At 34.5% G+C, this 72,089-nt stretch overlaps 2 protein-coding genes across 2 annotated transcripts; one reads left to right on the top strand and one right to left on the bottom strand.

Annotated features, from left to right (window-relative positions):
• Positions 1 to 42,942: 42,942 nt before the first annotated feature.
• On the top strand, positions 42,943 to 45,512 carry GGS23DRAFT_601330 (uncharacterized protein; the record flags this gene model as incomplete). The annotated part of the gene is made up of 3 exons (XM_051519192.1): positions 42,943 to 42,997; positions 44,979 to 45,135; positions 45,257 to 45,512. 3 exons carry the CDS (start codon positions 42,943 to 42,945, stop codon positions 45,510 to 45,512), a joined length of 468 nt encoding a protein of 155 aa, XP_051367283.1.
• A 953-nt stretch (positions 45,513 to 46,465) lies between these two features.
• On the bottom strand, positions 46,466 to 48,664 carry GGS23DRAFT_589608 (Formyltransferase). The gene is made up of 3 exons (XM_051517637.1): positions 48,009 to 48,664; positions 47,853 to 47,923; positions 46,466 to 47,736 (listed from the first exon to the last, which is right to left on the bottom strand). Exons 1-3 carry the CDS (start codon positions 48,427 to 48,429, stop codon positions 46,495 to 46,497), a joined length of 1,734 nt encoding a protein of 577 aa, XP_051367282.1. The 5' UTR covers positions 48,430 to 48,664; the 3' UTR covers positions 46,466 to 46,494.
• Positions 48,665 to 72,089: the final 23,425 nt, after the last annotated feature.

Below are 72,089 nucleotides of genomic sequence, written 5' to 3'. Positions count from 1 at the left end.
TTCGTTAGGTAAAAGGATATAAAGTAAAGGAATAAAGCTATACGAAGAGGAAAAGGAAGAAAGGTACGCTTTATTAAGGCCGCGCCTTTAGGAGCTGGCTATATACGGGAGGAGCGGTTACGTGCCTTAATACTATGCTAACCAAGGTTTTATAACTGTGCGCAGCCTATTACAATACGGCTTATAAGTCGTACTTTTTCCTCTTTTCTCCTTGTTTAGCTTTAAATCGTTAATATTATAGTAGTGCGGTAAGAATGCCCACTTGATATATTACGTAACACGCTACAATAAGCCTTATACCTATATAAAGTAACTATAGCTCCCGTAAGTACGGATTATGCTATAATTATTACGGAGATTATTACTTAATAAGTTATTAACTTTATTATTTTTACCTTAATTTAAGATTCGTTTTTATTATTCAATTCGTCGTCGTCTTCCGTTTAATATATTTATTTCAATGACGAGCGTTTAAGTTAATACCTCGGGCTTTATAGCTATTACGTAACTAGCGAGAGTTACGTATAGCTTACTAGGTTACGCGTAAAGAGAGTAATAGAATGCAGGTAAGAAGGTAGATATTAACTAACTAGAAAGAAGGAAAGCTACTAAAGAGTATGGAGTAATCTACGGGTATATACAGAAGTGTTTAACTAGCTTAGGTAAGCTGGGTGGTTCCTACTAGGGGCGCATGCCTACGTGACATAATAACTAATAGTTTTAAAGATAATTAGGAAGTAACATTAATAGGATTACGTAGATATAAACGGTTAAAGAAATAGATTTAAAGTCGAGTTAATAGGTATATATATATATAGGTTAGCCTCATATTACTAATTAATATTTCATATAACGAAAAGTATTAATATAGGTATAAAGCGGCGCTTAACGGTAATACTGTTAATATTATTAAATAATCCTCGCTAGATCGAAACCAGCCTATAGTTATAACCGGTATCGTATCTAACGCGATCCTTTACTCGAGATTTATTCCTTATACGTATTACCTTAACGAAGGTTTTACGTTAAAAGTTCTAAACATGAAAAAAAGGAATTATCGTTAATTTATTTATAATAATTAAACTTTTAGTTTAAGGAATACGCCTCGTACTTTAATTAAGGGTTAACTAATTAAAGAAGCTCTTATAATATTCGGATTTTATCGATTAAGATAATAGAATAAGTAATAATATACTTATATTAAAGGAAAAGTATTAGGATATAAATAATAATTATTTTACCTTTATCTTTAATATTAGATAATAAGACCTTTATTATTCCCTTTTTTATTTTATACTTGGTATCGTTAAATTAAACGGAGTTTATAGCTAGAAAACGAAGTAAACCGTTATCGGCTTTCGAAATAGTAAAGATTAAATTATTAATAAAGACCTTAAGAGTCGATATTAATTTTCCGCCTTTATATACGTATAAAGAAAAAAGGACGACGATAAAACTTTTACTTGATTATTTATCGCTTAGAGCTTTATATTTATCCCGGTAATCTTTATAGCTTTGTTTCAGAATAGTAATAACGGGGCCTTTAATAGTTAGAATATATCGGTAATAATCTCGATTATTATTATATCAATTATTAGATTTTTAAATTCTACCGATTACCTTAAGCTTAAGTTTAATAAACGTAACGTAATTTAATAATTAAAGAGAATAGATCGATCATTTAATCGTTACCGTATAAGCGACGATGATAAGATTAAGAAGATCAGTAAATAAATTATGATTAAAATTATAAAGGAGCATAGTAACGACGTGATAAAGGATTAAACGATTTAAAGGGTTATCGTTATAGCTTTAAAGTACCGTTTTACGATTACCGATAAATTAAATTCAATTATTATTAAACGGAAACTTATAACATTAAAACAAAGTAACGTAATTTATAATCTTTAATAGATTTTTATTTATTTTATAAATTATGAACGTCTTTTCAAACTTATAAACCATAACGGAACGCTTTTTTAAAAAGTAAAACGCTTAATCAATAAACTTTAAATATTTTTACTTATGAAGTTCTATAAAATAGAAGATTATAACTATAATAAAATCGAAGATATCGATTACCGAACTTTATATATTTAGCTTTATAAGTAAGCGGAACGTCGTATAGTAATATAAATTACTAATAAAAATTAAACCGAAAAACGACGATCGTAAAAAACGGTAACCTTCGAAAACCCCGAGAAGCTTATAATGTAATTAATTTAACGATTGAAAACTCTTAGCCTTTAAATATTTTGTTACGTAGCTAGCGAGAGCTACGTATGGGTTAATAGGTTACGCGTAAAGGGAGTAATAGAATACGGGTAAGAAGGTATATATTAACTAACTAGAAAAGAAGGAAAGCTACTAAAGAATATGGAGTAATCTATAGGTACATATAGTAGTACTTAATTAGCTTAGGTAAGCTAGGTAGTTCCTACCAAGGGTATATACCTACGTAACATACCCCCTAGTTAAGCTTACGATAATAAGGTTAACTATAGTTCTTTACTCGCGATAATAACCCAAGGGAGTTACTCCCTAGTCTCGCTATACCTCGTTAAGGTTAATCGATTACTAGGTGCCCTATCTCGGGCTCCCTTATATCCCCTTATCCGTATATGTTCCGGTTTATTACTAGTAATATTTTCTCCTAAGTTATATATTCTTCGTACCCCCTACTTAATATTCCATAGTTTATTATAAATAAAAATAATTACTCGCGTAATTACTCGTATAATTACTCACGTAATTACTCGTATAATTACTCGCTTTCGATTAAGCGGTAGTTAGTTATATATATAATATAGTAATAATCGCTTTAATGTTAATACTAGGATTTAATCTCTTTTATTACTATCGCGCGCGTTCGCGCGCGTTACCCTTATTAACCGATTCTACCGTTTCTCTTACGAAGGCGGTTAAGCGTAAATATATCTAGGATTTCTCGCTTTCGAATTAAGCGTACCTCTCTCTCTTCCCTTCTTCCCTAAGTTATTTATCGTAGGTATATATACTGTAGTGGTGCGGTGGATCTAGGCCACGTAGCCTTTTCGATGTGTATTTATATGGGTCGCGCACTCATATTTTCATCAGCTAGACTTGGACCTGTAGATATCACGACCTACAGCCATTCACTCGTTTCTTGCCATGCCTTTCTAGCCACCCTATTGCCCCTTTCCAGTTTCCTTTCCCAGCTGCCGTTTTCAGCTGGCCGATCAACCGATTACAGCTGTTTACAGCTGTGATCTTAGTTGATCGGCACTGGGCCAGTTGTTGGCAGTTGGGTAGCCCTTTTCGTGCCTCCGTCAGCGTGCCCACGCTGCTCCTGTTCAATACCTAACTATAATTAAGTAATTCCATTAATTATACGATCGTAAGTTAATATAACTAATAAAGTTTCGTTAATTTATTATCGTAAGGTAAGTTTATTTCCTTTATAATTTACGTAAAGCGTAACTCGCGTATTATACGAATCGTAATATATTCTTATTAAGTAACCGTAAGGTAAAAGCTTAACCTATCACGGTAAGGGTTATTATTTCTAATTAATATATTATTCTTAATATTAAAATATCCTAAGATAATAAAGTAACCGTTAATTACTTTAGGTTAATAGGTAAGAAGTTATTTAAAATAATCCGTTTATTACTTACTTATTATCTACTAGTAGTAATATAATACCGTAATTAACGATTTCTTAATATATCCGATAATTAAAAGCTTCGTAAGATTATATTAACGCTTTAAGATACCGTAGCCTCGTTAGAATAAAAGATACTCGGCTTTTCCGCCGCGAGTACCTAGCCTCCTACCTCTCGTATACGCAGCTCCGCTCGCCGCGGAGGAAATACCTTTTACTCCCGGGTCCGGGGCCTTAGTTATCGCGTAGCCCCTAAAGGACTCCTTTATCGATAACGGCGACGTCGATATAATTATACCTAACCTCTTAGCGCGACGTACCTAGGCCTTAGTTACTCGTAGCCCTTAAGGTACCGCCTCCCGAGCTATCGAGGTATTTACCGACTCGTCCTTTAAGGAGCCGTCCTCCGAAGAAGACTCCTTCTTTTTATACGAAGAAATAATCGAAAAGAGCGACCGCCTTGCTATATTAATTACTCGTAAGGTTTCCCCGCGCGGAACCCGGGCCTAAACTCGCGTATATTAAGTTACGTTCTCTAATAATATCGTTATTATTCGCGTAACCTAAGCGGCCGTTATTATTATTATTACTCCGACCCGTAGTAGTATTATTAAACGAAGACGAGGATAAAAACGAGACCGTAACGCTTCTTCGGCTCCCGGAGTAATTACTAGCCTTACCGGTTCCGCTAATCCCGCCGTTCCGGCGGTTTTATTTAATACTTCCGTCGCTCCGGCTACTCCGGCTCTTATTATTATTACTTTAAAAACTACTTCGGCTATACGAGGTCGAAAATACGGAGCCCGCCGCGTAATTCCTTACCTAGGCTATATACGTAATACGGCTTAGAATAAGTCGACTAAAGAATATTTCGATTCTTTCTAAAGTATCGGCCGCTATTACCGCTATTCGTCCGGCTACGCCTACGTACTTTTATAGGTATTCTTACCCCCGTACGTCGAGGTCTAAAACTAACTTTATATAAGGCCGACGCTTTAATCCTTCCGGCTACTTACCTTATCGTTACTAGTATCGAATCCTTAGTTAATATATAAGCTTTATTCCGCGTTATTTAATATTCGTTAACGTTACTTATAGGTCCTTAAGCTCGTTACGATAATAAAGAAGCTCTTAATCCTTTATTAGAACGAAAAGGAGGTATCCGCGGTTCCCGAAACCGTAGAATTACGACGAGGCGTAACTAACTCCGGTTAATTTACCTAGCTAGGCGTAAGCCCTTCGGCCGCTAAACCCTCGACCGTACCCGCCGTACCCGTCCCTAGCTCTATACCTACTAACCTTTCTATTGCTTTAGCCGGCGTAAGTAACGTTTCCGCCGGCCCCTCGGCCGTAGTACCTAACGTAGCCTCGCCGGTTATCGCCCTTAAGTAAAGGTTAAATATAGAAATAAAAGACGTTAAAGGAAAGGAAAAGGAAGGGAAGTCTTCCGAGGACGAAGAGTAATCTTCTAAGGAAGTAATATCCGAGGTCGCGCGCGATTATCCGCTTATCTTATTCGAGTAATACCTATACGAAGTATTATACTGATAAACTAACCGCTTATACGAAGAAATTATCGAATACTAGAACGAGCTTATTAATACTCGCGTATCTCGTTAATCCGGCCTTACTTACGACTCTTATAGTTAAGTTTTTATCTTAGAATAACTTTTATATATTAAGATCTAAAAGTAATTCGAGTTCGGTATTTAATAATAAGGAGAGCTATTTTTATATAGCGGTAGTACTTTATACCTATATATTAGCTAGTTAAAGGAAGAATTTACGTACCGTTAGTACTTACGGCGACTCTTTAAGCGTTATCGTAACTATTTCTCCGCGAGTATCCTATAAGTTAAGTAATACTTTAAAATACTCGAACGATTAACGTAATAAAGCTTTCGTAAGTCCGTTTATTAATATTTAATTAGTAAGGAGGTAGATTACTTCGAAGGTATCCTTTTAATACTCCTAACGTAGCTATATATTCTATATATCTATATAGCGTAGCCTAATATTAATCCTTTCTTTCTCCTTTATTATTAGTCTTATCATTTATTAGTTATTACTATATACCTTCTAAGGTTCTCCTAGCTCTAAGGTAATATTCCTAAAGAAACGTTTAAGGGCTATCGTTTCTTTAACTATATACTTTAGAGCGAGTAGTTTAGCTTTAATCGTCGATATCGATACTATATCCTAGCGAGCGGCTCTTTATATAATCGGACCTTTAAATAAGGATATTACGTATTCCTAAGACTACTTTATTAATTCGGAATCGTTTATAAACGAAGCGTTACTATTAATTAAGAGTACCTACGCGTTATTATTCTCGTTCTTATACCTAATACTAAGGAAGCGAGTAATATATAGGTATTTAATCGTTTAGTTAATCGCTTTAAAGTATTAAGGTCTTAAATTAATTAAGAAGTAAGATAATTAAAACGCTACGAAAGCGACGTCTAGGCGTATTATAATTACGCTATAAAATAGTAACTCCACTTTTTCCTAGTATTCCTTAACTTATTATTTCGAAGTAACGCCTATATACTTTACTAGCTCGATAATTAATAATAATATTATCGGAAACTAATTATTATCCGCTAGTTTAAAGCGTTTAATAATCTTTTCGATATAAGCGTCGTATATTAAGGTTATAGTTTATACTTTACGATTACGTATTACCTTAATCCCTAAATATTACTTTACTAGTTTAAGTTCTTTCGTCTTATAGATATCCTTTAATTCCTAAGCTACCTTTTATATTATCGCCTCTAAGCTTTTATGGTTTATAATTAATATATCGTTTACGTATACTAATACGAAGACTTCTCGTTTTTATATATAGAATAAGTACGGCTCCTCTAGAGAGCTTTAAAGTCCTAGGCGGTTAAGGGTACTTTCAATCTCCTTAAACTAAAATAAGAGTAAATCTCTAAACCCGTATATTACTTTTATAGCGAGGACGTATTTTCCCTCTTCCTTAAACCCATTTAATAACTTTATAAGTATAAGGTCGCTTTCCGGTCTTACTATATTAAGAAATACGTTTTTAATGTTATATTAATTAACTTCGAGGTCAAATTAAGCTACGATAATTATCATTATACGGAACGATTTCGTTACTAACGTAACTACGTAAGTACTCTCGAGTAATTCTTTAAGCTATAAGTCTTTTCGCGTTACTAAACGCGACTTATAAGTAATAAGGAAATTATCTTCGTCGAATTTATAATCGAAGACTTATATTAATAAAATTAGTTTTATTTTTATCCGTTTACGATTAATAATACGCTATACTTTAATACGTAGGAAGGCTTTAATCTTAGATCTAACGTTTTCTTTAAATCGCTTTCTTAATAAATACTTATCTAAGTCCTTTTATATCTTTAGCGGTTTAAGTAAATCGTCGCGGTAAATTCTTATCTTATTAAGCGATACGCCTAATCGCTCGACCTTCGTTTAATTAACGGCTATTACGAAAATTAAATATAATATAATATATTTATCGTAGCTCTTTACTTACTATCCTTTTAATTAATTAAGCTAGAAGGTTATTACGAAATCGAGTTAGCGATTTCTTAGGAAGTTACTCCTAGCCGTTAGGTTATCCGATATTACGTAGACTTTAGTACTTAAGTTATTTATTACTTCATTCCTTTCTAGGCTTTTTCCTCTTTTCTTTTTATTATAACGGATAATAAAAAAATAGACCTTTTTCGTGCGTTACTTACGCTAAGTAATTTACGGAAATAGGCTATATTACTCCTCTTCTTCGGAGGAAGTACGAATTTTTTTAGTTAATTACTCTAGAGGCTATTCCCGAGTATCTATTCCGTCGGCGAAGTATACTCGCCGCTCCGGACTTTCGGTACTTTTACTAGTAGCCGTACCTAACTCTAGTTACTCTATATTCCTTATTAGAATATTCCTACTTCCCGTAGCTTCCGCGGGTACGACTAAAGTAAGTCTTAAACTCGGGAGCCCGTAAGATATATCCGCTTCTTTATTTAATTTCTCCTAGGTTTCCGCTTCGAGTTATTCTTATATCTCTTATTCGATTAATTTAAATGGTTTTATTACCTCTTACGGTTATTCGTCTTTAGACCTAGCCGTTTTATATTTTAAATTATCGAAATCTATCTCTAGTTTTTCTTCCTCTAAAGGCTATCCCTTCCCTAAGCTAAGACCGGCGGACTAAGTCGTATCTAAATCCCCGTTACCCGTGGTAGGCTCGCTATTCCCGAGGGAAATTAACTCACTACTTAGCTTTCGATTAAATAATATAAGCGAATCTTATAGGTTTAATACTTCGATAATTAATTAAGTAACGTTATTACTTATACGTATCGAAAGATTTATTCGATTAATTTCTTCCCGTTCGATTTACTAAGCTTTTAGTTTATTTATCTAGCTATAAAACGTTTCTTCGTTAAAGATTATATCCTTAGTTAGGATTACTTTACTTAGCCTAAGAACCTAAGTTCGGTATAAGTTATTAATATAATATCCTATTAAATACCTAATATAAGCTCGTAGGTTTATCTTAAATCCTTTCCTATTAAGATCTAAAGTACGTTCTCTTATTAAAGGATACGCGCGATATTCGTATATATAAATACCGTTTTAATCCGGTCGTAGGTCGCTCGTTAGCTCTCTTATTACCTCTATAATATATTATCTAAAGTATTACTTAAACTAGGTATTTAAGAGCTCGTAAGGTATACGAAGATTATAAGCTTAGCTAAGGTTAATATTAATTAAATATATTACGGCTTTAACGGTTTCCGGCTATAGTTTTTCTAATAGCCTTATTTTAATCTTTATTTTAATCGACTTAACGATAATAATCTATCTTACTTTCTTACTCTTATTAGTTAGCTTTTTAGTATTAATAAGCGGGAGTTCGAGATTAATGCCCTTTTTTATTACTTAGATCTTATATCCGGATATATCTTTAATACTTATTACTAAGCGTTCGTTATCGTAGCGTATCTTATAGATTAAGAATCGGAATTACTTCCGAATTTATCTTTTAAAGAGTCGAAGAATTTTTACTACTAGTAAACCTTACTTATTCTCTAGGGTTTCTAACCTATAATATTCCGTTAAATTTATCCCTAATTACGATAAGCTACTTAAACCCGTTATAACCTTCCGGGTAGTTAAATAAATCTTAATATACCTTTTAAAAAAGACGTAGCAAGCGATGTATTAATAAACGACGCGAGATTACTCTTTTACTTATCGCTTAACTATAGTACTCGTACTTAATTATAGGTATATCGTTAATCTTAACGTTCCGGGCGTTTTTAACGAAGGCTCTAAGCGCCTTAAGATTAAGATATCTTATTCTTTAGTATTAAAGTACCTCGGAGTCTTCTCTCGGTTTAGTAATATCTCTCGATCTTTTCTACCGGACGTTTCTCTCCAGGAAATAAGGTATTATTACGATCGACGCTACGCTACGTAAAATACTCGATAATATTATAAATAATATTACGGGTAGGACTTACGAGTAAAAAGAGAACTACTTAAATTCGAAAAAGACTAAGTTAAAGCGTCGCTTTAGCTTCCTTACTATAATACTTTTCTCGAGGATTCCATTCCTTAAAGTATAATTTAAACCGTAAAACTAAATACTTATATTACGAAGTTTCGCCTTAGAGATAATATTATCGTAAAAATCTTTAATAAATACGACGTCCTTAAACTTTAGATTAAAGGTAGGCTTACTAAATTAATCTAAGATATATCTCTCGATAATCCTACGACCCGTACTAATAATAAGAAAGCTCGTAATATTAAATTCGATTATTTATCCGTCTTTAGCGGGAACGAACGACCCCTTTATTAAAAGGTTACGATTATTAATAAGGTAAATAACTCTATAGTTATCGAAGACGGTACTTTCCGATAATAAATATCGGACTAGGTTTATTATAAAGTAGATCTTAATCTAAGTAAATAGGTATATAATACGTAGGTCGATAATTATTACGCTAATATTAACTAATTAAGTAATAGCGTTATTTCCTCCCCCGTTCCCGGAGCGATTATTAGGTATTTTATTTACGGGAACGTCCTATCCTTAACGGTTAATATAATTTCGGAGCTTAGCGTATTTAAGTAAGTCGTATTTAGCCTTAATTTTTCGTATGATATTAACCGGGATCGGCTTTAGGTTACGTATAGTCTAACTAGTAACGGACTTTTAAAGGATTCCATAAAAGCGAGCTACTTATATATATAATTTACCTCTAAACTTATAAGGGTATTCGTAGCTCGTTATTTTTCCTTAACCGCTATTATTATTTAATTTCGCTCCTAATATCGGACCTTAATAAGCGATTACGAAAATTCTATAACCTAATTTACCTTTCTATTTATTCTCGGTAACGAAAGCGTTAAATACGATACCTAATTACTTAAGGGTCTTTAATTATTCGCCGAGTTTATTAGCTTCCGTAAGAGCGATTAATACCTTAATAACCTAATCGATTACGATCTTAACCTTAATTACTTCGAGAAAATCCTTTACTCCTATAACGCCTTTAATTTCGTTAATATAATAAGCGCAAATACGAAGGAAGGTATATTACTACGTAGCATAAAATTACTCGGGATTATAGGTACTTACCTTTACTCTCTAAAATACCTTACGGTATTCTCGTCTAACGAGCGTCTTAATGGCGGCTTCGGTAGGAGTAATTTACTTACGGAAGATCTTTACGAGGTTTTAAATAATCAGATTAAGGTCTAAGAACTATATCTCTATATTAATAACCTTAAGAAAACCTATAGAAATAAATACGAGAATCTAACCATAGAAAACCCTATACTACTTATTAATAGCTATAACCTAAGCCTCGATCGTTATTTATTAGGAAACGAACTTATTATACGTAGCCGTTTATTACTCTCGAGTTCGTACCTTAAGCCTTAGTAGCTAATCTCCTCGGTCTTCGGTTAGGATCGATACCTACTTATAACCCGCTTTCTTATAGTTTTCTTTAAGGAGTTCGTTCTCTTAAGTAATATACTCCTTAAAAGTACTTACTACGATTCGAATAACGTTAAACTTAGCTCCATTTAGATTAACGTCCTTTTAGATACCGAACTAAGTAGTTATCGACTTAAGCGTAAGGAACTAACGTAGCTATTTATCGTAAGCTCGTAAGTAAACGTTAACTAGAATCTTATCTAAGGAGAATTCAGACGTATTAATCGTTATAGCGAATAAGTAAGCGATTATCTAGTACTAAATACGAGAATAAAGTACCGGTATAAAAATATAAGAAGGAAGAATAGTCGTAAGATCTAAGAGATAAATAAATATATATTACTTACTTACGTTAGAATAACCTAAGTAATAATAACTCCTTAGAAGTACCCCGGGCTTACAACTATTACGTAGCTAGCGAGAGCTACGTATAGATTAATAAGTAACGCGTAAAGGAAGTAATAAAATGCAAGTAAGAAGGTATGTATTAACTAACTAGAAAAGAAGGAAAGCTACTAAAGAATATAAAGTAATCTATAGGTACATATAGTAGTACTTAACCAGCTTAGGTAAGCTAGGTGGTTCCCACTAGGGGTGCATGCCTACGTGACATATTTTTATTATGGCTTTTTTCGTAATTTAAACCTTCTTACGGCTATTTAAGTATTAATCAAGAAGTTAATATATAGGCCTTATACGACCGATTTAACGCTTTAAAAATTAAAACGGCTTTATAGAATTACCGTTAAAAAATAGCTTTTATAAGCTGAAAGATATATATAATACCGATTAATAATATTAATAGGAAAGCTTATTCTTAGTAAACGCGGTTCGAAATTTAAGCCATTCTAATTTATAAATTAACGGAAGGACTTTAATGAGTTTTAAACGTAATATTATAGCGGATTACCGAGGCATACGTAATAAAATATTATTTACCTAATCGAGTAATTATAAGAAATTCGAATATTAGTTTTACGATATTTTCGATCGGTTTTATAATTACATTTATTATTCGTTATTAACGGATATAACGTAGAATCGGGTTTGTTATAAAAGTAGAAAGTAATTTTATTATCTCGAGAACGGAGACCCGGATAAGTTAATATTAATATTAATTTTAGAAATGATTATCATTTAAATTAAATAAAAAGAAAAACCGATCGCTTATTATATTTCATTATATATATATTATAGTAAGTAATTTTTAGAGTGGGTACGCAAGATAGTATATTATTATTTAACCGGAAAATTAGGGTTTATATCCTTCGATTTACGATTGTTTAAGAACGAGGAGTTATTATTATAGTAGGAAAAGGTACTTAAAGTTATATCAGAAATTAACGTTATTTAATTACTCGAGTATAAATATAACTACAAATTATAAGAAATTAAAATTTTAGGTTATATTTGAACGAAGGATTTTATTAATGACGAAGGTATTTATTATTAGAAAGGTATATTAAAACGCATTTAATCGAAGTTAACGTATTTAACTAATTTAAAGGTTTTAACGCCGAATATATTAAAAGGGAAGTATTTGATTAAGAGAATATGGATGTCCTATCGTTATAACCTAAACGTAAACCGATTAAAGCCGGTGAAAATATTACTTTAGATATAAACGATTAACTTGAGAAAACGAAGATTATCGACGAATTATTAAGCTTTTAATTAAAAAAGATTAATGAAAATAATAGAAAATGTTTCGAGGTTTCGTAAAACGATTTAATTAAATTTATATCCGGATTTACGGAATAAATAATCGAATATTTCACGTCGCGCATTATAAAACTTAACGAAAATCAATTTAAAGTTATTAAGATTATAAAGGAATAAATATAAAAGAATCAGAAAGAAAGCGTTAAAATATTTAACGTATCGTAAATTATCGCTTCGTTTACCGATCCTTTAAATAAAATATCGATAAATTTCATTATCGTAAAGGATATTAAAATTTATATCCGGCCTTTTCCTAAATTAATAAATAACGTAAAACTTAACGGGAATAAAGCTCTCGTATTTATAGTAATCGATATAGGAACGTAGTTTAATATAATCGTAAAGAGTTACGTATAGAAGTAATACCTTCTTATAACCAGTATTAAAGCGATATAGTAAGGTTTTAAATCCTGTATAAAAATCCTATATAAAGAAATAATCGACGCTTTTATTTAACTCGTCGATTAATACTAACGGTTATCGATTTACGTCGTTAAAGATAGGTTTATTAATTATCCTTTATTATTTAATATAAACTTTATCTTTTAATTCCGTATAAAACTCGAATTCGATAGAAATATCTTTATAAGAACTGTTAACTTCAATTCGGTTGAAATAATAGTTTCTTTCGTTAATGACGTAAGAAACGATACGCTTTGAAGCTTTATACTCGGCGATTAAAAAAACTAAATATTATTAATATCTGAAGCCGCTTTAATAACGTATATAAGTTTAGAAACGCGTTCTTAATCGAGTACTTAAAAGCCGACGTTAATTTCTAGGATAAAATTAATTATATCTACTTTATAATAACGATACGGAGATAGTATGTATTAACGAAGTTAAGGATTTATCAACCTTCGAATTTAGTTTCGATAAAGGAAATAGAGCGATCGTTAAATTAACTAACAAAGAATTCTTTTACGTTTTTAATAAAGACGTCACGAAAGCGATTCAATATATAACGTAAGAATCGAAATAATATAAGCGAAACTTAGCCTTTATTTAAGAATTAGCTTATTAAGTTAATTATACGTCTTTAATTAATATTATGTATAAATCGAAGTCGCGTAAAGTTTAATATATAAATAACGTACCGTTAAATAATTAAATATCGTTAGGAATATTAAATTAAAAGAATTAAATATTAAGAAAGGTGAAACCGAAGTACGAGCCGTTAGATATATTATAACGCGATAAATCTTATAGAAATATTATATTAAGATTCGTTAATACTTTTCGAACTATTAAATTAATAACGAAAAGCCTTAACGTTATTTAAATAGGTTTATTAAATATGGAATTAATCGATTAAAAGAAAGACGTATTTATTAAAATCTTATGTCGAAAACAGATAATTTTAAATTATAATTTCTTTGAAATTAATAAAGTCTAACCTAAGGTTTATTTCGATTATAAGATTAGAACGATACCTTATAACGCGTAATAAGTTAAGGGTATTCTTATTTTAATATCCCTCAAAAAACGAAAAAATCGAAGTTTTACGTATATAATTAAAGAACTAAATCCTTAAAGAAAGTTACGGTTTTTATTGAAATATATAATTCGTAGTCGAAAAGAAAGATAATTATTTACGACTTATTAATTTTATGACGAAATTTAACGCCTAAATTATTCGCGACGATTTTTTACTTCGAAACGGAAACTTCTTTATATAAAAATTCGTTATATATTTAATCCTTATAATTATCGACTTTTTTTTATTTAAATACGATTAAATAATATTAACGGGAACGAACCGCATCTTAATTACGTTTATTATTTCTATTAACCTTTTACGTATAACGACTTCATTATAAAGCGTAACATTATAAAGCGTAACGAATTTAATTATCGTTTTTTTCCGAGCCGTTATATGAATTTTTTACGATTTAATCCTTATTAAATACGAACCTTTTTTCGACGACGTCGGTATTAAAGGGTGGGTATCGAGATACGATAATTAAAAAGTATTTTTAAAAATACCATAATTATTTTAAAGTATTTAAAGAATATCGAGGCAGTTCTTTTCAACTTTAAATTAATTAATATTATCATTAACGCCGTTAAATCTATTTAATATAAAGGTAGTACGGTAATCGTCGGATATTTATGCGGTATAAACGATAAAAAGTTCTCGGAAGCGAAGATAGTTAACATCTTGAAGTAATAGTTATATAAAAATATAAAGGAAAAGGTTTTTATCGGTATTACGGTTTTCTTTAAGATATGGATCGATTATTACGTTATAGTCGTTGAATTCTTCTTAATATTAATATATAGGAAAATGTATTTTATTTAAGGTATTAATTAATAATATATTATAGATTCGGTTAAGATAACTTTCGTTAACGTATCAGTATTAATTATTTTAAATTATATTATCGAATAATTAATCTAGTTAAAAGTTAACGCGTTAAGAAACGGTTAAAGTTACGTATTAAGTTAGTATAACGATGAAGGTAATTTTAAACCTTCGAAAAACGAATTAAGGATTTAAAAAGAAACGGAATTAAATTACAATATTACGAAACGAACGTATTTAGGAGTCGTTAAATCCTTACGACGGCTTCGAAATTACCTTTACGGTATTTACTTCGTATTTAAAACCGACGTTAAAGTTATAATCGTTTAATTTAACGACGGATTTTCTAATTTCCTAGGCATTATTCTTATTAAATAATTAACTTATATTAAGATATTTAATTTTGATATTTAATATATATCCGGTAAGAGATATTTCGTTACGGACGATCTTTCACGTAAATTTAACGACTTAAGCGACGACGATAACGATTAATAAGAAAGCGATATAAAGACCTTTATCGATATATAGTTTCATACAATATAGGTAAATATAACCGTATTATTTAACGCTATTAAATAATTTAACGATAAAGCCTTGCCGTTATAATCTTCGGAAGAATAATTAATAAAGTTTTAAGATATAGTAATATTTCTTACGCGATTTGGATTATTTATCCGATTATAGAATAACCGATTAACAAGATATTAAAAATGACGGATTCGATTTAAGAAGGAAGTATTTAAATATATATAGTTTTAAAAGGTATTCTACAGAAGAAGCTTAAAAATATCAGGATATACCACGAATTATCGATTAAAAAAAGTTACGTAAAGCCGTAATTAAGGATCATTACGAGGATTTCGGTTATAGAAAACGTATTTCGACTTCTGATCGAATAATTAAAATTTATTATTAACGCGATATATTCGAATACGTCGTTCGAAAGGTTAAATCGTATCTTGAATATTAAAAAGGAAATAATATTTAAAAAGTCGACCCTGCTTTATATAACGAATTAATTAACGTTCTTATTTATTAAATAATAAACGTATAGTATATATTAATAGATTACTGACTTGTCGTAATAATCGAAGTACGAAAGGAATTATCCGGCTTTTCGAAGCCCGAGTTATTAAAAAAACCAAATTTTAAACCGATTATTAAGTTTCCTGAGGAGTAAATATTCCTATAGTACAGCGTACCCTTAATAATTAAATATAATAACGGTTCTGAGAATAAAAAGGAAGTTTATAAAGTAATAAAATTAATCGCTATCAGTTAAAATCGGTATTACTTATTCTCGTAATTTTTAGATATAATCGAGGTTAGGTATAAAGTTATTTATAGAAGCTTTATAATAATATAAATGGTAATAATCGGAAATAAACAAATTTATTAAGAATAATAATATAAGTAAATAAAATTTCAACGCGTTTATATAGAATATCGTTATACGAATTAATATATAAGCGTAAGGTTATTATTTTAATAAAAGTCGTTACTTCGATTTAACGTATTATAAATTTAAAAAATATCCCGGACAGAGAGTCGTTTTTAATTATACGTATATAGCTAATCGAAAGACGCTAAGAAGATATTTTAACCGTAATTAAGGTTTTAACGGCTAGATATAAAGACGCTACACGGTATTAGGACGAAAAGAACGCTTACCGGATACGAAAGGAACCTTTAAAATCCAACGATCTCGTATTATTATACGATACGTTACGATATATAAATCAGTCGATAGTCGTAAAATTAAAGTATTATTAAAAGGATTTATATTTAATCGCTGAAGATTTAGGTTACAGCCGTTATAAATTTAAAGAAGCAGATGAAATTACATTATTATATTTAATTTTAAGCTATAAACTATAGAAGTTTATTTAAGATATTAGCGGGGTTTAAAAGTTAAAAAAATCTGGAATAAAGCGAATAAAATATACGTTTACTATTAATTAAATATAAGGATTAAGAATCCACGATGATTAAAGATTTTTAAATTAAAGAAAGCTTAAAGTTTATATTCTCGGTAATCGACGAAAAAAAAGAAAAATAATTTACTTTGAACGATAAGGCGTAAATTATAATAGAAATACCGAATCAGAAGCCCGAAGGATACGAAGTTATACTTAACGATAAATCCGGACCGAGAAGATCGATACGATTACGTAAATAACCCTTTCATTATAATACGATAAGGCTTTAATACAGTAAAATAACCTACTTATATCGATCGAAGAATAATAAAGCTTAGGAGTTTAATATATAATCGCTTTTTCAATAAAGAAAAAAGAAGTTATTCTTATATAGTTATTAAAACGGCAGCCTATATATAAAATTAGTACCTTTAATTACGATATTAATAGATACGCCTTTCCTTATTTCTTACTTTAAAAGAAAGTATATCTCTATAGATTAATAACGCCGATTAACGCGTCTTTATATTTAAATAAATCATCTCTTACGTTTATCGTTAGGAATCCGGGATATTAACACCTTAATATTATAAAACTATTATATTTTAATATAGATATATTTTAATTTTTAAAGGGAAAGTAAGGAAAGTAATTTATATTAATAAGAATAAAAATAAAAAGTAAGAAAACTAATACGCGTTTAAAAATAAATTAAAAGTAATATATACCCGCCAATTAATATTTCTTTTTTTCTTTTTATTCTTTTATCTTATCCCTTATTCGTTAGCCATTAAGAAAATTAAAAACTTACTAACTTTCCGATCCTTAGAACGTAACGATCTTTAAATTCATTATAATTAATATCTCGTTCCTCGTTATTTATAATATAAGCGGATACGCGGTTTAATTTAGATCCTTTATTAAAAGGAAGTTACGATTCGTTTTCGTTCGTAAGTAAAGGAATCGTTTATTCTGAAATTTATAACCCATTCCGTCTATAGAGAAAAGATAAACGCCGTAGGAATATCCGAAGATACGATCGGAAGTTAGGAAACGATAGGAGAAGAACGGTTATATCTTTACGTATTTAACGATATCGGAAGAAGTTAACCGGCGTTCGTAATATTAATAAGGTATTTCGTTAAGTACTTTATATTATTAAACGAATAAACCGACGACGTATCGAAAGTCCGTAATTAACCAACGAAAATATTCGCCGATCGGTTCGTTATTATTAATTTTTACGAATAACGTCCGGCGGCGGAAAGTTTAAATATAATAAGCGAGGAACGTAATATAGCTTTAGAGGTAAACAATTTCTTAAAAATCCTTAGTTAAAATCTCCTATGCGATATATCGGCCGGTTATCGGCTTATTTAAAAATTAAAACCAGACGTTACGAAATTTATTATTATTAATTAATTCAACTTTCGATTAATAAATTTTATTAATATTAATAAATATATATTTAACGTTATTAGTTTATTATCCGAATCTTTTTGATACTTCGGAGTTACTGGGCGATAATAATTCGTAGGTTTTAATTTAAAAAATAACCGTACGAAGCGTAGAATACTTATTAATGTTAGGGGATTAACCGGTTAACGTCTAAGAACTTTTAAATGAAACGTAATTAAGGGAAGGATTCGTCGGGTTATTTATTTATCGGGTTCGCCGGTGGCGGTATCGATTCTACCCGTTAATACTTTACGGGTCGTATAGGTCATCGTAATTTATATTAAGGCGCTCGTACGTTTTCCGCATAGCAGATAGATAACTATAAGGAGGCTACCCTAATCGCTATAAGCGCTACCTACTCGCGCGAGATATACTATGCTATTAGCGGTTCGGGGAAGCGGTTAGTATCGAAGGCCCTGGATTAGTTAGGAAGTAGGATAATTAGGACGTTATAAAAGCGACGTCTAGGCGTATTATAATTACGCTATAGAGTAGTAACCCTACTTTCTCTTAGTATTCCTTAACTTATTATTTCGAAGTAACGCTTATATACTTTACTAGCTCGATAATTAGAAGTAATATTATCGGAAATTAGTTATTATTCGTTAGTTTAAGGCGCTTAATAATCTTTTCGATATAAGCGTCGTATATTAAGGTTATAGTTCGTACTTTACGATTACGTATTACCTTAATTCTTAAATACTACTTTACCGGTTTTAATTTTTTCGTTTTATAAGTATCTTTTAATTTCTAAGCTACCTTTTATACCATCGCTTCTAAGCTTTTATAGTTTATAATTAATATATCGTTTACGTATATTAGTACGAAGATTTCTCGTCCTTTTATATAGAATAAGTACGGCTCCTCTAGAGAGCTCTGGAGTCCTAAGCGGTTAAAGGTACTTTCGATTTCCTTAAACTAAAGTAAAGGTAAATCTTTAAATCCGTATATTACTCTTATAGCGAAGACGTATTTTCCCTCCTCTTTAAACCCGTTTAGTAACTCTATAGGTATAAGGTCGCTTTCCGGTCTTACTACGTTAAGGAACGCGTTTTTAATGTTATACTTATTAACTTCGAGGTCGAATTAGGTTACGATAATTATTATTATACGGAACGATTTAATTACTAGCGTTATTACGTAAGTATTCTCGAGTAACTCTTTAGGCTATAAGGTTCCTCGCGTTATTAAGCGCGACTTATAGGTAGTAAGGAAATTATCTTCGTCGAATTTATAATCGAAGACTTATATTAATAAAATTAGCTTTATTTTTATCCGTTCGCGATTAATAATACGTTATATTTTAATACGTAAGAAGGCCTTAATTTTAGATCTAGCGTTTTCTTTAAATCGCTTTCTTAATGAATACTTATTTAAGTCCTTTTATATTTTTAGCGGTTTAAATAAATCGTCGCGGTAAATTTTTATCTTATTAAGCGATACGCTTAATCGCTCGGCCTTTATTTAATTAACGGTTATTACGAAAACTAAGTATAACGTAATATACTTATCGTAATTTTTTTACTTATTATCCTTTTAATTAATTAAGTTAAAAGGTTATCGCGAAGTTAAGCTAGCGATCTTTTAGGAGGTTACTCCTAGCTATGAGGTTATCCGATATTACGTAGGCTCTAGTACTAGAGCTACCTATTACTATAGCCTTTCCGGGCTTCCTCTTTTCTTCCTTTTATTATAACGGATAGTAGGAGGATAGACCTTTTTCGTACGTTTCTTATGCTAAGTAGTTTACGGGGATAGGCTATGTATCTATTCTTCGGAAGAAGTACGAATCTTTCAAATTAATTACTCTAGAGGTTATTCCCGAGTATTTATTCCGTCGGCGAAGTATACTCGCCGATCCGGACTTTCGGTACTTCTATTAGTAACCGTGCCTAACTCTGGTTACTTTATACTCCTACTTTCCGTTACTTCCGCGGATACGACTAGAGTAAGTCTAGGACTCGGGAGCCCGTAGGATATATCCGTTTTTTCGTTTAATTTCTCCTAGGTTTCCGCTTCGAATTATTTTTATATCTCTTATTCGATTAATTCGAGTAGTTTTATTACCTCTTACGGTTAATCGTCTTTAGACCTAGCCGTTTCGTATTTTAAATTATCGGAATCTATTTCTAGTTCTTCTTTTAAAGGCTACTCCTTCCCCGAGTTAGGACCGGCGGACTAAGTCGTATCTAGATCCTCGTTACCTAAGGTAGGCTCGCTACTCCGGGAAGGAGTTAGCTCGTTACTTAGCTTTCGATTAAATAATACGAGTAAATCCTATAGGTTTAGTACTTCGATAATTAATTAAGTAACGTTATTATTTATACGTATCGAGAGATTTATTCGATTAATCTTTTCTCGTTTAAGTTATTAAGTTTTTAGCTTATTTATTTAGTTATGAAACGTTTCTTCGTTAATGATTATATCCTTAGTTAGGATTACTTTACTTAGCTTAGGAACCTAAATTCGGTATAGGTTATTAGTATAATATCCTATTAAATACCCGATATAAACTCGTAGGTTTACCTTAAACCCTTTCTTATTAAGGTCCTAAGTACGTTTTCTTATTAGAAGATACGTACGATACTTATATATATAGATTTTATTTTAGTCCGGTCGTAGGTCGCTCGTTAGCTTCTTTATTACCTCTGGAGTATATTATTTAAAGTATTACTTAAACTAAGCGTTTAATAGCTTATAAGATATACGAAGGTTAAAAGCTTAGCTTAGGTTAATATTAATTAGATAAGCTACGGCTTTAACGGTTTCCGGCTATAGTTTCTCTAGTAACCTTACTTTAATCCTTATCTTTATCGACTTAACGATGATAATCTATCCTACTTTCTTACCCCTACTAATTAATTCTTTAGTATTAACCGGCGGAAGTTCGAGATTATTACCTTCTTTTATTACTTAGATCTTATATCTGGATATACCTTTAATGCTTATTATTAAGCGCTCGTTATCGTAACGTATTTTATAGATTAAGAGTCGGAATTACTTCCGAACCTATCTTTTAAAGAGTCGAAGAGTTCTTATTACTAGTAAACCTTACTTACTTTTTAGGGTTTTAATTTATAACATTTCGCTAAATTTATCCTTAATTACGATAAGCTACTTAGATCCGTCGTAACCTTCCGGGTATTTAAAAAGATCTTAATATACCTTTTAAAAGGAACGTAGTAAGCGATATATTAATAAACGACGCGAGATTACTTTCTTATCTATCGCTTAACTATAATACTTATATTTAATTATAGATGTATCGTTAATCTTAACGTTCCGGGCGCTTTTAACGAAGGCTTTAAGCGCCTTAAGGTTAAGATACCTTACTTTCTAGTACTTAAGTACCTCGGAATCTTCTTTCGGTTTAGTAGTATTTCTCGATCTTCTTTACCGGACGTTTTTTTCTAGGAAATAAGGTATTATTACGATCGATACTACGTTACGTAGAACATTCGATAGTATTATAAATAATATTACGGGTAGGACTTACGAATAAGAAGAGAATTACTTAAATTTAAAAAAGACTAGGTTAAAGCGTCGCTTTAGCTTCCTTATCATAATACTTTTCTCTAGGGTTTTATTCCTTAAAGTAAAATCTAAACCGTAAAATTAATACTTATATTACGAAGTTTCGCCTTAGAGATAATATTATCGTAGAAATCTTTAATAAATACGACGTCCTTAAGCTTTGGATTAAAGGTAGGCTTATTAGATTAATCCAAGATATATTTCTCGATAATCCTACGACCCGTATTAATAATAAGGAAGTTCGTTATACCGGCTTCGACCGTTTATTCGTTTTTAACGGAAACGAACGATTCCTTTATTAAAAGATTACGATTATTAATAAGGTAGATAGTTCTATAATTATCGAAGACGGTACTTTCCGATAGTAAGTATCGGATTAAATCTATTATAAAGTAGATCTTAATTTAGGTAGATGGGTATATAGTACGTAAGTCGATAATTATTACGTTAATATTAATTAACTAAGTAGTAGAGTTATTTCCTTTCCTATTCCCGGAGCGATTATTAGGTATATTATTTACGGGAACGTTTTATTCTTATTAGTTAATTTAATTTCGGAGCTTAACGTACTTAAGTAAGTCGTATTTAGCTTTGATTTTTCGTATAATATTAGTCGGGATATTCTTTAGGTAGCGTATAGTTTAATTAGTAACGGACTTTTAAAGGATTCTATAAGAGCGAGTTAATTATATATATAGTTTACCTCTGGATTTATAAGGATATTCCTAGCTCGTTACTTTTTCTTAGCCGTTATTATTACTTAATTTCGCCCTTAATATCGGACCTTAGTAGGTTATTACGAAAATTCTATAATTAGATTTACCTTTTTATTTATTCTCGGTAACGAAAACGTTAAATACGATACTTAATTACTTAAGGGTCTTTAGTTATTCGCCGAGTTTATTAGCTTCCGTAAAAGCGATTAATACCTAAATAACTTAATCGATTACGATCTTAACCTTAATTACTTCGAGAAAATCCTTTACTCCTATAACGCCTTTAATTTCGTTAATATAATAAGCGCGAATAGGAAGGAAGGTATGTTATTATATAGCGTAGAATTATTCGGGATTATAGGTACCTGCCTTTATTCTCTAGAATATCTTACGGTATTTTCGCTTAACGAACGTCTTAATGGCGGCTTCGGTCGAAGCGATTTACTTACGAAGGATTTTTACGAGGTTTTAGATAATTAAATCGAGGTCTAGGAACTAAATCTCTATATTAATTACTTTAAGAAAGCCTATAGAAATAGATATGAGAATTTAATTATAGAAAACCTTATATTACTTATTAGTAGTTATTACCTAAGCCTTAATTATTATTTATTAGGAAACGAATTTATTATACGAAGCCGTTTATTACTCTCGAATTCGAGCCTTAGGCCTTATTAATTAATTTTCTCGGTCTTCGGTTACGATCGATACCTACTTATAGACCGCTTTCTTATAGTTTTCTTTAAGGAGAGCGTTCTTTTAAGTAATATACTCCTTAAGAGTACTTACTACGACTCGATTAAGGTTAAACTTAACTCTATTTAGATTAACGTTCTTCTAGATACTTCGTAGGTAAACGTTAACTGGAATCTTATCCAAAGAGAATTCGGACGTATTAATCGTCATAGCGAATAGGTAAGTAATTATTTAATACTTAATACGAGAGTAGAGTACCGGTATAGAAATAAGAAGAGAAAATAATCGTAAGATTTAAGAGATGGATAAATATGCGATACTTACTTACGCTAGAATAACCTAAGTAATAATAACTCCTTAGAAGTACCCCGGGCTTATAACTATCACGTAGCTAGCGAGAGCTACGTATGGCTTGCTAGGTTACGCGTAAAGGGAGTAATGAAATACGGGTAAGAAGGTATATATCTTACCGTATTACTACTATAGCTTCTTTAATTTACTTATACCGTAAGGAATAATTAAACTTAAAAAGATAGTACGGTATATCCCGATTGATATCTTACCTTAAAAACTACCCTGAAACTCTTTTTTTACCGGTTATTATTTACTTACTTCTAAAGCCGAGCCTTTATCTTATCGTTTAATATTATAAGGAGGCCCCTTTATTACTTTACGATTAACTTAGCCCGGTTTATTCTCGCCGAGAAGGCCCGATCGGCGTATTCTTTCTCTATTTCGGCTACCTTTTTCTTAATCTCGGCTTATCCCTCCTAATTAAGAGAATAGTAAAGGAATAAGTACGTCCCGAGGATCCATTAAATATCCTTTTTCTACCCATAAAATATGAAGGCCTTCCCGAACTAAAAGGCTTTAATCGTAACTAAGTTAAGGAATAAAAACGGATAGAGGATAACCTCGACGAAGTCATCCTAATAAAGGAAGGCGTCGACAGAAACGAAGAAACGAAAGAAGTTAAGTACCGAAGCGACGGAAAAGCGCTAAACTTCTGCTTATATAATGAAACGAATAAAGGATTAGCGGTTAAAGGCCTTTCCGATCAAAAAGCTTTAACCCGAGGCTATAGTAACGACGAAATCGAATCGCTTCTTTTATTTTACGGCGTACCGAAAATCTTTAATAATATCGATCCCTCCTTTTAAAACCCGAACGTTATAAAGTTATTATATAACCTCGGCGTATTTCTTTATCGTTTAAAAAAAACTAAGCCCTCCGTTTTCTTAAGCATACCGGGTAACTTCGATCGGTCGTTTAAAAGTAAAATATGGTATAATACCCTTTTAAAAACTATAAATAAAGCCGTTTTATTAATTTAATAACGCGATATAATATACGGATGAAAGAGGCTATACAAAACTCGAGGTTATCCTTTTCTTAGGCTCGCTGCAATTACCCAAACGCGTACGTTATTCGGTTAAAAAAGCTATCTTTAATCGTATTAAATTTAAATGATTTACAGAGCTACAGAAAGTAAAGTATTACGGCGAAATAAGCTTAAAAGAAACTTATTAAGGTTAACGATAGCTTGGTTCGGGTCGGTTAAGTTTATATAAATCGTAAAAATTAAAACGAACGCGGGATAATCGTAGAAGTATTAAAGAGTTTAGAAATCGAAGAACCCCGCCGATCGGTAGCTTAAGGTCTAATAAAAATCGACCTTAAAAGCCGCCTTTCTTTCTTTGAAGTCGTAAATCGTTATATCGTAAAAGGCGCGGATATTTTCGTTAATAAGGTAAGCGTAATAAACGAAGCATACGAAAAAGTTAATTAAGGCCACCTTCGTTTATTCTTACTTTTCCTCGTTTATAATTCGGAACCGATTAATAAATAACCGGAAAACCTAAGTTATATCGGTTTTTAATTCGATCTAACCATTCTCCGAGTCGTAATCCTCTAAAGTATTAAGTTAATATTTCTTTATATTACTTTAGTTAGCCTCGCCGCTATAAATCTCCTATAAAAGCTTTATTAAATCGGCTAAATCGGCCTGACGTATGTCTCTCGTAAATTCGTAATTAAACGTAAGTTAAAGTAAGTATTATCGAGACTCGTTTGGATACGGTACTTACGATTTAAATAACGTATTCGATTTTTTTGTTTTTATTTAGCCTCTGATTTTATTATTATTTTACGGTTCCGATTTATTTCTTCTCTTTCTTTCCTTGAAGTCCTTTATCTTTATTTCGATTCGTCTTAAAAACTTTTAATTTTAGATTTATAATTTCGTCGTCCCTCTCTTTCTCTCTTATATATATACCGCTATTATAAACGCCGCCCTCGAAAAAGAAAACCTAAGAATTTTAATTGAACGGCCGTTTATAAGTTACATAATTAATTTAAAGCTATAGGAATTACCGACGAAAAAATCGCCGGGGTAATTAAAATGGTTTAAAGTAACGAGAAAAAGGCCGTAACTCCCTTACTAATACCAGGGGCGGATAAAGGCTAATGATAATTATATCCTAACCGAACTTACGATAGCTTCTTTTTTCTTTTAAACCTATTAATCGATATAAATTAAATATATAGATATTAATAACTTATTATGCTAGAGGCATTTTAAGATACCTAGGCGTAAAAGCTCGACGATATAGTATACGATATAATATGGATATTAGTATTTATAGTATAGATAGGATTAATAAACTAATAGCTACTAGTAACCGATAGTTTTAAGGAGAACTAGGAATGAATATTAATAGGACTACGTAGATATAAAGGATTAAAGAAACGGAACTAGAGTCGAGCTAATAGGTATACCTATATATAAGCTAGCCTTATATTATTAATTAATAGCTAGTATAACGAGAAGTATTAATATAGGCGTAAAGCGGCGTTTAGTAGTAATACCGCTAATATTATTAAATAACCTCCGTTAAATCGAAACCGGCTTATGGCTATAACCGGTATCGTATTTAACGCGATCCTTTACTCGGGATTTATTCCTTATACGTATTACTTTAACGAAGGTTATACGTTAGGATTTCTAGACCTTAATAGGAAGGATTATCGTCGACTTATTTATAATAATTAAACTTTTAATTTAAGGAATACGCCTCGTACTTTAGTTAGGCGTTAACCGATTAGAAAAGCTCGTATAATACCCGGATCCTATCGGTTAGGATAGTATAATAAATAATAATATCCTTATATTAAAGAAAAAGTATTAGGATATAGATAATAACTATCTTACCTTTATTCCTATATTGGATAATAAGATTCTTATTACTTTCCTTTTTCCTTTATATCTCGTACCGTTAAACTAAACGAAATCTGTAGCTAGGAAACGGAATAAATCGCTATCGGGCCCCGAAGTAATAAAGACTAAACTATTAATAAAGACCTTAAGAGTCGATACTAGCTTTTCGTCCCTATATCCGCCCGAAGAAAAGGAAGACGATAATAAAACTCCTACTTAGCTATTCCTTACCCGTAGCTCTATACTTATCCCGCTAATCCTTATGGCATTATCTTAAAATAATAATAACGGAGCCTCTAGTAGTTAGAATATATCGGTAGCTATCCCGATTATCGTAATACGAGCCATTAAATTCCTAAACCCTACCGATTACCTTAAGCTTAAGTTTAATAAACGTAACGTAACCTAGTAACTAGAGAAGGTAAATCGACTATTTAACCGCTACCGTATAAGCGACGACGATAAGATTAAGGAAATCGGCGAATAAATTACGATTAAAATTATTAGGGAACGTATTAACGACGTTATAAAGGGTTAAACGATTTAAAGAGTTATCGTTATAACCCTAAAGTACCGTTTTAAGATTACTAATAAATTAAATAAAGTTAACGTTAAACGGAAACTCGTAACGCTATAACGAAGTAACGTAATTTACGACCCTAAGGCGATCTTTACTTATCTTATAAACTATAAACGTCTTTCTAAGTTCGTAAACGACGACGGAGAGCTTCTTTAAAAAGTAGGACGCTTAACCGATAAACTCTTAATATCTTTAATTATAAAGCTTTATAAAACGAGAGACTATAACTATAATAAGATCGGAAATATCGACTACCGGATTCTTTATACCTAGCTTTATAAGTAGGCGGAACGTCGTATAATAATATAAATTACCGATAAGAACTAAGCCGAAGAACGACGATAATAAAAAACAGTAACTTTCGAAGAACCCGAGAAGCTTATAATATAGATAGTTTAACGATTAACGACTCTTAACCTTTAAATGCCTTTACTACTACCTCCCTCGTAGCCTAAACCTTCTTACGGCTACTTAAGTACTAGTTAAGAAGCTAATATATAGGCCTTTTACGACCGACTTAACGCTTTAAAGATAAAAATACTTTCGTAGAACTACCCTTAAGAGAATAGTTCTTATAAATCTAAAGATACGTACGGCGTCGATTAATAATATTAATAAGAAAACCCGTTCCTAGTAAACGTAGTTCGGAACTTAAATCTTTATAACCTATAAACTAACAAAAGAATCCTAGTAAGTTTTAAACGTAATACTATATTAAACTACCGAGGCATACGTAATAGAATTTTACTAACTTAATCGAATAATTATAAGAAATTCGAATATTAATTTTACGGCGCTTTCGATTAACTTAATAACTATACCCGTTACCTATTACTAACGAATATAACGTAGAATCGGTTCTACTATAGGAATAAAAAGCGATTATATTATTTCGAGAACGGAAACCCGGATAAGCTATAATTAATACTAATCCTAGGATCGATTATTATCTAAGCTAAACGTAAAGGAAAACCGATCGCTTATTATATTTTATTCTACGTATATTAAAGTAAGGAATCTCTAGAGTAAGTATATAGGATAGTATATTACTATCTAACCGGGAAGTTAAAGCTTATATCCCTCGACTTATAATATTTTAAAAACGAAGAAATAATATTAAAGTAAGAAAAGATATCTAAAGCCGTATCGGAAATTAACGTTATTTAAATAATCGAACGTAAATATAACTACGAATTATACGAAACTAAGATCTTAGGTTATAATTAGACGAAGGGTTTTATCGACGACGAAGGTATTTATTATTATAAGGGTATTATTATTAAGACGAACTTAATCGAAGTTAACGTAATTAAGCGAGCTAAAGGTCCTAATGGCGAATATATCGAGAAATAAGTACCCGATTAAGAGGATATAAAAGTCTTATCGTTATAATTAAAACGTAAACCGACTAAAGCTAGGAAGAACGCTACTTTAAATACGAACGATTAAGCTAAGAAAACGAAGATTATTAACGAGTTATTAAAAGAGTTTTAGCTAGAGAAGATTAATAAGACTAACAGGAAACGCTTCGAGGTTTCGTAGAACGACTTAATTAAGTTTATATCCGGGTTTTAGGAATAAGTAATTAAATACCTTATGACGTACGTTATAGAGATTAACGAAGATTAGTTTAAGGTTATTAAGATTATAAAGAAGTAGGTATAAAAGGATCGGGAAGAAAGCGTTAAAATACTTAGCGTACCGTAAACTACCGCCTCGTTTATTAACCCTTCGAGAGGAATATCGGTGAATTCCGTTATCGTAAAGGATATTAGGAACTATATCCGGCCTTTTCCTAAGTTAATTGTTAACGTAAGATCTAACGGGAACGAAGCTTTCGTATCTACGGTAATCGATATAGGAGCGTAGTTTAATATAATCGTAAAAAGTTACGTAAAGAAGTAGCGTTTCCTTATAACCGGTATTAAGGTAATATAACGAGGTTTTAAATTCTCTATAGAGACCTTATACGTAGGAATAATCGACGGTTTCATTTAACTCGTCGATTACTACCTCCGCTTATCGATTTACGTCGTTAAAGATAGGTTCGTTAATTATCCTTTGTTACTTGATATAAACTTTATTTTCTAGTTCCGTATAAAACTCGAATTTAACAGAAGTACCTTTATAGAAACCGTTAACTTTAGCTCGGCTTAGATAATAATCCCTCTCGCTATCGACGTAAGGAACGATACGTTACTAAGCCTTATACTTAGCGATTAAGAAAATTAAATACTATTAATATTCTAAGCTGCTTTAATAACGTATATAAGCCTAAAAATACGTTCCTAATCGAGTACTTAGAAACCGACGTTAGCCTTTAAGCGAAAATTAATTATACCCGCCTTTATAACGACGATATAAAAGTAGTACTTATCTCCGAAGCTAAGGACTTATCGGCCTTAGAACTTAGTCTCGATAAAGGAAATAAAGCGGTCGCTAGATTAAGTAACGAAGAATTCCTTTACGTCTTTAATAAAGCCGTTACGAAGGTAATTCGATATACGACGTAAGAGTCGAAATAATATAAACGAAACCTAACCCTTATTTCGGAATTAACTTACTAAGCTAAACGTACGTTTTTAATTAATACTATATATAAATTTAAGTCGCGTAAAGATTAACCTGTAAATAACGTATCGTTAAACGGCTAAATACCGTTAGGAATATTAAATTAAAAGGATTAGGCATTAAGAGAAATTAAATCGAAGTACGAACCGCTAGAGGTATTATAATACGATAAACCCTATAAGAATATTATATTAAGATTCATTAGTAATCCCCGAGGTATTAGATTAATAACGGAAAGACTTAACGCTATTAAAGTAGGTTTATTAGATACGGAATTAACCGATTAGGAGAAAGACGTACTTATTAAGATCCTATACCGAAGAGAGATAGCCCTAGCCTAGGATTTCTTTAAAATCGGGAAAATCCGACCTAAGGTTTACCCTAATTATAAGATTAAAACGGTACTATATAATACCTAGTAAGCTAAGAATATCCCTATCCTAATACCCCTTAAGGAACGAGTAATCGAAGTCTTATATATACGACTAAAGAACGGAATCCTAGAAGAAAGCTACGGTTCTTATCGAAATACGTAATTCGTAATCAAAAAGAAAGATAGTAATTTACGACTTATTAATTTTACGATGAAGCTTAATACCTAGATTATTCGCGACGCCTTCTTACCTTAAAATAAAGACTTCTTTACTTAAGAATTCGTTATATATTTAATCCTTATAATCGTCGACTTTTTCTTTAGGTACGAACTAGGTAACGTTAACGGAAACGAACCGTAACTTAACTACGTTCGCTACTTTTATTAACCTTTTACGTATAACGACTATATTATAAAGCGCTACGAACTTAATTACTGCTTTTTTCCGAACCGTTATAAGAATTCTTTACGATTTAATTTCTATTAAATATAAGTTCTTCTTCGACGACGTCGGTATTAAAGGACCGGTATCGAGATACGATAACTAAGAGGCTTTTCCGGAAATACGACGCTTTATCTTAAAGTACTTAAAGAATATCGACGCCGTTTTCCTAAACTTCGAATTAGTCGGTATTATTACTAACGCCGTTAAGTCTACTTAGTATAAAGGTAGTACGGTAATCGTCGAATATTTATACGGTATAAACGATAGAAAGTCCTCGAAAGTAAAGAAGATAGTTAAGATCTTAAAATAGAAGTTATATAAGAATATAAACGAAGTAAGGTCTTTTATCGATATTACGGTTTTCTTTAAGATATGAATCGATTATTATACTATAATCGCTAAACTCTTCTTAGTATTAATACGTAAAGAAGTATACTTTATTTAAGATATCGATTAATAATAAACTATAGATTCGTTTAAAACTATTCTTATTAACGTATCGGTATTAATTATTTTAAATTATATTATCGAATAGCTAATCCGAGTAAAAGTTAACGCATTAAGAAACGGTTAAGGCTACGTATTAAGTTAGGATAACGATAAAGGTAACTTTAGACCTTCGAGATACGAATTAAGGATCTAGAGAGGGGCGTAGTTAAATTACGACGCTACGAAACGAAAGTATCTAGGAGTCGTTAAGTCCTTACGACGGCTTCGAAACTATCTTTACGGTATTTACTTCGTATTTAAAACCGACGTTAAAGTATTAATCGCTTAGTTTAATAACGGATTCTTTAGTTTCCCGGGCCCTATCCTTATTAAGTAGATAGTTTATATTAATATATTTAGCTTCGATATTTAATATATACCCGGTAAGAAATACTTCGCTACGGACGATCTTTTACGTAAACCTAGCGGCTTAAACGACGACGACGACGATTAATAAGAAGGCGATATAAAGAATTTTATTAATATATAGCTTAATATAATATACGCGAATATAGTCGTATTACTTAACGTCGTCGAATAATCTAACGATAAAGCCTTATCGTTATAACTACCGGAAGAATAGTCGATAAAGTTATAAGAAATAATAACGTTTCTTACGCGATTTTAATTACTTACCCGACTAAGAGATAACCGATTAATAAGGTATTAAAAGCGATAGACCCGGTTTAAGAAGGAAGCGCTTAAATACGTCGTTTCGGAAGATATCCTATAGAGGAAGCCCGAGAACTATAAAGGCATACGACGAGTTATCGACTAGGAAAAATTACGCAAAGCTATTATTAAGAATTACTACGAGGATTTCGGCTATAGGGAACGTACTTCGACTTACGATCGAATAACTAAATTATATTATTAACGCGGTATATTCGAATACGTCGCCCGAGAAATTAAATCGTATCCTAAATACTAAAAAGAAAATAATACCCGGAAAATCGATCCCGCTTTATATAACGAACTAATTAACGTTCTTACTTACTAGGTAATAAACGTATAATATATATTAATAAATAACGGATTTATCGTAATAATCGAAGCACGAAACGAATTATCCGGTTTTCTTAAAACCCGAGCCATTAGGAAGATAGATTCTAAGACGATTACTAAGTTCCTTTAGGAGTAGATATTCCTATAGTACGGCGTACCCCTAATAATTAAATATAATAACGGTTCCGAAAATAAAGAGAAGGTCCGTAAAGTAATAAAGTTAATCGGTATTAAAGTTAAAGTTAGTATTACTTATTTTCCGTAATCCTAAGGCGTAATCGAGGTTAGGTATAAAGTAATTCGCGAAAGCCTTATGAAAAGTATAAACGGTAATAATTAAAGATAAACGAACCTATTAAGGGTAATTATATAAGTAAATAAGACTTTAACGCGCTTATATAAAATGTCGTTATACGAATTAATATATAAGCGTAAGGCTATTATCCTAATAGAAACCGTTATTTTAACCTAACGTATTATAAACTAAAAGAATATCCCGGACCGAGAATCGCTTTTAGTTATACGCGTACGATTAATCGAAAGACGCTAGGAAGATATATTAAGCGTAGCTAAGGTTCTAGCGGTTAAATATAAAGAAGCTACCCGGTATTAGGACGAAAAGAATGCTTATCGGATACGAAAAAAGCCCCTAAAAACCGACGACCTCGTATTATTATATGATACGTTACGATATATAAATAAGTCGATAGCCGTAAAACTAAAGTACTATTAAAAGAAACCGTACTTAATCGCCGAAGATCTAGGCTATAGTCGTTATAAGTTTAAAGAACCGGATGGAGTTACGTTATTATATCCGGTTTTAGGCTATAGACTAAGGAACTTTATTTAAGATATTAACGGATTTTAGAAGTTAAAGAATCCGGAAGAGAACGAATAAAGCTTACGCTTATTACCGACTATTTTAAGGACTAGGAATCGGCGATTACTAACGACCCCTAAGTTAAAGAAGGCCTAGAACCTATACCCTCGGTAATCGACGAAAAAGAAGAAGAATGGTTAGCTCTGAACGATAAAACGCGAATTATAATAGAAATACTAAATAAGAAGTTTAAAGGATACGAAGTTATACCTAACGATAAACCCGGACTAAAAAGATCGACCCGACTACGTAAATAGCCCTCCTATTATAATACGATAAGGCTATAGTACCTTAAAATAACCTACCTATACCGATCGAAGAGGAATAAGGCCTAAGAGCTTAATATATAATCGCTTTTTTAAATAAGGGAGGAAAGAAGTTATTCCTATATAGTTACTAAACTAATAGCCTATATACGAAATTAATACCTTAAATTACGATATTAATAAATACGTTCTTTCCTATCTCTTACCTTAAAAGAAAGTATATTTACATAGATTATTAACACCGATTAATACGTTCTTATACTTAGATAAATTATCCTTTACGTTTATCATTAGGAATCCGAGATATTAATATCTTAATGTCATAAAACTATTACATTTTACTAGGGGTATATTTTAATATTTAAAGGGAAAGTAAGGAAAGTAGTTTATATTAATAAAAGTAAAAGTGAAAAGAAAAGAAATACACGTCTAGAAATAAGCCAGGAGTAATATATACCCGCCGATTAATACCTCTTTTTGCCTCTCTATCCCTTTATCTTCTTCCTTATTTATTAGGTACTAAGAAAACTAAAAACTTACTTACTTCCCGACCCCTGGAACCTAGCGATCTTCCAATTTATTATCGTTAATAATTCGTTTCCCGTTACCCGTAGTATAAGTAGATATACGACTTAGCTTAAATCCTCTATTAAAAGGGGGTTACGATCCGCTTTCGCCCGTAGGTAAGTAAACCGTTCGTCCCGAAATTTATAACGCGTTCCGTTAATAGAAAAGAGGTAAACGCCGTAGGAGTATCCAAAGTTACGATCGAGGGTTAGGGAACGGTAGAAAAAAAACGGTTATATCTCTACGTATTTAACGATATCGAAAGAGGCGAGCCGGCGCTTGTAATATTAATAGGATACCTCGTTAGGTACCCCGTATTATTAAATAAATAAACTAACGACGTAACGAGGATCCGTCGTTAATCGACGGAAATACTCGCCGATCGACTTATTATTATTAATTTTTACGAATAACGTCCGACGGCGGAAGGATTAAACGTAGCGGACGAGGAATATAATATAGCTCTAGAGATAGATAATCTCTTAAAAATCCCTATTCAAGATCTCTTAGGCGACGTACCGGCCGGCCGCCGGCCTACCTAGAAAATAAAACCGGACGTTACGAATTATCTTATCATTAATTAATCTAACCCTCGATTAATAGATTTTATTAATATTAAAATGTATATATTTAACGTTATTAATTTATTATCCAAATTTCTTCGATACCTCGGAGTTACCGGCCGATAATAACTTATAAGCTTTAATTTTAGTAATGAGAATACGAGGTTTACGGTACCTATTAAAGCTAAGGGATTAGCCGGTTAACGTTCCGGAATTCCTCAGCTACTTATCTATCGGCTTTACCGGCAGCGGTATCGACTTAACCCGTTAATACGTTACGGCTTTCTTCTTATCGTTCTTAGCTTTTCCGGCCGCCCCGGCGATTTCCTCGTCGGTAGTTCCCGTAGCTTTAAACTATTCGAATAGCTTAAGGGCGGCCTTCCGGTTTAGCTTTAGGAGTTCCTTCTTAAAGGCGGGGTTTATAGTATATATATTGAACAGGAGCAGCGTACGCACGCTATAATGGAGGCACGAAACGGCTACCTAACTGCTAACAACTGGCCTAGTGCCGATCAACCAAGATTACAGCTATAAACAGCTGTAATCGGTTAATCGGCCAGCTAAAAACGGCAGCTAAGAAAGGAAGAAAGGACTAGAAAAGGGCAACGAGGATAGCTAAAAAGGCATAGCAAAAGGAGTAAATAGCTATAACTAGTAATAGCTATAATAGCTATAGGTCTAAGTCTAACTAATGAAAATATAAGTACGCGACCCATATAAATAAACATCGAAAAAGCTACGTAGCCTAGATCTACCGTACCACTACAGCCTCCCTAGTTTAATTATTCCCTAAGGAGCAATTAAACTTCGAATAACAGGTACGGTGGCTCTCGTTTTCTATTAATCCTTATTAACCTTATCCCGATTAACCCTGATTAACTAAAAGCTAGCCAGTTTAATCAAAGGCTAATAGGATAAGTCAGAAAGAAACAGGTCTTTAACTAGGAGCAATTGCAACAGCAACAAGTGGGTGGTAGGATGGGTAACTGACTGCAGCCGTGCCTGACTATACCTGAACCTAATTTCTAATTAATCCCGAACCTATTTAATCGCTGCTAATTAGGAGCTAAGCCAGTTCAATCATCGATTAATAGGAAATAATAGAAAAGATTAGGAAAGGTTCTATAATAACTAGGCTGGCGGAGCTGTAACTATAAACTAACCTGATTAACCTATTCCTAATTAACCCTGATTAACTAAGAGCGAGCCAGCTCCATTAGGGCCATTAATAAATAACAGAGATCCGTTAGGAAATAGGAACTATAACGGATAGGTAAAATAAGCGTAGCTCCCGAGAGAAATAAAGAAATAATCCCATACGATGTAACGTAATCTCCGTCCTTCTCGTCTATGGCTATTAATCCTTTCAACTAATCCTAATCTTATAAACTAACGTAATATATCCTATTCAAGGCCCGTTTCCTAACTATTCTCATATAACCGTTCCTATATTCGTCCGGCAGCATCTACCGGGCTTCCCTTGATCCTCGATCCCTCCCCTATACGTAGTTCTAGGGGCTCTCTAGGCTCTTCCTACCAACTACATATCGGTAAGGGCGACAAGAGGGGTCTCCGGGCTTTATTCTATAACCGTTTCCTATCCTATGACTTGTGACTGTTTTTCCTAGGCTTTCTTATTTAATATCGTATCCGTCTCGTATCCGTATCGTCTATAAGTCTTTAATCCTAATCGATACGTTCCCGAATAGGCTTGTAGCGTGGGTATAAGGTATATCGGTATCTTCGTGTGGCAATTGAGGGTATCGCGGTACCTATCGGTTAAGGAGAAACCTCCCTAGGTACCGTAACTAGCTAGCAGGGATAAAACAAGGGTAATCGAGCTATCGGCAAGCCTCTTGCAATTAAAATAAACCGATCGGAAAGGACTAACTACCTTTAAGCTCGTGCGAGGTTATAAAAGGAGGGGTAGCGGTAACGGTATCAGATCAACTAAGGGCGAAAAACTGCCATCTAGGCACTAGTAAAAACGAAGGCGAAACCGGGTAAAAACGGGCATAGCTCCTGCAAAAGAAATAACTAAGAAACGAGAATAGGGATTCCTACTAATCGGCGAACGAGCTTTCAGGTAAGCTAATTAAAAGCTAATAGGAGGGTGTGATTATTAATGGTCGCCATGGTTATCTGCCCTCCCGTTAATCCTAACCTAAAAAGGCTGCGAAGCTATGACCTAAAAATTCAGACCAAAGGCCACGAAAACAGCTCCTAATTAACTAAAAATCAGGGAATCTCCTAATCGACGTATCCTAAACATATTAACTATAAAAAGGTCGATTAAAAGGTCGCTCTTAAGGCTGAGGTAAGGACGAGCTACTAGGTAGTTACCATTAAACAGGAGTAGCGTAGGCACGCTATGATGGAGGCACGAAACGGCTACCTAACTGCTAATAACTAGTTTAGTGCCGATTAACCAAGATTACAGCTGTAAATAGCTGTAATTAGTTAATCGGCTAGCTAAAAACGGTAACTAGGAAAGGAAGAGAGGACTAGAAAAGGGTAACGAGGATGGCTAGAAAGGTATAGCAAAAGGAGTAAATGGCTATAACTAGTAATGGCTGTAATAGCTATAGGTCTAAGTCTGACTAATGAAAATATAGGTACGCGACTTTTATAAATAAACATCGGAAAGGCTACGTGGCCTAGATCCACCGCACCACTATAATATATATAAAAGAAAACGAAAGGAACGACGAAATTATAAATCTAAAATTAAGAAAAATCTAAAAACGAATTAAAACAAAGATAAAGGACTTAAGGAAAGGAAAAAAGGAAATAAATCGGAACCGTAAAATAACGAGAAATAAGAACGGAGGTTAAACGAGAACGAGAAAGTCGAATACGTTACCTAAGTCATAAGTACCGTACTTAGGAGAGTCTCAATAATACCTATTTTAACTTACGTTTAATTACGAGTCCGCGAACGTACGTATTTATTACTTTATTAAGGGCATATAATAGGAAGTTAGAAGTTAACGTATCTCCTACTATAGTTCTATACGTATTGAGGAGAAGCAGAGCGTACGCGATGCTAGAGTCCTGGATAGGTTTACTTGAAAGTATACTCTATCGAAGACTATAATACGTACGATGGTCTAAGATAGATGAAACTAATATTTCTATATTAATCGAGAGACGAGGAATTTAATGTAGTTATTATATTTTAGCCATGCCCCTTAGTCGTAGAGATATAATAGTCGCTAGCCCGAAGGTATAAGAGATAAGGGGAGAAAAGGGATTAAACGTAAAAGTCATCTATTCGGTTATAGTAGTACGACGAAGTAACTTAAGCGTCTATAACTAAGATAGATATATTAATTAAAGAACGACGAATCTAATAATAAAAACGAATCTTTAATTAAAGTAAAATAGCAAAGGTAGTAATCTAGCTATATAGTAAACTGGATAATAAGTATAGCATAGCCCGTACTTACGAGAGCTATGGTTACTCTATATAGACATAAGGCCTATCGTAGCGTGTTACGTAATGCATTAAGAGGGTATGTCTTACCGTACCACTACAGTATATAAGGAAACGCGTTTTTTTAAAACGTTAGCCGTAAAGGTATATCTAATTCTATCGTTAACGCGTTTCTCTTTCTCTCTTTCTTTTTCCTCTTTAGGTATTTCATTCCGAAAACCTCCTCCTTATAATTATTATATTCTTATCAATCTCTAGCCTACCTTTCTTATTATTAATTTAAAATCTTAATTTTACCTTTAACTTATTTTTTTTCTTCTTCTTTCTTTAATTTTAATTTTTAATTTTTACGATAACTTCCCCCCGCTCCGCCGGCGTTCCCCTCTCCTTCTTCCTTCTCTCCGTTTATAGAGACGTTCGTCGTACCGATCTAACCGATTTAATAGAACTCCTACGGGAGACTTACGGTAGCAAAGATAACTAAAGCGATAGAAAGGAATATTGACTTAATACTTTAGAAGATTACGACTCGGGAAAGGGTTAAATCGAGTTAGCATCCGATATAGCCTAAGCCTTCCGGCTATTTATTAATCGGTTTCGAATTATAAACTAATAGTAATAAGAATAAATAAGGATAACCTTAGTTAACTTTTTCGTATACCTCGCCCGTTACGCTTATCTTATTAACGAGGATATCCGCGCCTTTTATATTATAATAAATTACGACCTCGAAGATAAAAAGGTAGTCTTCGAAGTAGACCCGTATTAAACGATAAATTATAGATCAGTGAGATCCTTTAACTTCTTAATCCGTTAATACCTCCTCGATAATCCCGCGTTTACTTTAGTCTTTACGATTTATATAAATTTAATAAATCTTAAACAAATTATCGTTAACCTTAATAAGTTCTCTTAGGCTTACTTTGCCGTAGCGTTATACTTTCTTAAGCTCCGGAGATTATTTAACTTTAATATAATTAAGGACGGCGCCTTCGATTAAGCGGCGTATATATTCGGTTAGTTATAACGAACTTAAGAAGGGGGTAGTTTCGAACTTATAATGACCTCTTCGTCTACTTATTACGTCGCGTTAATACATTAATAAAATAATTATAGTTACGGTTTTTAAAGCGGTATCTTACCGTATTTTATCTTTAAACGACCGATCGAGGTTACTCGATAAGCCTAAGAAAACGGGAGGCTTAGTTTCTTTAATATAATAACGAAATACGCTAAGGTAGTAAAGTAATTCTATAACGTTTAGGTTCTAAAGAAAGAAATTAATATCGTTAAACGTTTCCGGTAAGCCGTAAATTATAAAAAGCGAATCGACTTCGTTAACGTTATAACCTCCGCCGAGAATATCCCGATCGGCGAGTTCCTTAACCGTAAATCCTTTATCCGTTTGATCGTAAGCCGAGGTCCGCCGTTCCTCCGTAGCCTTAGTATTTAATCCCTTCCGTTCCTTCGTATTAACGAACGCCGAGCTCCGTTACAATAACCTCGTTAAGGTTACGAGCCGCCTGCTCCCTTCCCACGGCTTAGTTAGGATTAGAGCTTTCTAATCCGAGGAAACCTTTATACCGTATAGGTAAAAAGAAATACCTAGTCGACTCTCGGGACACGTACGCTCCTTTACTATCCCCTTAATTAAGAAGAATAAACCGAAACTAAGAAGAAGGTAACTAAAATAAAGAAAAAATACGCTGATTAGGTTACGTCGATAAAGGTAAACTAAACTAAGTTAATCGTAAAGTAATAAAAAGGCCTCTTTGTTATATTAAACGATAAAATAAAAACTCGGCTTTAATAATTGTTACGGAGCAGTTGAACCAGCCTTATGAGCCTACATACCGTAAAGCGTGAATGTAGGCGTCTACGTTTTACATGACAGTTATAAGCCCGGTTAGCGGTCCAAGGTGCTTTAGCTTAGTGGTTCGGTTCCTTTAATTACGCGTATACGAGCGCGAGAAAGCGCTAGCCCCTTACGCGGAGAAGCCCTAGAGCTAGACTAGAACTGGCAGTAAGGCGTCGCGCTAAGAGGTAGAGGGTTTAATTCTAGTATCGAGTAGTTGTTAAAACCTACCTAGTGTAACTAGCGCCGAGAAGTATGCGACTAGCGCTAAGAAAGGTAGAAGGTTTAACGCCGAGAGCAGTTGTTACCTACCTTTGAGTGACTAAAAACTAGAGGGTGTATCACGGAGCAGTTGAACCAGCCTTATAAGCCTACATACCGCAAAGCGTAAATGTAGGCGTCTGCGTTTTGCGTGACAATAATTAAATAATAACCGATAGAATGAAATTACGTAATAATTTTTAAGGAAAGATATTAATCGAAACATACCGTACTATACTTTTTAATTTAATTATCTCTTATAATATAATTAAATTAAAAAGGCTATAATAATATAGTAAAATATACCTTCTTAATATATTACGTAATACGTTACGATAGGCCTTATACTTATATAAAGTAATTATAACTCCCGTAAGTACAGATTATACTATACTTATTATTTAGTTTATTACTTAATTCGATCATTATCTTTATTATTTTTACTTTAATTAAAGATTCGTTTTCATTATTAGATTCGTCGTTCTTCGATTAATATATCTATTTTAATTATAAGCGTTTAAATCACTTCGTCGTACCGCTATAACCGAGTAAGTAACTTTTACGCTTAGTTCCTTTTCTCTCTTTACCTCTTATACCTTCGGGTTAACGACTACTATATCCCTACGACTAAGGAATATACCTTAGATACGATAACTATATTAAATTTCTCGTTTTTCGATTAATATAATAATATTAGTTTTATTTATCTTAGACTATCGTACGTATTATAATCTTTAATAGAGTGCACTTTCGAGTAAACCTATCCGGGACTCTAGTATCGTGTACGCTCTACTTCTTCTCATTACGTACCATGCCCTGGCACTAGCCCTAGCCCTATAATAGGCACAGCTCATTATAAATATTTTATAATCCGTTAACGTTTCTCGGAGCAGTAAGCGCGTTAAGCAGAGCTCCTATCCTAGTATAACTTCGATTTCGTTTATCGCGCCGGTAATTAAATTACGATTTTCGACGCGTTCTTCCGAAAGGATTAAAACCGATGAAGTATAAACGATAAGGAATTACGGTATCTATAGCTTATTTTTATAGGGGTTTTTCGAAACTAAACTTACATATTAATAACGTTTTAATTCGCCGAGTCCGATATTAAAGTTTTTAAAAATAACGAACTTTAGTTCTTATAAAAGAAAACGGCGTACTTTAATACGTTATATTAATAAATATATTAAACGATAAAATAAGCCGTTCGTTTTTTTATTCCGAATATAAAATTGACGGTATAAATTGCGAAATATATAATAAACGCTAGAAAATAGTTATTATTTAAGGACCAGATATAAATACTTAGGGATTTACTTTCTGGAAACGCGGAAATAAATTCTTTAAATACAGATTAACTTAACGAATTATAAACGAAAATAATTTAAAGGGCTTATAGTTTATACGTTATCGGTTATCCCGATCGGAAGGCTATTATAGCGATTCTAATCTGAAAATTTTAGTAATTAATACTTTATTAATATGTAAGAAGATCAATTCGTAACTATAACGTTTATAGCTACTTTAAATTATGAACAAAATATTAAAAAAAGGTTCTTAAATTCCTTTTCATATTTAATTATTACTTTGAGAATATGTAAATAAACTTTATCTCAACTTATTTCTATCTAGAAATAATTAATATATCTAAGTAATGAAAAACTACTTAAATAAGACTCTAATTCTCGAGCTTATATTTATTATAGTAAACAGGAGCAGCGTGGGCACGCTGTGGTGGAGGCACGAAAACTGTCCAACTGCCAACAACTGGCCCAGTGCCGATCAACTAAGATTACAGCTTTAAACAGCTGATCGGTTGATCGGCCAGCTGAAAGCGGCAGCTGGGAAAGGACTAGAAGAGAAAGGCAATAAGGTGGCTAGAAAGGCATGGCAAGAAACGAGTGAATAGCTGATGGCTACTGTAATAGCTACAGGTCTAAGTCTGACTGATGAAAATATGAGTACGCGGCCCATATAAATACGCATCCAAAAGGCTACGTGGCCTAGATCCACCGCACCACTACAATAGACGTAGAAGCGTATACGGAATATTTTTTAACGTATTACGTCCAATACTATGACTAATTAAGAAATGTTATAGGGGATAGAAAATCGAATTAATTAAATTATTTTTATTATTATCTTCATCGCTTAATAAATATAAAGTAAAAATTAAACACGGTTTATTACTTTTAAATAAACAGAAGCTTTAAAAGAATTAATTAAAAAATTTAAATAGTATTATGAGGCTATATTAATTACGAATGAAACGATTATGTATAATAATTACTTGTCGTTTAATAAGCGTTAAACGGACGGCTTAATACCTTGATAAAGCTTTCTTCTTTCTTTGCGATATACGACTTTCATTTAAACTCTATACCCGCAGTTTCCGCCGGCCTAGGCGCGGAAATAATACCTTTACCGTCGAATTCTGAGCGAAGGCGTTTGTAAATAAGGTTCGCGTAATTTTAAATTTTATATAAGTAACGTTAACTATAGCCTTTTAATAATATGAATTTTACGTAAACTAGAAGCGATTTCTAACCAAAAGGTTTTAAATAAACGATAAAGTATAACTCGATCTTATTTATTATAGTATGAATAAATTTAAGAAAAAGCTCGATTAATTAAAAGCAAAATATACAATTACGAAAATATTAAACCCGTACGTAATCGAATTAAAAAGTATCTTAACCGAAATTAATAATAAGTTTTACGTAGACTAATTATAAAAAACGTATATGAATAAATTATTAAATGAAATCTGGAACGATTTTTGATCTTTTTTATTATTTATTAAAGAGGTTAACGAATTTATAATAAAAGAAATTATTTACATAAGAAATAAAAAGGTAAGTAAAGATAAATAACGTAGAGTTTTAATACGTTAGAAAGGCTATTAAAAACTTGATTTTATAGAGGCGGAGGCGCTAGACGTTTACGAAAATGAATTTTGGTTAATAATCGTAAACGATGGTTTAAAAGAAAAATATACGACTTAAGAGAACTTAAATTTATAATAAATTAAAAAAACGGAGTATTTAAAAACTGGGCCGTGAGGTTAAATTTCTTTTTTTAAACGTTATAAGAGCGTTATTTAATTATAAAAAAAATGAAGCGATCAATCATTATCGTCGTCGTAATCGCTGTTTTTTTTCCCTGGAGAAAACTCGGAAATATTAGTCTCTTTAGTTTTTTATTAAGAATAAAGTAGGCGATAAAGGAACGGTAGATACGCGCGAAGCAGTTAATATCTAGCGTTTTAAGAGGAAAAGGAAAGGCTAAAGGGCGGAAGCAGTATTAAAAGCAGTAGAAACGTAAGCAGCGACGTAAGAAACGGGCTAGCGAACGGGCTGGTAAATAAAAGCGTAAACGCTGGAAACGTTAGAAGCTTTTTAAAGCATTAATCCGCTTCTTTAAAGCCGAAACCGTATGTTAAAAAGCGGCGTTATTAAGGCTAACGACGGCGGCAGCGATAAACGGGCCTGTAAGAGTGACGGATAGGGTAGTAAGAACGATAGACGGGCTAGTAAAGGCGATCTCGCTTTTTTTAAAGCAGAGGGCCGGGTCGGAGGCACAGGCTATAGGATCTACGAATTCTTTAAAAAAAAGGATTAATATATATATATATATATATATATATATATATATAAATATAAAAGGAAGCTAACGAATCGATTAAGCCGTAAATTAATAAGCACTCGGCAGCGTTAGTAAAAGCGAAGGCGTTTCGTAAGCGGAAATTATTAACAGAAGTGTGGCCGATTCTAAACCTGTTATTATTAAATTAAAGAGATCAAGCTAGCCACTGGAAATAGCTTAAATGTAGCATTTTAATATCAATTAACAGTTGTGCGTTTTTCTTCAATCTAACCAATCGCAGGGCTCCATTCTGGATGCCTGTATGCCTCAGGTGCCATACTGCCTGCGATTGCAACAGGTTTCGTGCCTATTGAATCTTGCCAGCTGACCTGCTTGACTTAACACTGACCAACAGCTGCTACCCACAGTCACGCGACCAACCAGCGAACCCCCGGCTTTCAGTCGATCAGCTCACTTAGCCCGGGACCCACATCAGTCAGCCTAAGATCGTTCGAGACTATCACGTGGATTGTTTCTCTACGTCTGTGCAGAGGACGATCGCGTGCTTCACGTTTCCGTTACTTGCCTAATAGCGAGGTACCTGCTCAGCTTGAAGTTTCGACAGATATATGTGTATTAAGAAGCCTACGAGGCACTTCGATGCCAGGTGGGAATTGACCATCGGTGCACGATATGCAGACTTGCCTTTTATGATATTTTTACAAGTCATGGTGAGATGCCGCGGCAGGGCAGTAGTAGTATGTGGAATGATGTACTTGTTTATCCTATCCGCCTCCACGTATAGGTCCCGGAAACGGCCACCTCCAGCGGTGGAGATAGAATGCCTCCAAATCAGGGATACGGAGGGACAAGGAGAGGGGGAGGTCTCCGACATCAGTCAAATATGCCTCCAACTGCTCGTCCGGGGCCTTGGCGTAAAGCCCACTGCTATCCAGCGAACCCCCCCCAGCATTGCCCCATCACATTCATATCACCTAACGCAGACCACGCAGACTCCTCCCATCCTACCGACCTACGTACCTGTTCATTACATCATAGGCCAATGCAATACATCATTGTCACCTATAATATGAATATGTTCCACCCTCTTTGCCGCCGGTCTGTCTCCTCTCCCTTCCTCTCTCCCTCTCTCAGACATATATAGCCAGTAAACAAACGGCGTAGCGGGTGGTGGACGTACCTATACGTATACTCGCAAGCTCTTGACGCATCGCCGACACTGAGGGGAAATCCTTACATCTGCTCCCCTCAACCACAGACTCAATACCCATTGGCCCCCTATCTACGGATCGCTGTTCATCCCGCCCATTCCTCGCTCTCTTGCCGTTACTTACTCGCCACCCCCCCTCCCCAAAACCCCTACCGGACCCCAAACGAGTCGAACCTGGTCTGCAATTGACCAGCTTCTCTACTCTTCCTATCTTCTCTCTCCCCCGTCTGTCTCTGTCTCCTCCTACGTGCCCCACGCGATATACAAGCTATATTAGCAAACCCCGGTATTGATATCAGCGTCTACCCAATCCGATCCGTTGAGATCGGAGTTGTTCGTATCCTCCCGATTGCTGGTTGACGTCCTGTATCAGTATACCAGTAAGTTCACCCACTCCTTATCCACCGTCTCTCTGTTACCGGATCTTGGCACAGCCCTCGTGTGGCCGACCGCCTCCAGCCTTTGTTTTGTATCGTGCGATGTTGAACGATCTACATCAGTCAAGATTCAACGGATGTAAATGGCACCTGGACAAGCCCCGGGCTTACCTATCGCGTGCCTTACTCCATCTGGGGCATAATCCACCTCGCTCTGCGATCGCGCTTCCCTCGTTAGCTAGAGGACCTGTTGCTGACACGTCCTCCGTCGTATCTAGTGACCCGATCTCACAAATACAACGACAAGGACCACGCCAGCATTGCTGACGGCACAATCCTCCCTCATGAAAATTTACCCAAGTTCTTTGCGAAGAATGGCTTCGACGGCGTAGATCCTAAGAAGACCAAGAAGAATGGTGGGGGTAGAGCCAACTGGTAAGCTTGCACAACCCTACTCCCTCCCACCTACCCATTTCTATCAGGAATGCGAATGCACTATGGACCCTGGCACAGTGATGTATACACATGTGCCAGTGATACTGACTCACGTCCCCAGGGGCTCCGCAGGAGAGGAGGTAGTCGATGAGGACTTTAATTTTGCCAATGCTCGCCGCCGCTCTAACAGCAGTGGTTACTTGAACCATGCGAAAGACTTCAAGACCAAATTTGAGGTTAACGAGCCTGAGCCTGTCTTTGAGGAGAGCATCCACGGCCCCACCGTCGACGAGGCCGAGGATGACACGGCCTTGTCCAAGACTGAGACCTTGTCAAGCATCGGCAGTTCGGTGGACGAGAAGGACAAGAATATCTAAGCAGGCGAAAATTTAGAGAAATGGGATTGACCGGCCTTGTCCTCGAGGGTGACGGACTCTTCTCGTCTTGTCGCTCCTGCCTGGATCCATGGCCCAACCCCGTCCCGTCCCCTGGCCAGTTACTACTAACTACACCCAACGCATGCTCTCTCTTTGCCTGCCTGCGTGTGCGAGTTAGCTCGTGTAAGGCATGTATTAATACGGAATCTCCTATCGCTCAACCTTGAAATAAAGGTATCTAAGGGTTACTTACCCAAAAAGAATTCATCTATAACAATTACGCTATCCTTGGGTGCTCACCACGGTGCTCATTATCGTCAACGGTAGATCTTTTATACCTCCGAGCCTCTTGTTGAAATAGCTAACGAGTAAGAACTCGTTTAACCAGGTGGGAGGGAAAACACCCCCCGTTCCCTTTCCACCTGTCGCTGGTACTTTTGTGCTTGCAGTCTAGGTAAGCCCATTGTATTCTTTTGAGCAAGCGCCTACCTGGCCTTCGGGGCCAGGCAATAGAGGTGCCGGGTCAGCTCACCCTATTCCGTGACTGCTAGACATGCCGCGTGACCGTTGGACAAGGGAGAAGGGAGATGGTACATGGGTGAAGGCGAATCAGCCATCACTGGCTCGGCAGTCGTGTTATGTATATGAATATGGAAGGGGTATATGAAAACTACCTGTACCAGCGTCTACGGCAGGTCTAGCTCACAGAGAAGCAATACGAATATTTCTTTCGGTTGGGAAGCCTGTGACTTGTTGGACTCTAGTAGTTGCCGTAGCACCCATGACTCTCTACCTCCTTACTCCCCCTTTCACTCTATCCACTATCTCTAGGTTTATATACGTAGCATACCTACCTCCCTAGGGAACTTAACCTCTTTACGACGGAACGAATCAGTGTTACCGACTTCATGCGCATTCCTTCTCGTGCCACACGCTATGAAACCAACGGAGAGCGAAGGGTTGTCAAGTATATATATTCTATTTACTTGCTTATATGACCATCACCTATTTTTGCTTCTAATTCTTGCCTTTTTTTCTTATTACCCGCATCTTTTCTATTGTTTCGTCCACCTTTTTCTCCGCCGTCGGCCCGCACAAGAAAGGCCTGTAGAGCCAACCACGGCGGCCTCGCCTGGCCGCCCTCCACCTTGACAGCGGTTAAGCGGCAGTCCCCAAGGTAGCATGCATCAGCATCACGGTACGGTATCCACAGGAGGAGATGTGTTATCCGCCGACTTATCTCTTGTTTGGTGTTGGGGTCATTGCTGCTGTTGTTGCTGGTAGCGGTATCCACAACAGCAGTAGTAAACTTAGGATGGGGGGGATAAGGAGCAGGAGTGGTGTCACCTGTCGCAGTGTCATCGGAAACGGCGTCAGGCCCACTGGGATCGTCTCTGTCATGCTCGAATGGCAGGAGGTACGGCACGCTCGGCCCGACCGCTTGCGCGGCCGCGTACCGTCGTCCGTAATATGTTATTCTCTCTGCATGAGTGGCGGCTGCTACTGCGCGCACTAACTGTATCGACTGACCCTCACTGTCGGCGCCATCACTGCACTCACCGAAGCAGTCGGTATCTATGCTGAACGCGGCAGTTGATGGCGGCGGTAGGCTGGGAGAGAGATGAGATGACGTTGAAGGCAACGGCGGTCCAGACATATGCTCAATTAGTATGCGTCTTCGAGTCCCCTTCCGGTCCCGCGACCAGAACCAGAGCGGGCCTATAGCGCGCTGGCGTCGCCATAGGTCCGGTAGGGTCTCGGGGCAGAGTTGGCGGTGATACTTCGTGATCTTGGGTGCGTGGACTAGGGCTGCCCCCGGGTCTACTAGCCTGGGCCCTCCTCCGGAATCCATATCGGATTCAGCTGCTATCAGCGGCGGGACGTGTACGCAGGCACGAAGGCCACTAAGGAGAAGCTCGGCGGCCCGGGGCGCGGCCCGATGAAGTACGTCCGCGAAGTAGTCATCCTTCAGGATCGGAACCGGCAGCGGCGCGCGCGCGAGAACCTGTCCGCTGTCGAAAGAAAGGTCGTGAAGCGTCTGCAGACTGATACCAATGGCACGGCGGCCAGCCAGAATCGCGTGTTGTAGGGGGGCTGGTCCTCGTAGGTCCGGCAGAGACGAGGGATGTACGTTGAGGCCGCCGTACTTGGCACTGCGGAGCAGCCGCGGTGGAACGAACAGCCCGAAAGAGACGGCGACGATAAGGTTGATGTGCGGAGGCATCTATCGGGAAGCGAGAAGACCAGGACTTAGTAAACACGGGGAGGGGGTAAGGAGTGACGGGCAGGCAATGGGTGGGATATCAGATAGTGCGCGCAATGAGCGTATCCCAAACTTACATCCCATCCCGTGAACGTATCCCTCTCGTGGATTGGCAGACCAAGCTTCAGGGCTACATCTCTAACCGGAGCTGTGGGCATACAGTAAGCTTATGCTCATCATCGGCACACGTGAGTATTGCGCGCTCGCGCGTATGATATCATGAGCGTACTTACGATGCTGAACAGATTTATTTCCTCTGCCGGTGAACTTGCCGGGTCGCACCACAACGTCAACGGACTGGACGAGCCCTGGGTTGCCCTGCCGCTCACGGCACAACGCCTCAAGCGACACACAGCTGAACAGGTCGGATCCGCAGAAGAGGATGCGTAAGGGGTCGGACTTTTTCCCCTCTCCTTTCTCGCCGGTGGCTTTCCCCATCTCCGGCGGGCCGGCCTCTTCAGCCTTTTTTCCGAACCATTTTTCTAGGCACTCCTGTGACGTGGTGACGGCGACGGGAGTTGTCGGTATAGCACTATGATTTTGCCGCGGATAGTAGTAAAGCCGACGAGAACATGCAAGTCGTGAAATAGGGGCATCCGCTAGTTGTGGCACCAGAGCCAGGACTCTGTGCCAAGCCCCAAGTCGGATAGCCATCGTAGAGGCAGATCAATGAAACGACATCGACGTTTAGAGTTAAGCGACCTCGGCCTACATTGCCGTGTTCGGGTCCCCAGGATATAATAGCCCAACCCCTCAAAGCTATCTTGGAGGATCGTGAATTACCTAATACTGCAGGCTTATTAGAGAGTAAAAAGTGTAAAGGGAGGGAGAAGAGAATGCTATACTAAATATAATAGGCTTTTAAAACGCGATAGTTAGTTAAACTAACAATTTGATACTTGAAATAAAGATAGTAGCTAATTATTCTATATAACGTAATTACGTAGAAATACAAAATCTAATATCTTAATTTATAAATTAAATTTAATATATATTATCTACTATCTAATTATAAGTTATACATTAAAGTATTTCTATTAACCCGTTTATAAAAAGTACTACCATTTACCATTTATTACATAACTACAGGCTACCCTCCCGTAGGCTATTTTTTAATATATTAAAAAATATTAAAGATTATTTTTTTTATTATACCGCTTCCTATTAGTTTTAAAACTACTTAGGAAATACGATGAATCTAATTTATATAGAGCTTTACTATTAATCTAACGTTTTTTTAAATTAAATTAGATACGTATCACTAGGGGTCTTGTTAATCAAAAACAGCAGTAAATAAAATTATATAGTTATAAATTACTATCTAATTAATACGAGTAAATTTTTATTAAATTTTAATTAAATCTCAATTAAATAAGCTTCTCTTATTATAAAATTCGTTAATAAGGATTTTATAGTGTTTATTATCTAATTTATTAATTAAGAAGGCGTTTTGATACGCTGTATAGTTATTATATACAGCGTTTTACAAACTACGCTAACGACTTAGCTTTAGGGTAGATTAACGTCATTAAAGCTTTAATTTTTATAGCGCTAAATAAATAAGAGAAATAATTCGTTTTATGAGTTTTACGTTGGGAAATACTAAGATTAGCTTTTAATTACTATATTATCTACGAAATTATTTAAGATATCTTAAAGACGAGTAGCGATTTACGGCTTCTTAATAAAAACTAGTTTTATAACTTCTTGAGTCATAACCTTTTAATTACGTTAAAGTCCGGACGTAAAACTAAAGCTTTTTACTTCAATTACTTCAATTAAAGCCTTTGCTTTAAATTAATATTTCTATATCTGGAAAGCTAAATACGGCTAAATGGAGTCTTATTCTACCTTTAATATTAATAAGAAACATATTACGTAGATCGGGAGAGCTACGTAGGTACTAAGGTTGCTTCTTAAAAGTAACGGAAGGTGGGGAGAAGAAGGTAAATTAACTAACTATCTAAGAGAGAAAGAGATAAATAAAGGAAATACGAGCTACTTATATATAGATAATAAGAAGCTACGAGCTATGTTATATAAGCGAGCTAAGAGCTATATTAGGTAAGTAAGTAATTAAAGAAAAAGTAAGGAGCTATATACTAATAGCTCTTTACGTAATATACCTCCTAGCTAGGCTCGCGATAGTAAGCTTAGCTAAATAATAATAATAGCTTAGTTAAAGAGCTCGCGATAGTTAGCTTAGCTACCCTCCTAATAGAAGTCCTAGGTTAGCTTAAGCTTTATTCGCTTTACTAGCTTTCCAGAGCGATATATTCGTCGCTTCGGTTACTTAGGTCTTTATATATTAAGGAGGAGCAGAGCGTATGCGATGCTAGAGACACGGATATGTTCACTCGAAAGTGTACTCTATCGAAGACTATAGTACGTACGATGGTCTAAGATAAATAAAACTAATACCGCTATATTAATCGAAAGATAAGGAATTTAATATAGTTATCGTATCTTAGCTATACCCCTTAATCGTAGAGATATAATAGTCGCTAGCCCGAAGGTATAAGAGGTAAGGAAAGAAAAGGGATAAAACGTAAAAGTCATTTATTCGGCTATAGCGGTACGACGAAGTAACTTAAGCGCTTATAATTAAAATAGATATATTAATCGGAGAACGACGAATCTAATAATAAAAACAAATCTTTAATTAAGATAAAAATAATAAAGATAATAATCTAATTAAGTAATGAACTAAATAATAAGTATGGTATGTCCCGTACTCGCGGGAGCTATAGTTACTTTATATAAGCATAAGGCCTATCGTAACGTATTACGTAATATATTAAGAGAATATATCTTACCGTATTACTATAGCCTCCTTAGTTTAATTATACCGTAAGGAATAATTAAATTAAAAAGGATAGTACGGTATATCCCGATTAATATCTCCCTTTAAAAACTACCGCGAAACTTTATTTTACCGGCTATTATTTAATTATTACCGTCGCGTTTTTAGCTTTTCGTTTAATATTATAAGGGGGTCCTTTTATTATTTTACGGTTAACTTAGCCCGGTTTATCCTTACCGATCTAGCCCGATCGGCGTTTTCTTTTTTTATCTCGGCTACCTTCTTCTTAATTTCGTTCTAGCCCTCCTAATTAAGGAAATAATAAAGGAGCAGGCGCGTCCCGAGGGTTAATTAGGTATCTTTTCTCTATCTATACTACGTAAAGGTCTCCTTTAACTAGAAAGCTCTAATCCTTTCTAAGCCGGGGGAAGGGAGGGGGCGCGTTATAACCTTAACGAGGTTATCGTAACGGAAGTTTACGTCCGTTAATATAAAGGAATAAAAGGGATTAGGTATTAAGGCTATAGAGGAACGACGAACTTCGGCTTATGCGATAAACTAAATAAAGGATTTACGACTAAGAGACTCGTTAATCGGCGTACTTTACGCCGAGGCTATAACGTTAATAAGGTTAATTCGCTTTTAGTAATTTACGACTTACCGAAAACGCTTAACGATACTTATCCCGTCCTTTAAAACTCGAACGCTATAAAATTACTTTACTACTTCGGCGTATTTTCTTATAATATTAAAAAAGTTAAGCCCCTTATTTTCTTAGGCTTAGCAGGCGACTTCGATCGGTCGCTTAAAGATAAGATACGGTAGAATGCTACTTTAAAAACCGTAACTAAAGTTATCTTATTAGTTTATTAACGCGACGTAATAAGTAAACTAAGGGATTATATCGGGCTCGAGGCTACCGCCTTCCTAGGCTCGCTATAATTAACCGAGCGCGTACGCCGCCCGATCGAAGGCGCCGTCCTTAATTATATTAAAGCTATATAATCTTCGGAGCTTAGGAAGGTATAGCGCTACGGCGAAGTAAGCTTAGGAGAACTTCGAGGGATCGGTAATAATTCGTTCGGGGTTTATTAGATCCGTATAGATCGTAAAAATTAAAATAAAGGTAGGGTTATCGAAGAGGTATCGGCGGGTTAGGAAATCGAACGATCCTATTAATCGGTAACCTATCGTTTAATATAGGTTTACTTCGAAGGCCGCCTTCCTACCTTCGAGGTCGTAGCTTATTATAATATAAAGGATACGGATATCCTCGTTAATAAGGTAATCGTAATAAGCGATATAAACGAAAGAGTTAGCTAAGGCTACCCTCGTTTATTCTTACTACTATTAATCTATAGTTCGGGACCGATTAATAGATAGCCGGAAAGCCTAAGTTATATCGGATCCTAATTCGATCTAGCCCCTTTTTAAATCGTAATTATCTAAAGTATTAAGTTAATATTCCTCTATATTACTCTAGTTATCTTTATTACTATGAATCTCCCGTAGGAGTTCTATTAAGTCGGCTAAATTAACGCGACGTACGTTTCTATAAACGAAAGAAAGGAAGAAAAAGGAGGGGATTCCGGCGGAGCGAAGGAAAGATATAATAAAAATAAAAAAAAGAATTAAGAAAAGGAAAAGAAAAGATAATAAGTTAAAGGTAAAAATAAGAATTTAAATTAATAATAAGAAAGGTAAGCTAGAGATTAATAAGAATATAATAATTATAAGGAAGGGGTTTTCGGAATAAAATACCTAAAAAGGAAAAAGAAAGAAAGGAAGGGAGACGTATTAACGATATAGTTAGATATACCTTTACGGCTAACGCTTTAGGAAAACGCGTTCCCCCGTATACGGATAAAGCTATAATAAGAAATACGCTAGCTTATAACTTCCTATTATATACTCTTAATAAAGTAATAAATGCGTACGTTCGCGGACTTATAATTAAACGTAAGCTAAGGTAGGTATTATCGAGACTCTCCTAAGTACGGTACTTACGACCTAAGTAACGTATTCGACTCTTTCGTTTTCGCCTAACCTTTTTTCTTATTTCTCGCTATTTTATAATTCCGATCTATTTCCTTTCTTCCTCTCCTTAAGTTCTCTATCTTCGTTTTAATTCGTTTTTCGATTTTTTTTAATTCTAGATTTATAATTTCGTCGTTCCTATCTTTCTTTCTTTTATATATATATATATAATAAACCTTACTATCTAGAAGTAACTCCTTAAACTAAACCGGGCGTCTGCCCTTAAGCTATTCGAATAACTTAAAGCTACGGGGATTACCGATAAAGAAATCGCCGGGGCGTTAAAAAAAGCTTAGAAGGATAAGAAAAAGGCCGTAACGTATTAATAGGCTAAATCGATACCGCCGTCGGTAAACCTAATAAATAAATAACCTAACGAATCTTTCCGCCGGCTATCCTCTACCGAGGAGTTCCGAGACGTTAATCGGCTAATTTCTAAGCCTTGGTAAGTACCGTATATCCCGTATTCCCGCCCGTTAAACTAAAGCCCGAAAGTAATTATCGGCCGGTAGCTCCGGAATATCGAAGGAATTCGGGTAATAAATTAATAGCGCTAGGTATATAACTCTTAATATTAATAGGATTTATTAATCGAAGGTTAAATTAATTAATAATAAGATAATTCGTAACGTTTAGTTCTATTTTCTAGGTAGGCCGGCGGCCGGCCGGTATATCGTATAGAAGATCTTAAGTAAGGATTTTTAAGAGGTTACCTACCTTTAAAGCTACGCTATATCCTTCGTTCGTTACGTTTAGTTTTTCCGTCGCCGGACGTTATTCGTAAAAATTAATAACAAGGGGCCGGTCGACGAGTATTTCCGTCGACTAACGACGGACTTTCGTTACGTCGTTAGTTTATTCGTTTAATAATATAAGGTATCTAATAAAATACCTTATTAATACTACGAGCGCCGGCTCGCCTCTTCCGATACCGCTAAATACGCGGGTATATAACCCTTCTTTTCCTACCGATCCTTAGCCTCCGATCGTATCTTTAGGTACTCCTAGGACGTCTACCTCTTCTTTATTAACGGGATACGTTATAAATTCCGGAACGAGCGATTTACCTACCTACGGATAAGAATAAATCGTAACCTCCCTCTAGTAGAAGATCTAAGCCAGGCCTTATACCCGCTTATAATATAAATAACGAAGGAAAAGTTACTAACTATAATAAACTCGAAAATCGTTACGTTCCGAGGGTCGGGAAGTAAGTAAGTTTTTAGTTTTTTTAGTAACTAATAAGTAAGGGATAAGGTAAGGGAACTAAGAGGAAAAGAAAGGTATTAATCGGCGGGTATATATTACTTCTGGCTTATTTTTAAACGCGTATTCCTTTTCTTTTCCTTTTTCTTTTACTTTTACTAATATGAATTACTTTCCTTACTTTCCCTTTAAATACTAAAATATAACCATATTAAAATATAATAATTACGTAATACTAGGATATTAATATCCCGAATTCCTAACGATAAACGTAAAGGATAACTTATCTAAGTATAAGAACGCGTTAATCGGCGTTAATAATCTATGGAAACATACTTTCTTTTAAGGTAAGAAATAAAGAGAGGGGCGTATTTATTAGTATTATGATTTAAGGTATTAATTTCGTATATAAGCTACCGGTTTAATAACCATATGGTAATAACTTCTTTCCTCCCCTACTTAAGAAAGCGACTATATATTAAGCTCCTAGGCTTTATTACTCCTCGATCGGTATAGGTAGGTCATTTTAGGATACTATAGCCTTATCGTATTATAATAAGAGGGTTATTTATTAAATCGGGTCGATCTTCTTAGTCCGGGTTTATCGTTAGATATAATTTCGTATCCTTTAAGCTTTTTGTTTAATATTTCTACTATAATTCGTACCTTATCGTTCGGGGCTAACCATTCTTCTTCGTCGTCGATTACCGAGGGCATAAGCTCTAGGCCTCCTTTAGCTTAGGAGTCGTTAGTAGTCGTCGATTCCTAGTCCTTATATTTAGTCGGTAGTAAGCGTATAATCCATTCGTCCTCCTCCGGGTTTTCTAGCTCTTAAAACCCGTTAATATCTTAAATAAATTTCCGTAATTTATAGCTTAAAACTAAGTATAATAACGTAACTTTATCCGGTTCTTTAAACTTATAACGACTATAACCTAGATCTTTAGCGATTAAGTACGGTTCCTTCTAATAGTACTTTAGTTTTACGGCTATCGATTTATCTATATATCGTAACGTATCGTATAGTAGTACGAAGTCGTCGGTTTTTAAGAGCTCTTTTCGTATCCGATAAGCGTTCTTCTCGTCTTAATACCGGATAGCTTCCTTATATTTAACTACTAAAACCTTAGCTACGACTAATATATCTTCCTAGCGTCTCTTAATTAATCGTACGCGTACTATTAAAAGCGATTCTCGGTCCGGGATATTCTTTTAATTTATAATACGCTAAGTCGGAATAACGGTTTCTATCGGAATAATAGCCTTACGCTTATATATTAATTCGTATAGCGATATTCCGTATAAGCGCGTCGAAGTCCTATTTACTTATATAATTACGCCTAATAAATTCGTTTATTCCCGATCGCTATCGTTTATACCTTTTATAAAGCTTTCGCGAATTACTTTATACCTAACCTCGATTATATCCTAGGACTACGGGAAATAAATAATACCGACTTTAACTCTAATACCGACTAACTCTATTACTTCGCGGACCTTCTTTTTATTCTCGGAATCGCTATTATACTTAATTACTAGGGGTACGCCGTACTATAGGAATATTTACTCCTAGAGGAACTTAACGATCGTCTTAGAATCTATCTTTCTAATAACTCGGGCTTCGAGAAAACCGGATAATTTATCTCGTGCTTCGATTATTACGATAAATCCGTTATTTATTAATATATACTATACGTTTATTACCTAGTAAGTAAGAACGTTAATTAATTCGTTATATAAGGCGGGATCGACTTTCCGAGTATTATTTTCTTTTTAGTATTTAGGATACGATTTAATTTCTCGGGCGACGTATTCGAATATACCGCGCTAGTAATATAGTTTAATTATCCGATCGTAGGTCGAAGTACGTTTCCTATGGCCGAAATCCTCGTAGTAATCCTTAATTATAACTTTACGTAATTTTTCCTAGTCGATAACGCGTTATATATCCTTATACTTCTCGGGCTTCCTCTATAGGATATCTTCCGAAACGACGTATTTAAACGCTTCCTTCTTAAACCGGATCTACCGCCTTTAATATCTTATTAATCGGTCGTTTCTTAGTTAGATAGGTAGTTAAAATCGCGTAAAAAACGTTACTATTTCTTACGACTTTATCGATTATTCTTCCGGTAGTTATAACGGTAGGGCTTTATCGCTAGATTACTTAACGACGTTAAGCGATACGACTATATTCGCGTATATTATATTAAGTTATATATTAATAAAGTCTTTTATATTACTTTCTTATTAATTATTATCGTCGTTACTTAGGCCGCTAAGTTTACGTAAGAAACCGTCCGTAACGGAGTATCTTTTACCGGGTATATATTAAATATCGAAGCTAAATATCTTAATATAAGTTATCTACCTAATAAGGATAACACCCGGGAAACTAAAGAATCCGTCGTTAAGTTAAGCGATTAATACTTTAGTATCGGTTTTAAGTACGAAGTAGATACTATAAAAGTAATTTCGAAGCCGTCGTAGGGATTTAACGACTCCTAAATACTCTCGTTTCGTAGCGTCGTAATTTAACTCCGCCTCTCTTTAGATTCCTAACTCGTATCTCGAAGGTCTAAAGTTACCTTTATCGTTATCTTAACCTAGTACGTAGCCTTAACCGTTTCTTAATATATCGACCTTTACTCGGATTAATTATTCGATAATATAATCTAAAATAATTAATACCGGTACGTTAATAAGAATAATCTTAAGCGAATCTATAATATATTATTAATCGATACCTTAAATAAAATATACTTCCTTACGTATTAATACTAAAAGAAATTTGGCGATTATAGCGTAATAATCGATCTATATCCTAAAGAAAACCGTAATACCGATAAAAGACCTTAATTTATTTATATTCTTATATAACTTCTACTCTAAGAACTTAATTATTTTCGCTTCCGAAGGCTTTCTATCGTTTATATCGTATAAATATCCGACGATTACCGTACTACCTTTATACTAAATAAACTTAACGACGCTAATAATAATACCGGTTAATTCGAAGTTTAAAAGGACGGCGTCGATATTCTCTAAGTACTTTAAGATAAAGCGTCGTATTCCCGGAAAAGCCTCTTAGTTATCGTATCTCGATACCGGCCCTTTAATACTAACGTCGTCGAAAAAAGGCTCGTATTTAATAAGAATTAAATCGTAAAAAATTCGTATAACGGCTCGAAAAAAAGCGGTAATTAAGTTCGTCGCGCTTTATAGTAAAGTCGTCATACGTAAAAGGCTAATAGAAATAACGAACGTAATTAAGTTACGGCTCGTTTCCGTTAGCGTTATTTAATCGTACCTAGAGAAAAAGTCGACGACTATAAGGATTAAATATATAACGAATTCTTAAGTAAAGGAGTTTCTATCTCGGGATAGGAAGGCGTCGCGAATAATTTAAGCGTTAAGTTTTATTATAGAGTTAATAAGTCGTAAACTACTATTTTTCTTTTCGACTACGAATTACGTATTTCGATAAGAACCGTAACTCTTTTTTAGGATTCCGTTCTTTAGTCGTATACGTAAGACTTCGATTATTCGTTCCTTAAGAAATACTAGGATAGAAATACCCTTAGCCTACTAAGCGTTATATACTACCGTCTTAATCTCATAATTAAGATAAACCTTAGGTCGGATTTTCCCGATTTTAAAGAAATCCTAAGCTAAGGCTATTTCTTTTCGGTATAGGATCTTAATAAGTACGTCTTTCTTCTAATCGGTTAATTCCGTATCTAATAAACCTACTTTAATAGCGTTAAATCTTTTCGTTATTAATCTAATACCTCGGGAGTTACTAGCGATTCTTAATATAATATTCTCATAGGATTTATCGCGCTATAATATATCTAATAACTCGTACTTCGACTTAACCTCCCTTATTACTTAATCCTTTTAATCGAGTATTCCTAGCGGTATTTAATCGTTTAACGGTATATTATCTACGGGCTAAACTTTACGCGACTTAAGCTTATATATAGTATTAATTAAAAACGTACGTTTAACTTAATAAACTAATTCCGAAATAAGGACTAAGTCTCGCTTATATTATTTCGATTCTTACGTCGTATATCGAATTACCTTCGTAACGGCTTTACTAAAGACGTAAAGGAATTCTTCGTCGCTTAATCTAGCGATCGCTTTATCTCCTTTATCCAAACCGAGTTCTAGGGCCGATAAGTCCTTAGCTTCGGAAATAAGTATTACCTTTATATCGTCGTTATAAAGGCGGGTATAATTAATTTTCGCTTAAAGGCTAACGTCGGTCTCTAAATACTCGGTTAGGAACGCGTTTTTAGGCCTATATACGCCATTAAAGCGGCCTAGGATACTAATAATATCTAGTTTTTTTAATCGCCGAATATAAGGCTTAGTAGCGTATCGCTTCTTAAGTTAATAGCGAAAGGGATTATTATCCGGGCCGAGCTAAAGTTAACGGTTCCTATAAAGATACTTCCGTCGAATTCGAGTTTTATACGGGACTAGAAGATAAAGTTTATACTAAGTAATAGGAAATAATTAACGAACCTATCTTTAACGACGTAAATCGGTAAGTAAAGGTAATAATCGGTAAGTTAAATAGAACCGTCGATTATTCCTATATATAAGGTCTTTATAAAGGATCTAAAACCTCGCTATATCGCCTTAATACCGGTTATAAGGAAACGTTATTTCTTTACGTAGTTCTTTACGATTATATTAAATTACGCCCTTATATCGATTACCGTAGATACGAGAGCTTCGTCCCCGTTAGGTCTTACGTTAACTACTAACTTAAGGAAAGGCCGGATATAGTTTTTAGTATTTTTCGCGATAATAAAGTTTATCGCTATTTCATTCGAAGGATTAATAAACGAGGCGGTAGTTTACGATACGCTAGGTATTTTAACGCTTTCTTCCCGATTCTTTTATACCTATTCCTTTATAATCTTAATAACCTTAAGCTAATCTTCGTTAATCTCTATAGCGCGTATTATAAGGTACTTTACTACTTATTTTAAAAATCCGGGTATAAACTTAATTAGGTCGTCTTACGAAACCTCGAAACGTTTCCTATTATTCTTATTAATCTTATCTAGTTAAAACTCTCTTAGTAACTCGTTAATAATCTTCGCCTTCTTAGCTAGGTTATTCGTATTCGAAGTAACGTTCTTACCGGCTTTAGTCGGTTTACGCTTAGGCTATAACGATAGGACTTTTATATCCTCTTAATCGGGTACTTCTCTTTCGATATATTCGCCGTTAGAACCTCTGGCTCGCTTTACTACGTTAACTTCGACTAAGTCCGTTTTAATAGTACTCTTATAATAATAGATACCTTCGTCGTCGATAAAACCCTTCGTTTAATTATAACCTAAGATCTTAATCTCGTATAATTCGTAGTTATATTTACGTTCGATTATTTAAATAACGTTAATTTCTAATATAGCTTTAGGTATCTCTTCCTACTTCGGTATTATATTCTCGTTTTTAAAATATCGTAGGTCGAGGGGTATAAGCTTTAGCTTCCCGGTTAAATAATAATATACTATCCTACGTACTTATTCTAGAGATTCCTTACTTTAATATACGTAAAATAAGATATAATAAGCGATCGGTTCTTCTTTACGCTTAGCTTAGGTAATAATCGATCCTAGGATTAGTATTAATTCTAACTTATTTAAGTCTCCGTTCTCGAAGTAATATAATCGCCTTTTATTCCTATAGCAAAACCGATTCTAGGTTATATCTATTAATAGCGGGTAACGGGTATAGTTATAAAGCCGATCGAAAGTATTATAAAACTAATATTCGAATTCTTTATAATTATTCGACTAAATTAATAGAATCTTATTACGTATGCCTCGGTAATTTAACATAATACTACGTCTAGAGCTTATTAAGGTCCTTCCGTTAGTTTATAGGTTATAAAGACTTAAATTCCGAACCGTTTTTACTAGGAATAGGTTTTCCTATTAATATTATTAATCGGCGCCGTACGTATCCTTAAGGCTATGAGAGCTATTCTTTTAACGGTAGTTCTACGAAGTTATCTTTATTTCTAAAGCGTTAAGTCGGTCGTAGAAGGCTTATATATTAGCTTTTTAACTAGTACTTAGGTAGCCGTAAGAGGGTCTAGGCTACGAGGAAGGCGGTAATAAAGGCATCTAAAAGCTAGGAGTCGTTAATCGTTAAATTATCTACATTATAAACTTCTCGGGTTCTTCGAAAGTTACCGTTTTCTACTATCGTCGTTCTTCGGCTTAGGCCTTATCGGTAATTTATATTACTATACGACGTTCCGCTTACTTATAAAGCTAGGTATAAAGAATCCGGTAATCGATATCTCCGACCTTATTATAATTATAATTTCCCGTTTTATAGAACTTTATAATTAAAAATATCCGGAATTTATCGGTTAGGTATCCTATTTTCTAAGGAAGCTCTCCGTTATCGTTTACGAGCTTAAAAAGACGTTTATAGTTTATAAGATACGTAAAAATCGCTTTAGGATCGTTAATTACGTTACTTCGTTCTAGTTATACGAATTTACGTTTAACGTTAGCTTAGCTTAGTTTATTAATAATCCTAAAACGATACTTTAGGGCTATAACGATAACTCTCTAGATCGTTTAATCCTTTATTACGTCGTTAATACGTTTCCTAATAGTCTTAGTCGTAATTCATTCGCCGATCTCCTTAATCTTATCGTCGTTACTTATACGGTAGCGGTTAAATAACCGATCTATCCTCTCTAGTTATTAAGTTACGTTATATTTATTAAACTTAAGCCTAGGGTAATCGGTAGGATTAGGAAATCTAATAGCTAGTATTACGATAATCGGAATAGCTACCGGTATATTCTAGCTACTAAAGGCCCCGTTATTATTATTCTAAAATAATACCATAAGAATTAACGGGATAAGTATAAAACCGTAAGTAAGGGGTAACTAAGTAGGAGTTTTATCGTCGTCCTTCTCTTCTTCGGGCGGATATAAGAACGGAAAGCTAGTATCGACTCTTAAGGTCTTTATTAATAGTTTAGTCTTTATTACTTCGGGTCTTAATAGCGATTTATTTCGTTTCCTAGCTATAGATTCCGTTTAGTCTAACGGTACGAGGTATAAAGTAGAAAGGGGGATAATAAGGGTCTTATTATCTAATATAAAGGTAAAGGTAAGATAGCTATTATTTATATCCTAATACTTTTCCTCTAGTATAGGTATGTTATTATCTATTATATTAATGCCGATCGATAAGATCCGGATATTATAGGAGCTTTTCTAGTCGGCTAACGCCTAACTAGAGTACGATACGCGTTCCTTAGACTAATAGTTTAATTATTATAAATAAGTCGACGATAATCCCTTTTATTAAGATTTAAAACTCCTAACGTATAACCTTCGTTAAAGTAATACGTATAAGGGATAAATCTTAAGTAAAGGATCGCGTTAAATACGATACCGGTTATAGCCATAAGCCGGTCTCGATCTAACGAGGGTTATTTAATAATATTAATGGTATTACCGCCAGGCGCCGTTTTTCGCCTATGTTAATACTTCTCGCCATACTAACTATTAATTAGTAATATAGGGCCAGCTTATATATAAGTATACCTATTAATTCGACTTTAGTTTCGTTTCCTTAATCCTTTATATCTACGTAATCCTATTAATATTAATTCCTAGTTCTCTTTAAAACTATCGGTTATTAATAACTATTAATTTATTAATTCCTATCTATACTATTAATATAAATATCTATATTATATTATATACTATATCGTCGAATCGCTACGCCTAAGTATCCTAAAATACCTCTAGTATAATAAGTTATTAATATTTATATATTTAATTTATATCGATTAATAAGTTTAAAGGAAAAAAGAAGCTATCGTAAGGTCGGTTAAGGCATAATTATTATTAGCCTTTATCCGCCTTTAGTATTAATAAGGAAGTAATAGGTCGTATAGGTTATCGTAATTTATATTAAGGCGTTTGTACGTCCTTTATATAGTAAATAAATAATTATAAAGGGGCTGCTCTAATCGCTATAAGCGTTATTTACTCGCGCGAGATATACTATGCTATTAGCGGTTCGAGAAAGCGGTTAGTATCGAGGGCTAAGTATTATCCCTAGTAGCGCTAATATTACGACGAAAGTTTCTCGGATTTTACGGATACCTTTCCATAGGTAGGTAAAAGGTTATACGAGATTTACGCTAATCGCTATAAGCGCTATTTATTCGTCGTATTAAATCGTAGTATCGATAACTTATTAACGTTATAAGTATTAAGGGCTAGGTAGTATCTTAACGGCTATGGTATCGTAGTAAAAGTTCCCGGGCTTATACGTACCTTCCTATAGTAAATAAATAACTATAAAGCGAGATATTTTATTTAACGTAAAACGCGAACTACTTCGCGGGTTAAATAGCGGCGCCGACGGCGATCGGTATCCTTTAAATCCTAATAACGTAATAGAAACTCCGTAAACTAAAGGTTAAGGGGTCGAAAAGTTATAGGGTAGTCGCTATTAAGGAGGAGTAAAGCGTACGCGATACTAAAGACCCGGATATATTCACTCGAAAGTATACTCTATCGAAGACTATAGTACGTACGATAGTCTAAGATAAATGAAACTAATACCGCTATATTAATCGAAAGATAAGGAATCTAATGTAATTATCGTATCTTAGCTATATCCCTTAGTCGTAAAGATATAGTAGTCGCTAGCCTAAAGGCATAAGAGGTAAGGAAAGAAAAGGAGTAAAACGTAAAAGTTACTTATTTGGCTATAACGGTACGACGGAGTAACTTAAGCGCCTATAATTAAAATAGATATATTAATCGGAGAACGACGAATCTAATGATAAAAATAAATCTTTAATTAAGATAAAAATAATAAAGATAATAATCTAATTAGGTAATAAACTAAATAATAAGCATAGCATATCCCGTACTCGCGGGAGCTATAGTTATTCTATATAGGCATAAGGCCTATCGTAGCGTGTCACGTGATACATTAAGAGGACATGTCTTACCGCACTACTATAATATTACTCCTAATAGCTTATAATATCCTCTTAATTAACTATTATATTAGCTCTTCTTAATATTCTGATAAAAGAGATATATCGTAACTTTTAATTAAGTATATTTACCGTATTCGTTACACGCGTATAAGGGCTCTTATTACGTCGCTTCGTATTATTATTATCGTACGTAAACCCTTTCGTAGCTTTACTAGGTTAGTACCCGGTAACGCTCCTCTCTATACTCGAGCTCCTATACTATAAGAGAAAATTCTCTTACTCTTTCGTAGTAGCTCTCTTCCTCTCCTCTTTTCTTCTATAGAGGCATATCTAAAGCTAACTAAACACGCTTCTTTTTAATTCCTTATTACTTTCGATTACGAATATAACTTATATATTACTTTATTAATCCGTACTTTATTTAAATAAGTATTCTCTTAATTACGGTACTTCCTTACTATCGCTCGCTCTTATAACGAACTTATAATAAGTTATTAACGTAAGCTATATATTAATATAATTAGCGTAAGGCGTAAGATAAGCTTACGTTTTTATAATATTAATACGGATATAAATAATTAAACGTTAATAACTCAATAGAATATCTAACCGTTTTAATTCTTACGAGATCCTTATTAGTATCGATAGCGCGGTTAAGATATTAAGCGACGATATAAGTTAATTCCGTAACTACGCTTAAATATTTATCGAGGAACGAGCTTACGATACCGCTACGCCCGACCACGTTCCGGCCGAGTACGTAAAGCTAGTTACTTAATTTATTATTATAAAGGAAGCTATCGTTATCTCGAGTACTTTAGGTACCGTTAAGGCTATTTTTATTATTATACCTAGCGTTACCGAGAAATAACGTAATACGTTCTTTGATATTATTATCGCTTACTTAAATAACTTTATCCGCGATATCGCGGTTAATACATATATTTCGGTAATTATTATAAGTAATTCTTCTTTTAACGCCGGTATTAATAATCTTTTTATATACCGCGATAAGAGAAAGTAATTTATTTACCGATACGTAAGTTAGCTTTCGTATAATAATTACTATAAGTCTTTAATTAATTATTTACTTTAGATTTCCGATCGAGGCTTAGTAATAGTATAGAATATTACGGAGCTTCGTTCCTTCGAGCGTCGTATAATTCGACGCATTCTATCGCTCCCCGGAGCTTTCCTAGTTAAATAAGAGCTTAAAACCGTAATTCGTAAGCGGGCTCGTAAGGAAAGTAGCTTTAGAAATAAGGTTCGTAAGTAACGAGCTCGATATATTAAGCGAGAATAAATACGTAAAGATCTAGAGCGAGAGGGAATCCGTCGCGCTACTCGCGAATAAAAGGTTATAGAGCTAGATAATAATAATAATACTTCCGAGTTTATACCTCGGGACGTAAAAACTACGGATAGCTTTATAAAAGGCGACTTTAAAAGCGACTTAAAGGTAATTATTCGAGCTATTCCGGGATCCCGTTAGGCGCTTATTATTATAATCGAATAAGAGCCCGTAATTATTCTTATTTCGAAAGCCTAAACCGTCGCCGTATTAATAGCTCTTAAAGAAACTATCGACGAGTACCGAGTACTTATAGAGTTATTACTATATATACTAGGTATTTTTATAGAAGCTCGGAACGGGAAGAATAATTCTCTTATTATTATTACCGCCGTTACGCCGACGCTTATTCGCTTAACGAAAGCCAGCGTTTTCTTTATTCTTTTAAGCTACGGATAACCTAATAATCGTTCGTTTATCGTTAACGATATTATACCGAGTCTAAGAAAGCGCTATCGCGCTAGCGCTACCGCCGTTTTTATTCTCGTTCCTAACTCGGTTCCGTTCTTTATATTCGCGCTTAAAAAGTAAGCTTTTAGTAAAGGTAGCGCTCTTAAATTCGAACTAACTCTTATTATTATTCCTATTATTATTCGATAATTAGCCGAGCTAAGCTTTACCCCGGTTATTCGCGCTTTTTGAGAGCTTTTAATACGATCTAGGTCTTAAGGAGCTACCGAATTATCGCCTATATCTAAAGGAATCGGAAGAATTACCCGAACTAATAATAATATAGCTTTATTATTTCTCGCTATTACCGAGGAATATGGCCCGCGTAATAATATCCCTTACTATTAATATATTAATAGCGCTACTTAATATCGTTCGACGGGCGAGTATTTCTAATCTTTAGTTTTTATTAACCGTTACTTACGTTATTCGCGTAGCTATTTTTACGTAGCTTTATAAGTATCTCTAGGAGTTATATAACCTATCGTCGTAAGTTAACCGGTTATAATTACTCTTACGTTATACCTCCTACTTAACGGTTCGTCGCTGCTTAAATAATAAACCTTAACTTTAAAGTAATAAGTTCCGAGCTTCCTTTAATATCGATCGCTTTATTAACTATATTACTTTAAATTACCGTTTTCCGCGAAGAAGTAAAGGAGCTACTTCGTTAATACTATCCCGAGTAATAACATTAGCTTATATTACCGCTTACTACCGAGTCGTTACGCGAATAAGCGATTACGGATACTTTCGCCTAGGACGATAGCTCTCCTACTAGACGTAGATAAGCTTTAATACTGATCCGTTTCCCTCGTAGCTCTCGTACTCGCGATAATCGCGCCCGTTGTCACGGTTTCAAGAGCTATTCGCTAGGTAAAAGGATGTAAATTAAAGGAATAAAGCTATACGAGGAGGAAAAGGAAGAAAGGTACGCTCTATTAAGGCCGCGCCTTTAGGAGCTAGCTATATACGGGAGGAGCGGTTACGTACCTTGGTACTATGCTACCTAAGGTTTTATAACTAAGCGTAACTTATTATATAAGCTTTTCTTTTTATTAATTAAAGTATTCGAATCGTTCTTAGTTAGTAGCGCTTCTTCTTCTTTTTAATTAATTAACTTTCCTTTTATTCCTCCTCTTACTTCTCCTTTTAAACCTCTCCTCTTCTTATAATAATAATAACTCTCCCGCTTTCGCTACTTTAATTAACGTAGGTAAACCTCTTTCTTTACGGCTATTCGTCGCTACTATATTATTACTAAGGCCGTATTTCGTCGAAATATAGCTTTTCTTTTAGCTCGCGCGTTCCGTAGGATACTCGATTAACTCTTAACTAACGTAGTATTAATAAATATCCTCCTCCTCGTCTCCCGATCCCTTAGGTTTTCTCGCTCTTATCTCCCGTCGCTTAATACGACGCCTTACGCTTATCCCTCCCGCCGACGAAGGTAGTAGTAATAACGTAAGTAATATCGCCGCCGTAACGGCCTTAATAAGGCTAACCTTTTCCGTCTTATTACTCCTTTCGCCTAGTTACGTATTAATCGGTTTTATAGCGAGAAAGCCCCCCCCTTAGCCCTAAGCCCGCCGCCGTAAAGCCCGCCGTCCCGAAACCCGCCGCCTAAGAGGCTACCGCTCCTCCTTAGATTCTTACTACTTCGCGTACGGCTATCGTCCCGCGTACGGCTACTACTTCCCGCTCGGCCGCTACCCGTCCGACGAACGCCCGCGCCTTTTCTTACCGTCGTTACGTAAGCGCCTTACGTACTTATTACGATAAAAAACGCTAAGGTCCGGCGTACGCGGAATACGTAGCTAACGGATATAGTTATTAACCGTTATAAGTATTATATATATCCCGTATAAATAATTATTATTAATATTTCTTAGCTCTATCGTTACGTTTTCTATCGCTTATTAATAAGTAGCCGTTCGTACTTCCGTTAACGATTCCCGCTTACGAGACGTTTTCGCTTTTACTAACGCTACCGAGCGCTTATTAACCTATAACTTAATTAGCTTATTAACCTTTCTCCTTTTTTTTTATTTTTTTTTATATATATTAATTCCTCTTTTTTTTTCTAAGGAGTTCGTAAATCTTATAACCCGCGCTTCCGACCCGGCCTCCCGCTTCGGCGAAGCCGCTTCTACCGGCTTATTTACCGCCCTTATCGGCCCGCTTATTACCGCTATCGCCCTTACCGGCCCGCTTATTATTACCGCCGTTTCCGGCCTTAATAACGCCGCCTTTTAATATACGGTTTCGGCCTTAGAAGGACGGGTTAACGCCTTAAAAAGCTCTTAACGCTTCCGGCGTTCGCGCTCGCCGGCCCGTTCGCTTATTCGTTTCCTACGCCGCCGCTTACGCTCCCGCCGCTCCTAATACCGCCTCCGCTTCCTAGCTTCCTCTTTCCCTCGAAACGCTAGGTATTAACCGCGCCGCCCGCGTCCGCCGCTCCTTTACCGCCCGTTTTATTCTCGACGAAAAAGCGGAAGAAGCTAATACCTCCGAATCCCTTCCGGGAAAGGAAAAGAACGACGATTACGACGACGACGATAACTAATCGGCCTTTTCCTTTTTTTTTTATTATTATAATTAAATAACGCCTTTATAACGTTTAAGAAAGAGATTTAACCTCGCGGCCCGGTTCTTAGGTACCTCGTTTCTTAATTAATCGTAACTTTAAGTTTTCTTAGGTCGTATATTTTTCTCTTAAACCGTTATTTACGGTTATTAATCCGTATTTATTTTCGTAAATATTTAATACCTCTACTTTTATAAAGTCGGATAATAAGTATTAAAATAATTCCTAATAATCCTTCTAACGTATTAAAACTTTACGTCGTTTTCTTCTACCTACCTTTTTATCTTTTACGTTAAGGATTTCCTTTACTATAAATTTATTAATTCCTTCGATAAATAATAAAAAGGATTACGGGTCGTTTTAAGTTTAGCTTAATAACTCGTTCGTATACGCTTTTAGTAATTAATTAACGTAAAACTTATTATCGATCTCGGTCGGAATATCTCTTAATTCGATTACGTACGGGTTTAGTACTTTCGTAATCGTATATTTTACCTTTAATTAATCGAGCTTCTTCTTAGGTTTACTCGTATTATAATAAGTAAAATCGAGCTATATTTTATCGCTTACTTAGAGTCTCTCGGCCGGGGATCGCTTTTAATTTACGTAGAATTCGTATTACTAAAAGGTTATAACTAGCGTTACTTATACTATAGTGGTGCGGTAAGACATGCCCTCTTGATGTATTACGTGACACGCTACGATAGGCCTTATGCCTATATAGAGTGACCATAGTACCCGTAAGTACGGGACATGCGATACTTATTATTTAGTTTATTATTTAACTAGATTATTATCTTTATTATTTTTACTTTAATTAAAGATTCGTTTTTATTATTAGATTCGTCGTTCTCCGATTAATATATTTATTTTAAATATAGGCGCTTAAGTTACTTCGTCGTACCGCTATGGCCGAATAAGTAACTTTTGCGTTTTGCTTCTTTTCTTCCCTTACTTCTTATACCTTCGGGTTAGCGATTACTATATCTTTACGACTAAGGGGTATAGTTAAGATACGATAACTATATTAGATTCCTTGCCTTTCGATTAATATAGCGATATTAGTTTTATTTATCTTGGATTATCGTACGTACTATAGTCTTCGATAGAGTATACTTTCGAGTAAACCTATCCGGGTTTTTAGTATCGCGTACGCTTTACTCCTCCTTAGTAGCGATTACCCTATAACTTTTTCGACCCTTTAACCTTTAGTTTACGGAGTTTTTATTACGCTATTAGGATTTAGAGGATACCGATCGCCGTCGGCGCCGTTATTTAACCCGCGAAGTAGCCTACGTTTTACGTTAAATAAAATATCCCGCCTTATGGTTATTTATTTACTATAGGGAAGTACGTATAAGCCCGGGAACTTTTATAACGATATTATTATTATTAGGATAGTACTTAGCCCTTAATACTTATAATATTAATAAGCTATCGATATTACGATATAATACGACGACTAGACCGCGTTTATACCGATTAGGACATCCCTTATATGGTTATTTATTTATTATACGGAGGAACCCGTAAAACCCGGAGAACTTTCGTCGCGATATTACCGCTACTAAGGACGGTACTTAGCCTTCGATATTAACCGCTTTCCCGAACCGCTAATAGTACGGTATATCTCGTGCGAATAAATAAAGCTTATAGCGATTAAGGCAATCCCCTTATCATTATTTATTTACTATATGGACTAAACGTACGAACGCTTTAGTATAAATTGCGATAACTTATACGATCCGCTACTCCCTTATTAATATTAAGAGCGGATAAAGGCTAATAGTAATTATACCTTAACCGATCTTACGATAGCTTTTTTTTCCCTTTAAACCTATTAATCGATATAGATTAAATATATAGATATTAATAACTTATTATATTAAAGGTATTTTAGGATACCTAGGCGTAGCGATTCGACGATATAGTATATAATATAATATAGATATTTATATTAATAGTATAGATAGGAATTAATAAATTAATAGTTATTAATAACCGATAGTTTTAAAGAGAACTAGGAATTAATATTAATAGGATTACGTAGATATAAAGGATTAAGGAAACGGAACTAAAGTCGAGTTAATAGGTATACCTATATATAGGCTAGCCTTATATTACTAACTAATAATTAATATGGCGAGAAGTACTAACATAGGCGTAAAACGGCGCTTAGCGGTAATACCGTTAATACTATTAAATAGCTTTCGTTAGATCGAGACCGGCCTATGGCTATAATCGGTATCGTATTTAACGCGATTCTTTACTCGGGATTTATTCTTTATACGTATTACCTTAACGAAGGTTATACGTTAAGAGTTCTAAACCTTAATGGAAGGGATTATCGTCGACTTATTTATAATAGTTAAATTATTAATTTAAGGAATACGTATCGTACTTTAATTAGGCGTTAGCCGACTAGAAAAGCTTATATAATACCTAAACCTTATCGATCGGGATAATATAATATACTTATACTAAAGGAAAAGTATTAGGATATAAATAATAACTATTATACCTTTACCCTTATGTTAGATAATAAGACCTTTACTACCTTCCTTTTTACTTTATACCTCGTACCGATAGATTAAACGGAGTCCGTAGCTAGGAAACGGAATAAATCGTCGTTAGTACCCGAAGTAGTAAAGATTAAATTACTAATAAAGACCTTAAGAGTCGATATTAGCTTTCCGTTCTTATATCCGTCCGAAGAGAAAAAGGACGACGATAAAACTCCTACTTAGCTACCCCTTACCCGCGGCTCTATACTTATCCCGCTAATTCCTATAGCATTATCTTAGAATAGTAATAACGGGGCCTCTAGTAGCTAGAATATACCGGTAGCTATCCCGATTATCGTAATACTAGTTATTAGATTCCCTAACCCTACCGATTACCCTAGACTTAAGTTTAATAAATATAATATAACCTAATAACTAGAAAAGGTAGATCGATTATTTAACCGCTACCGTATAAACGACGACGATAAGATTAAGGAGATCGGCGAATAGATTACGATTAAGACTATTAAGGAGCGTATTAACGACGTTACGAAGGATTAAACGATCTAAAGAGTTATCGTTATAGCCTTAAAGTACCGTTTTAGGATTACCGATAAACTAAGTTAAGCTAACGTTAAACGTAAACTCGTATAATTAGAACGTAATAACGTAATTAGCGATCTTAAGGCGATCTTTACGTATTTTATAAACTATAAACGTCTTTTTAAGCTCGTAAACGATAACGGAAAGCTTCCTTAGAAAGTAGGATACCTAACCGATAAATTCCGGATATTCCTAATTATAAAGTTCTATAAAACGGGAAATTATAACTATAATAAGATCGAAAATATCGACTACCGGACTCTTTATACCTAACTCTATAAGTAAGCGGAACGTCGTATAGTAATATAAATTATCGATAAGGCCTAAGCTAAAGAACGACGATAATAGAAAACGGTAACTTTCGAAGAACCCGAGAAGCCTATAATATAGATAGTTTAACGATTAGCGACTCCTAGCTTTTAAATACCTTTACTACCGCCTTCCTCGTAACCTAGATCCTCTTACGGCTACCTAAGTATTAGTTAAGAAGTTAATATATAAGCCCTTTACGATCGATTTAACGCTTTAAAGATAAAGATAACTTCGTAGAACTACCGTTAGGATAGTAGTTCTTATAGCCTTAAGGGTACGTACGGCGCCGATTAATAATATTAATAAGAAAACCCGTTCTTAGTAAACGCGGTTCGGAACCTAAGTCTTTATAACCTATAAACTAACGGAAGAATCCTAGTAAGCTTTAGACGTAGTATTATATTAAACTACCGAAGCATACGTAATAGGATTTTATTAACCTAGACGAGTAACTATAAGGAATTCGAATATTAGTTTTATAATACTTTCGATCGGTTCTATAATTATAGCCGTTACCCGCTACTAATAAATATAACCTAGAATCGGTTTTATTATAGGAATAATAAGCGACTATACTACTTCGAGAACGGAGACCCGGATAAGCCGGAGTTAATATTAATCCTAGGATCGATTATTACCTAAGTTAAGCGTAAAGAAGAACCGATCGCTTATTATATTTTATTTTACGTATATTAAAGTAAGGAATCTCTAGAGTAAGTACGTAGGATAATATATTATTATTTAGCCGGAAAGCTAAAGCTTATATCCTTCGACTTACGATACTTTAAGAGCGAGGAAGTAGTATTAAAGTAAGAAGAGATACTAAGAGCTATATCGGAAATTAATATTATTTAGATAATCGAACGTAAATATAGCTACGAATTATATAAAACGGGGATCTTAAGTTATAATTAGACTAAGGGTTTTATCGACGACGAAGGTATTTATTATTATAAGGGTATTATTAAGACGGACCTAGTCGAAGTTAACGTAATTAAGCGAGCTAGAGGTCCTAACGGCGAATATATCGAAAGAAAAGTACCCGATTAGGAGGATATAGAAGTCCTATCGTTATAGCTTAAGCGTAGACCGACTAAAGCCGGTAAGAATATTATTTCGAATACGAACGACCTAGCTAAGAAGGCGAAGATTATTAACGAGTTATTAAGAGAGTTTTAGTTAGATAAAATTAATAAGAATAATAGGAAACGCTTCGAAGTTTCGTAGGACGATTTAATTAAGTTTATACCCGGGTTTTCGGAATAAGTAGTTAAGTACCTTACGATACGCGTTATAGAGATTAACGAAGGTTAGCCTAAGGTTATTAAGATTATAAAGGAATAGGTATAAAAGGATCGGGAAGAAAAGCGTTAAAATACCTAGCGTACCGTAAACTACCGCCCCGTTTATTAATCCTTTAAGTGGAATAGCGGTAAATTCCG

Source organism: Durotheca rogersii (assembly GCF_024521655.1).
Source record: "Durotheca rogersii strain YMJ 92031201 chromosome Unknown GGS23scaffold_52, whole genome shotgun sequence".
In the NCBI taxonomy this organism is placed as follows: domain Eukaryota; kingdom Fungi; phylum Ascomycota; class Sordariomycetes; order Xylariales; family Xylariaceae; genus Durotheca; species Durotheca rogersii.
Note: the sequence above shows the minus strand (reverse complement) of the source record. Positions and strands in the feature narration are given on the sequence as shown.

What these genes read in the sequence shown, in the direction of transcription:
- GGS23DRAFT_589608 (XM_051517637.1), bottom strand. Translation starts at nt 48,429, where the DNA reads ATGGCTATCCGACTTGGGGCTTGGCACAGAGTCCTGGCTCTGGTGCCA. An exon ending in AAATAAATCTGTTCAGCATC is followed by an intron (nt 47,924 to 48,008) that starts GTAAGTACGCTC and finishes GTATGCCCACAG; the next exon opens with CTCCGGTTAGAGATGTAGCC. An exon ending in ATACGTTCACGGGATGGGAT is followed by an intron (nt 47,737 to 47,852) that starts GTAAGTTTGGGA and finishes GCTTCCCGATAG; the next exon opens with ATGCCTCCGCACATCAACCT.